The sequence below is a fragment of the Alosa pseudoharengus genome, unplaced genomic scaffold (genome assembly GCF_046254945.1).
Source record: "Alosa pseudoharengus isolate Yale_2024_CS ecotype anadromous, Long Island Sound unplaced genomic scaffold, YU_APseudo_1.1 YU_APseudo_1.1_scf_15, whole genome shotgun sequence".
Taxonomy (NCBI): domain Eukaryota; kingdom Metazoa; phylum Chordata; class Actinopteri; order Clupeiformes; family Clupeidae; genus Alosa; species Alosa pseudoharengus.
In genome coordinates this window covers 40,036,071-40,108,159 of record NW_027468620.1, presented here as the reverse complement: position 1 = coordinate 40,108,159, position 72,089 = coordinate 40,036,071, and the positions used below count along the sequence as shown (strand labels likewise).

Sequence of the window (72,089 nt, the reverse complement as noted above, 5' to 3'; positions counted from 1 at the left end):
TGTCAGATTCATTTGAAATTTGGCAAATATTATGCCAAGATGTCACTGATGTTAAATTGTGAAGGGATTTTTGATAACTTACATATTTGATATGATTTTAATATCTCACCACATAAACAGGAAATGTGTCATAAATCACAGTGCATTGAATGAATGGTCTGAAACTTCTCAGGTTAAAAAATATCATGATTATGATGATATCCAGACACCCAATGGGCCTGCCTGACATAGCGCCACCACCTGGCCAAGCAGGAAATGTGCCAGAAATGGACAATGCCTTAAGTGATTGATCTGAAACTTTATCAAATATCAGATATCATTATTGTGATGATATTCACATTCGTAATTCACAGGCCTAGCATAGCGCCACCTTCTGGCCAAGCAGGAAATGTGCCAGAAATGCTCTATGCTTTGAATAAATGGTCTGAAACTTCTCAGGTTAATAGATATTATGATTATGATGATATCCAGACACCCAATGGGCCTGCCTGGCATAGCGCCACCACCTGGTCAAGCAGGAAATGTGCCAGAAATGGACAATACCTTAAGTGATTGATCTGAAAGTTTACAAACATTTTGGATATCATTATTGTGATGATATTCACATGTGTAATTTCAATGCCTAACATAGCGCCACCATCTGGCCAACAAAAAAAATATCAGAAATGTTCTTTGCTTAAAATGAATGGTCTGAAATTTCTCAGGTTAATATACATTATGATTATGATGACACCCAATGGGCCTGCCTTGCATTAAGCCCCCACCTGGCCAAGCGAGTAAATATGGCAGAAAATAAAATACAAAAACAAATAGCACACGCATCAAATATGTACATTTCAGAAACTCACCACGTCGGTGCTTTGTTGGATTCTGAAATGTCACGGGTTGCGGCCCGCAGGTGCTCGGGCCCGCCATTGCAGCTATATTTATTAGGGCCCGAGCACCGAAGGGCGCAAGGCCCTATTGTTTTTGTAAGGATTATTATTATTATTATTATTGTTATTCCACTTTTTTGCTTTCCTGTTTTTGAGGTGGTTAACATGGTCGAAACCTATTGAAATTTGGCACACACGTCAGGTATCATGCATCGCAGTTAGGTACAAGAGCTTGACCCCGGGCGTGGCCCAGGGACTCGCTAGCGCCCCCTTAGGTGACCGATCCCGTGGTTGGCAAATATTTTGAGGTGGTTAACATAGTCGAAAACGCATGAAATTTAGCACACACATCAAGTGGTACAGTGAATAGACAGGGATAAAAGCTTGGCACCGGGCGTTGCCCAGGAACTCCATAGCGCCCCCTTACGTCACAGTGACTTGTGGTTGGCATATAGTTTTAGATACACACACCAAATTTGATGGGTGTGTGTAACTCCCAAAAACAATCAACTTTTGTATTAACATGCCATTAGCCACGCCCACAGGAAGTGAGGTAATTGAGATTTTGTGCGTTGTGGGCATGATCAATTTTAACATACTCCTCCTAGACGGTTGATCCGATTCATGTCAAAGTTGGTATACATGACGCCGAGATGTTCCTGATTATAAATTGTGAAGCCTTTTTTTGATATGTTGTAATTTGACGAAATGGCGAAATTATTAATTTTAATACCATTCCACATGAACAATAAATGTGTCATAATTCACCATGCATGGCTTGAAATGTTTTAAATTTCACAGGTCATTAAAGACCATGTTAATGATAATATTCACATGCCCATAATGCATGTTTGGCATAGCGCCACCACCTGGCAACAGAAAGAATGACAATTATACTGATTTCACATGATCAATTTGAACATACTCCTCCTAGACGGTTTGTCAGATTCATTTGAAATTTGGCAAACATTATGCCAAGATGTCGCTGATGTTAAATTGTGAAGGGATTTTTGAATGTTGTAATATATTTGATATGATTTTAATATCTCACCACATAAACAGGAAATGTGTCATAAATCACAGTGCATTGAATGAATGGTCTGAAACTTTTCAGGTTAATAGATATCATGATTATGATGATATCCAGACACCCAATGGGCCTGCCTGGCATAGCGCCACCACCTGGCCAAGCAAGATATGTGCCAGAAATGGAAAATGCCTTAAGTGATTGATCTGAAACTTTATAAAATATTGGATAGCATTATTGTGATGATATTCACAAGCGTAATTCACAGGCCTAGCATAGCGCCACCATCTGGCCAAGCAGGAAATGTGCCAGAAATGCTCAATGCTTTGAATAAATGGTCTGAAACTTCTCAGGTTAATAGATATTATGATTATGATGATATCCAGACACCCAATGGGCCTGTCTGCCATAGCGCCACCACCTGGTCAAGCAGGAAATGTGCCAGAAATGGACAATGCCTTAAGTGATTGATCTGAAAGTTTATTAAATATTGGATATCATTATTGTGATGATATTCACATGCGTAATTCACAGGCCTAGCATAGCGCCACCATCTGGCCAAGCAGATAGTGTGCCAGAAATGCTCAATGCTTTGAATAAATGGTCTGAAACTTCTCAGGTTAATAGATATTATGATTATGATGATATCCAGACACCCAATGGGCCTGCATGGCATAGCGCCACCACCTGGTCAAGCAGGATATGTGCCAGAAAATAAAATACGAAAACAAATAGCACACGCATAAAATATGTACATTTCACAGATGCACCACGTCGGTGCTTTGTTGGATTCCGACATGTCACGGTTTGCGGCCCGCAGGTGCTCGGGCCCGCCATTGCCGCTTGCGGCTATATTTATTATTGAGTATTATTGTTATTCTACTTTTTTGCTTTCCTGTTTTTGAGGTGGTTAACATGGTCGAAAACTCTTGAAATTTGGCACACACGTCAGGTGTCACACATCACAATTAGGTACAAGAGCTTGACCCCGGGCGTGGCCCAGGGACTCGCTAGCGCCCCCTTAGGTGACTGATCCCGTGGTTTGCAAATATTTTGAGGTGGTTAACATAATCGAAAAGTCTTGAAATTTGGCACACACATCAAGTGTCACACAAAGCAGCTAGGTAAAAAACCTTGGCCCCGGGTATGGCCCAAAGACTCGCCAGCGCCCCCTTACGCCCCCTTAGATAACTGATCCCGTGGTGGGCATATACTTTCAGCTACACACACCAAATTTGGTAGGTGTCTATATCTCCCCAAGATGAACAACTTTCCTATGCACAATGCATTAGCCACGCCCAACAGGAAGTGAAGTATTTGGCATTTTGTGCAGACTAATATGTCATGAAATATGTGCTGAATTGTGATCCCAAAAAAGATGCTTCCCATGGGTGAAAACGCATGAAATTTGGCACAGACATCAAGTGGTACAGTGTATAGACAGGGACAAAAGCTTGGCACCGGGCGTTGCCCAGGAACTCCATAGCGCCCCCTTATGTCACTGTGACTTGTGGTTGGCATATAGTTTTAGATACACACACCAAATTTGGGGGGTGTATGTAACTCCCAAAAACAAACAACTTTTGTATAAGCATGTCATTAGCCACGCCCACAGGAAGTCAGGTAATTGAGATTATGTGCGTTGTGGACATGATCAATTTTAACGTACTCCTCCTAGACGGTTGATCCGATTCATGTCAAAGTTGGTATACATGACGCCGAGATGTTCCTGATTATAAATTGTGAAGCTTTTTTTTGATATGTTGTAATTTGACGAAATGGCAAAATTATTAATTTTAATACCCTTCCACATAAACAATAAATTTGTCATAATTCACCATGCATGGCTTGAAATGTTTTCAATTTCACAGGTCATTGAAGACCATGTTAATGATAATATTCTCATGCCCATAATGCATGTTGGGTATATCGCCACCAACTGGCAACAGCAAGAATGACAATTATACTGATGTCATATGATCAATTTGAACATACTCCTCCTAGACGGTTTGTCAGATTCATTTGAAATTTGGCAAATATTATGCCAAGATGTCACTGATGTTAAATTGTGAAGGGATTTTTGATAACTTACATATTTGATATGATTTTAATATCTCACCACATAAACAGGAAATGTGTCATAAATCACAGTGCATTGAATGAATGGTCTGAAACTTCTCAGGTTAAAAAATATCATGATTATGATGATATCCAGACACCCAATGGGCCTGCCTGACATAGCGCCACCACCTGGCCAAGCAGGAAATGTGCCAGAAATGGACAATGCCTTAAGTGATTGATCTGAAACTTTATCAAATATCAGATATCATTATTGTGATGATATTCACATTCGTAATTCACAGGCCTAGCATAGCGCCACCTTCTGGCCAAGCAGGAAATGTGCCAGAAATGCTCTATGCTTTGAATAAATGGTCTGAAACTTCTCAGGTTAATAGATATTATGATTATGATGATATCCAGACACCCAATGGGCCTGCCTGGCATAGCGCCACCACCTGGTCAAGCAGGAAATGTGCCAGAAATGGACAATACCTTAAGTGATTGATCTGAAAGTTTACAAACATTTTGGATATCATTATTGTGATGATATTCACATGTGTAATTTCAATGCCTAACATAGCGCCACCATCTGGCCAACAAAAAAAATATCAGAAATGTTCTTTGCTTAAAATGAATGGTCTGAAATTTCTCAGGTTAATATACATTATGATTATGATGACACCCAATGGGCCTGCCTTGCATTAAGCCCCCACCTGGCCAAGCGAGTAAATATGGCAGAAAATAAAATACAAAAACAAATAGCACACGCATCAAATATGTACATTTCAGAAACTCACCACGTCGGTGCTTTGTTGGATTCTGAAATGTCACGGGTTGCGGCCCGCAGGTGCTCGGGCCCGCCATTGCCGCTTGCAGCTATATTTATTAGGGCCCGAGCACCGAAGGGCGCAAGGCCCTATTGTTTTTGTAAGGATTATTATTCTGTATTATTATTATTGTTATTCCACTTTTTTGCTTTCCTGTTTTTGAGGTGGTTAACATGGTCGAAAACTCTTGAAATTTGGCACACACGTCAGGTGTCACGCATCGCAGTTAGGTACAAGAGCTTGACCCTGGGCGTGGCCCAGGGACTCGCTAGCGCCCCCTTAGGTGACTGATCCCGTGGTTGGCAAATATTTTGAGGTGGTTAACATAATCGAAAAGTCTTGAAATTTGGCACACACATCAGGTGTCACACAAAGCAGCTAGGTAAAAAAGCTTGGCCCCGGGTATGGCCCAGAGACTCGCTAGCGCCCCCTTACATGACTGATCCCGTGGTGGGCATATACTTTCAGCTACACACACCAAATTTGGTAGGTGTCTGTATCACCCCAAGATGAACGACTTTCGTATGTACAATGCATTAGCCACGCCCAACAGGAAGTGAGGTATTTGGGATTTTGTGCAGACTAATATGTGATGAAATATGTGATGAATCATGATGCCAAAAGAGGTTCTTTCCATAGGTGAAAACGCATGAAATTTGGCACACACATCAAGTGATACAGTGAATAGACAGGGATAAAAGCTTGGCACCGGGCGTTGCCCAGGAACTCCATAGCGCCCCCTTATGTCACTGTGACTTGTGGTTGGCATATAGTTTTAGATACACACACCAAATTTGGTGGGTGTATGTAACTCCCAAAAACAAACAACTTTTGCATAAGCATGTCATTAGCCACGCCCACAGGAAGTGAGGTAATTGAGATTTTGTGCGTTGTGGACATGATCAATTTTAACGTACTCCTCCTAGACGGTTTGCCAGATTCATTTGAAATTTGGCAAACATTATGCCAAGATGTCGCTGATGTTAAATTGTGAAGGTATTTTTGAATATTGTAATATATTTGATATGATTTTAATATCTCACCACATAAACAGGAAATGTGTCATCAATCACAGTGCATTGAATGAATGGTCTGAAACTTCTCAGGTTAATAGATATCATGATTATGATGATATCCAGACACCCAATGGGCCTGCCTGGCATAGCGCCACCACCTGGCCAAGCAGGAAATGTGCCAGAAATGGACAATGCCTTAAGTGATTGATCTGAAACTTTATAAAATATCGGATATCATTATTGTGATGATATTCACATTCGTAATTCACAGGCCTAGCATAGCGCCACCATCTGGCCAAGCAGGAAATGTGCCAGAAATGCTCTATGCTTTCAATAAATGGTCTGAAACTTCTCAGGTTAATAGATATTATGATTATGATGATATCCAGACACCCAATGGGTCTGCCTGGCATAGCGCCACCACCTGGGCAAGCAGGAAATGTGCCAGAAATGGACAATGCCTTAAGTGATTGATCTGAAAGTTTACAAAAAAGTTGGATATCATTATTGTGATGATATTCACATGTGTAATTTCAATGCCTAACATAGCGCCACCATCTGGCCAACCAAAAAGTGTATCAGAAATGTTCTTTGCTTAAAATGAATGGTCTGAAATTTCTCAGGTTAATATATATTATGATTATGATGACACCCAATGGGCCTGCCTTGCATTGCGCCCCCACCTGGCCAAGCAAGTACATGTGGCAGAAAATAAAATACAAATACAAATAGCACACGCATGAAATATGTACATTTCACAAACGCACCACGTCGGTGCTTTGTTGGATTCCGACATGTCACGGGTTGCGGCCCGCAGGTGCTCGGGCCCGCCATTGCCGCTTGCGGCTATATTTCATTATTGTTATTCTACTTTTTTGCTTTCCTGTTTTTGAGGTAGTTAACATGGTCAAAAATTCTTAAAATTTGTTACACACGTCAAGTGTCACGCAACGCAGTTAGGTACAAGAGCTTGACCCCGGGCGTGGCCCAGGGACTCGCTAGCGCCCCCTTAGGTGACTTATCCCGTGGTTGACATATATTTTGAGGTGGTTAACATGGTTGAAAAGTCTTGAAATTTGACACAAACATCAGGTGTCACACAAACCAGCTAGGTAAAAAAGCTTGGCCCCGGGTATGGCCCAGAGACTCGCTAGCGCCCCCTTATGTCACTGTGACTTGTGGTTGGCATATAGTTTTAGATACACACACCAAATTTGGGGGGTGTATGTAACTCCCCAAAACAAACAACTTTTGTATTAACATGCCATTAGCCACGCCCACAGGAAGTGAGGTAATTGAGATTTTGTGCGTTGTGGACATGATCAATTTTAACGTACTCCTCCTACACGGTTGATCCGATTCATGTCAAAGTTGGTATACATGACGCCGAGATGTTCCTGATTCTAAATTGTGAAGCCTTTTTTTGATATGTTGTAATTTGACAAAATGGCGAAATTGTTAATTTAATACCGTTCCACACAAACAATAAATGTGTCATAATTCACCATGCATGGCTTGAAATGTTTTACATTTCACAGGTCATTAAAGACCATGTTAATGATAATATTCACATGCCCATAATGCATAGCGCCACCAACTGGCAACAGAAAGAATGGCAATTATGCTGATTTCACATGATCAATTTGAACATACTCCTCCTAGACGGTTTGTCAGATTCATGTGAAATTTGGCAAACATTATGCCAAGATGTCGCTGATGTTAAATTGTGAAGGGATTTTTGAATGTTGTAATATATTTGATATGATTTTAATATCTCACCACATAAACAGGAAATTTGTCACAAATCACAGTGCATTGAATGAATGCTCTGAAACTTCTCAGGTTAATAGATATCATGATTATGATGATATCCAGACACCCAATGGGCCTGCCTGGCATAGCGCCACCACCTGGCCAAGCAGGAAATGTGCCAGAAATGGAAAATGCCTTAAGTGATTGATCTGGAACTTTATAAAATATTGGATATCATTATTGTGATGATATTCACATGTGTAATTCACAGGCCTAGCATAGCGCCACCCTCTGGCCAGCAGGAAATGTGCCAGAAATGCTCTGCTTTATGCCGCAGAATTACGCACTTGGCCAGCCTATAGAACGGGCACATTTTGGAGAGAATAGAGAATGTACCGCACGCAAGAATCTGTAGGCTATTTGTGGCTGGTTACCAGCAAACAATGTTTAATCCATTAACTCAAGACGTCAAACCTTTTCTAAACAATACAAACAGAAAGGATGCAGCAGGCAGCAAATATAGAAGAGTCATTTCCAGTGGAAGAACAAAATGCTGAATGAAGCCCAAAGATATGAAGGCATATGCAAGTTTGAAGACGTACTGTAAATGGTTGGGCTATAGGCCTAGTTTGCAAGAAGGAGACATAAAGTGTGAGCATGCCACACTATCCACAGCTGTGGTAGCGGGGGGTAGGAGGATTACTGTTAGCGCAGGATTTATATAAAATTCTTCAACAGAAGGCCTGCCTCGAATGCAGGCTTGCCCAAAAAAAGGCCTGTGGTTTGCGCAGCCTACAGTAAGTAGGTCTTAGTGAGTTAGGAGTCCTCTAGACTTATTTTAAGCTGTCTCAGAGGTGGAAAGTTGCGTTCGTTGGGGGCAGGGCCGGATTAACAATTCATAGACCCTTGGGAACAAATGTCTGATGGCCCCCCCTGCCCCCCAGCCAACGTGAATCGGGCGGTCAGTTAATAGGCCTATATTGTGAAGATTTGTATTGCCATTTAAGGCACGAGCGCATCTGTGAGGCCAAGCCTCACCAAGTAGCCCGTTTGTTAACAACTAACATTACATTTAATTAAACTGCTTATAGGCTATGCCGAAATAGTTTCAACATTTTGAATATCAGTTTCGGGTGAATTAGGAAATGCCTTATGGCTGAAAGCTGCTTGGGATCCCCCCTGTCAAGCAATAACCATACCTAACACCTTCCACCTAACCCCGGTGAGTGGGGGTCGCTATAATGCGTGTGAAATAGCACCATTGAGTAGCCTATGCGAAATAGCCTTAAAATCGTTCCGGTGTTGTGTGCCTTCTTGTTTCTCCACCTACTGGTTTCCTTGCGCGTGCATGCGCTGCAGCAGTTGTTAGACATTCACAAACAAGTTGTTTTAGGCGGTTTGAAGTCGCTTTTCATACGCCATGAGCGCTCGGCTACATTACAGCCACTTGGACAAAAGACATGGAAAAAAATTTGAAAACTATCATTAAACTGGATTCGATCCCGCAAAAGCAACACACGCGTGACCCTCTCCATCCTGATTCCCTACTCTTTGAGCCAACTAATATGTTACGCGAATCAATTAACTATTGTAGGCTACCATTAATTAATAACGTAGGCAACACCCAGGTAACATGTTGTCCAGGCTATCTGAAACAAGGGGTTGCCTCTCATCTACAACAACTGGTTACCTTGGGCTGCTCCAGTCGTCAGTGCACTGTGCACAGTAGGCCTATGCTACTCTTTGTGGTTGATCAACTAAAAATAAAAGATGTATTTGGTGATGATGTTATTGTAGGCCTAGTAGACCTAAATTCTAAATTAAATGGTACGAGAAACGATCTACATAGCGCACCAGACCGCAATGTCTTCAAGGGTTGAATGAAGGGAGTTTGCAAAAATTAGTGTATTTTTCAAGTCAAGAAACATTCTTAATTATCTAATGTCTTTGTCAGAGAACATCAAACATAGGCCTGGTAGTCGCTCAGACAAGGAGTTATAAGATAAAGGCAATACCATTTGTGTCACCTAATGCAGTTCAGTGAATTAGCAAGATACCATCAGAAGCCAACAATCATAAAGCACCTGTGCGCGCGCGCTCTCTCTCCCCTGCGCATGAAGCTGTCTGCGTGTTGTAGGCTAGATTTGCGTGAGTTCTTTCTATCTGCTTTACTTTTGTGAGTTGCGACCACCTAGGCTATGTTATAGACCATACATGGGCAACATACGGCCCGCGGGCCACATACGGCCCGTGGGCTTTCCCTGACCGGCCCGCGTAAGGTCCGTGAAAGAACAATAGTCAAGAGCCTAGCATAGAGATAATGCATGCAAATCAATATTGTTGTTTTTATTTTGAAAGCGACTGCTATTTGTACGCCCATACATTTGTGCGTGGATGCATACGACGTAAACACCCTCACTGATGTGCTGGTGAATTTATGCTTCTGCGTTGACACAATGTAGTTGCCTTTACGTCGGCGTAAACCTTTCAAAGTTTTGTGTCTCTTATGTCTGCGTCGCTCACCACCGCAAAGGTTGTTAGAACGAACTCCTACTGCTGCTCGTTGGTGATACGAAGTGTTCATTTCAAAACGTTACTGGCAGATAGACAGCTTACAATCGGATAACCCCGTAATTGTAACCAAAATATGTCTGAGTTTATTTGCAAAGCTTATGTTAGCGAACTAGTATGATGCTACTACCCACAGGTTGCTTGAAGCAGCCGGCTTAACACACAGAGCGAGTTGACCAATCACAGTTATGTGCATGTTAAGGCAAAAACATAGCCTACATTTTTAAAATAGTTTTCTTTGTGCATGTTGATTAACTAATGACAGCCTACTATTGTCTGCTCCACATTTTCTTAGTCTAATTCTGCATAGAGTTAATTTAATGATGCAATGATTTAATGATGAAATATTGCTGAGTGTTGATGAAATGGTGGCACAGGCCTATCGGTTGTACTGACTCCTTCACATTTTCATGACCTAGCCTAATTATATAGATATTGTAGTACTTTTTTATATCAGTCTTTGAAAACTGAAAAAAAATGTCAATGTCAAAAAATCATTTTCGAGAATGAGGATTAAATACTGGACATAGATTAAATAGCCTATTGCTGTTTTTCCTTTGTCTCCCTCACATTTTCATCTGTTCTTACGACTAGTAAACAAAACCATATGATTTACTTAATGTTATACAAGAACAGAATAGAATTGAACAGAATTGAGTTCAGACTTGAGTTCGGCATTTTGGGTCCGGCCCTCCTCAACAGTCCCAGTTTGTCATGTGGCCCATTGGGGAAATTAGTTGCCCACCCCTGTTATAGACGTTCTATGAGGTACCAGTATTTAGCTGTGTCACAAAACAATAAGCTTTGTCTACTTTTAAAATGATATTCAGGGCTATATACATTTTAAACATTCGGGGCTGAAGACAGTGGGTGCCCGAGAGACGGAGCACCCACGGTATCGGCGCCTATGACAAGCGTATCTCGCGGTTGCATCCATTACAAACAAACATGCAATGTGAACGTCTGGGATTGGGGAGAGCACTAAATGCTCTTCTGAATAAGCACGAAGTCAAGCCTTTAAATGAAAAACACTCTTTAATAATCAAAAAAATAAATGCTAATGAAGTAAACTTGTGACCATCAAAAATCGTTTATCGCCTGTAACTCCGTGATAACAGGACATAACAGGAAGGCATTTGGCTGAGCAACGGTGGTTAATATGCTCTATATTTTGTCCAAATGATGTCTGTCTATCATCGTTGCACTTGGAGAAAACCAGAACGTTTAATTTGTCCTGCGTTTCTTCTACGGCTGCAAACGGGATTCACTCGCCGTTAACCAAATATTTCTTTATTAGGGCAGGGCAGGCATATTTCTGGCTATTAAACCCATAGCATTTACCCCCCTATTTTGAGTTTTTCCTCGAAATTGCACACCGCCTACTTAAAATGGCCCTGTTGCCACATACTTTGACTTACAATCAAGTGCCTGACCTCTTTGGAAAGCTAAGGCCTTGTAGAATTTTTTGGTACCAATAGATTGACTGTGTGATGAACTATCAGAGAGTGGCAAAGGGTAGAATGATAGTTTTTTTTATAGGCGGTTATGTACATCTCTAGAAATGACCACATTCTGCCCTCTTGGTCACTTATGTTCTCTTGAAAACACCACTGAGGCCCACTACCAGGTCTTGTGAATCTGTATGTCAAAGTAGATCCTTATAGGATGAAGTATGACTGTGTGGGACCCATATTTGTGTGGGCATACACATGCGTTTTGCTAAGTGTCCATTTGGAGACTCCAAAAGGACCTTTGGTTACCCAAAACTAAAACTCTTCCTATACAAGAACCCCTTTATGTAGAACCATGATCTTGGTGTCAAATGAAAGGTTACACTCTCTGTGTCATGTTGCTTGTACCTGGAGTGCTTTGCAGTGGCTGTGCCATGAGTCCAGAGAAGCATTATCTGACCTGAAACTCTTACTTTTGCTCCTACGCCTTTGAGATTTCCATGAAAAAAGGACAAACAAGGTAATGCAGTGAACATTTGTATTATAAAATGAAACAAAGGTAAAAAATAACAATACCCTGGCAAACGAAACATCAAATGATTCACATTCAATGCAATAGAAATGTATTTCTGTTGGCAACCACGGTCAACAAAATGGAACGTGTTATGAACAACTGAAATAGTCTCGGCCACCGGCTCCTCTTCCTCAGACACAGGATCCTCAGCTCTTCTTTTTTTGCTTGGCGGGGCCCAGTCTTCATCGCTGTCACTGAAACAATTGTACAGGTGGAAGTTAGGCTCAGACCCACTAAAGTATATGAAAACCCTTCCCAACAACTTATACAAATGATATAAATGTGTGTACTCAGGTCACACCTCCCCCTGCTCTCTCTTTTACACACACACACACACACACACACACACACACACAAACACACACTGCATTCTCACCTAACTCCCCTCCCCCCAGGTACCAGAACACTGTTCACACTGTTCACACTATGAAACAAAGCTAAATGAAAAACTATGCACTAAACATTACAAAAGCAAACTAAACTGTATCTGTAACTGTATATGGATATAAGTAGTCTACTCACAGCTCAAAATCAGGGTCCTTCCCAGCTAAAAAGTTCTGCTCCTCCTCGGAGTCGCATTCCGATAAATTCTTCTCCTTCATCGATGTCCTCCAGATCTTCAATGTACTCGGGTTCTTCGACATGTTTCGTCTTTTTTTGTCTCTTTGGCATGTTTTACGAACAAAAACCTTCAAAAACATGTATCTTGCTTGTTTAGTAACAAACTTCCAAACCACTGCTTCGGAATCTGGTTACGCATGGGCTATGCGCCTTGAGTTTAGCCGACAGCGAAGTAGAATGTGACGATGTGTCACATGTCTAAAGAAAGCTCTCCTCATTGGCTACACGGACATCTAGGTCCCATCTCATTGGCTCACTCAGACGCAGCGCTATGGCCGTTCAAAGACTGGTTGTCAGATTCATCGCTTACGTGACTCATTGGCTTTGATGGCATCTATCTCGACTCTCATTGGTCCTACAGACATGTAATTGGTATCGATGGAATCAGAAGAGCCTCGTGAACACGCGGAGTACCGTGAATCCAGCGACAATAATGGAAGTAGAACCGAAATATCTGGATTTCCGCGAAAAATAAGTTTTTACTTCGCTTCTTTTCGTATGTATCTGTTTTGTTTGTACTGGCGTGTACAACTACTCAATATATTGGCAATAAAACAATGTAGATATTTTACATCTATGGATTCTTACGAAAATTTCAAGACCAAGCATGCTGGGCTAACTTATTGGTACGGCCATACAGACAAGTGACAAAGTATAAACGCAGCAACTTTGGGGGGTGGTGGAGGGGGGTATTCTGATATGTTATATATCGGGATAAACTTATATTTTACACACGAAATATATGTTAATTCATGGAAAGCTTTACATATATCGATTCTTGAGTTTCTCAGCTTTAAAATGGTATATAGCATGACTATGGTAGTTCATGATAAGGTGCAAAGAAATGCATGGGGGTTGTTGGGGGGAGGTGGGGGGCACTGTATTTGCCCGAATACGGGTCACCCTTAGTGTACTGGGTTAAATTATTTCTAAACCAGTCTGCTAAAGTCTGTAGTGAGTGAAGTCTGTGTAGGGTTTTCCAGCTCCATTTCTTTTTACGAGACACCCTGCTCACTTGAGACCTCTGCCGGTTGTTGCAGCGTCGTTGCAGCGTCACTGGAAAAATACAAATTAAAGTTATGAAACAGTTTATGGAGTGGGATAGATGGATATCCAGGTTCATTTGGGGGGGGGGCAAGGATTCGATATAGCACCATGCAGCTCCCCAAGGACAAAGGGGGCATGGCAGTACCAAAACTGCAAGACTACTTCTTTGCAGCACAGCTCAGGGCTGTAACTTGCTGGTGTAATACAGAATATATAGCTAGATGGAAGGATATAGAAATGAAGGTAGAAGCTAGTCCAGTACAAATATTAATAACAGATAGGGAATTGTTTAAGAGGGAAGAGGGATTGTTGGACCCAATAGTTAAATTCACATTGTGGATTTGGTATTTGGTAGTGAGAAAGTATGGACTACAGACTGAAGCAACGATTCTGAGGTGGATAACCCATGACAAGATATTCAAACCGGGAATTAGTGATTGGGGCTTTGAGAGATGGACACATAGGGGTATTGCAGCAATATGTGCACTAGTTTATAGGGGGCATTACACTAGTTTATAGGGGGGAAATGCAGAGCTTTCAGGCTTCAAGGGAGAAATTTGATTTGGAGGCAAATTAACTTTTTCGATATTTTCAGGTGAGGGATTATTATTTAAAGGAAATAAAGTTAGAAGAACCTAAAGAACAGAATATGATTATTAAAATAATGATAAACGCATATGAAGGGAGAAAATGTAGAGTAATCTCAGCATACCAAGCTCTAGGTGCCAGTGGGAGTAATTCAACTGTCTATATTAAAGAAAAATGGGAAAAAGAGCTTGGAGTAGAAATAACAGAAGATAACTGGTATAATTTGTGCAAGGTTCAGCACTCAGCCACTGGCTCTAGGGTATGGCGAGAATTTGGGTGAAAGAACATTATAAGGTTCTTCATAACACCAAAGGTCAAGGGGAGATACGCACCAGATCAGAAATCATGTTGGAGGTTATGTGGTCAAGGGGAGGCGGACCGTATTCATGTGTTTTGGAAATGTCAAAAGATGGAGGGATATTGGGAGGGAGTGTGGAGTGTGCTGAGGGAGATACTGGGATATGAAATACCAAAAACTTGTTTGGTATTATATCTGGGGAACAATTCACAAGAGGAGGTACAAGGAGGAGATGAATACCTGGTGAAAGTATTATTGGTAGCAAGTAGGAAGGCAATTACAAGGGCCTGGTATAAGGTAGACCCCCCAACTAGAGAACAGTGGCTAAACATAGTGGAGGAGATTTATGATATTGAGAGGTTCACACATACCTTGAGAATGCGGGAGGAACAGTTTGAAGGAAAATGTATGAAATGGAATTATTACAGAATGGGTGAGGACGATACCACTAGAAATGACAACTGAATAGGGCAGAATTGTTGCATTAAAGCGATGGTTCGGAGTAATTTCACCCTAGGGTCCTTTGCACCATGACCCCGAGCCAAACACCCTCCCAGAACCTTTTTTCCCTTGGTCGAACCCTGGTCGAGTAGCGCTGTCAGAAACTAATGACGTTCTGCAGTCGTAATGGAACCAACTTTTATCTCGTAAATTACCCCACTAATAATGCCCTGAATGGTACAAAACTTCTGCAGTAGTACAACTATGACCTTTAGTCCAATAAATAGGCATTAGAAAGTTTGTAAGTGCACCAAATAAGACTTGCCTGATTATCTGCTACCATACCGTAGTTACAAGTTGGTAAACTAGTTATTAGCCGTAGTGGGTAGTGGTAGTTGATATTGTTTTCATTACGGCTGTCTGTTTAATTGCGCTTAGACTGGCCTTGGTGTCGTGAGTTTTTAGAGGGGGTGGTGTTTTTAAGTGTAGCTGGACTAAGTAGATTGTTAACGTTAGCTTTACTGAACTCAACTCGTTTTTTTCTGGAGCTGCGTCCGCACTTGCTGTAAGTTTTAATTGTATGGGAGTCTCGTGTTGTTAAGGGATTTGTTTATGTAGTTGTCATAGTTACAAGTTGGTAAACTAGTTATTAGCCGTAGTGGGTAGTGGTAGTTGATATTGTTTTCATTACGGCTGTCTGTTTAATTGCGCTTAGACTGGCCTTGGTGTCGTGAGTTTTTAGAGGGGGTGGTGTTTTTAAGTGTAGCTGGACTAAGTAGATTGTTAACGTTAGCTTTACTGAACTCAACTCGTTTTTTTCTGGAGCTGCGTCCGCACTTGCTGTAAGTTTTAATTGTATGGGAGTCTCGTGTTGTTAAGGGATTTGTTTATGTAGTTGTCATAGTTACAAGTTGGTAAACTAGTTATTAGCCGTAGTGGGTAGTGGTAGTTGATATTGTTTTCATTACGGCTGTCTGTTTAATTGCGCTTAGACTGGCCTTGGTGTCGTGAGTTTTGTAGCGTGACTACAAATGTGAAGATGTGATAATAATTAACAATGAGAATCATAATTTGCTATTAAAATATTTTTTGTCATATTACTGCTTAAATCCAGCTTGCTCTAAAACAAATAAAAATGTGCAAATGCTGCAAGATAGTGATAGACAACCAGTGTGAAACAAGTTAGACTTATAATGTTTAAAAACATAGAAGCTTAGAATTGAAGTGTGTTTTCTTAATTAAAAGCATAAATTGTTTTTTTCTAGAATAATCTGTTATGATTTTGCTTAAACTTAAAGAGTGTTTTTTCTTAAATATATATAAGAAAGTTTGCTTATAAAACTTAAAATGTTTTGCTACATAAAATGTGTTTGCTTAGATATGAAAAGGTTGTGTTAGAATTAAAGTGTGTTACTGTATGCTAAATGAGATGTGCTTTGAACAAAATGTAAAGACAGAATGTAAGAACATAATGTACCAGCTGTAAGAAACTGTCAGCAAAACAAAAAGCTGACTGGCAACCAAACAAAAACCAAAAAGCAGAACCAATATTTCATGGCAAGACACAATACCAAATTTGGACATGTTCTATCTGACCGAGAAGGGTATAAAAAGAGAACGGCCCCTTGTTCAGGGCTTTTTGATCTTCTTTTTTCTTTGGATCGAGCATTTTGCTTTTAGACTTAGACAGTTTTCTTTCTTTGTATTTTTTATTTTTTATTTAATAAAAGTCAAAATCCTAACCTTTGATTAGGGGTTTGTAAAAAGGCCGTCTAGCGTTTTCTCGTATTTTTCTGCCTCTCCTGTGTTGCTGAGAACCCCGGATGCCTTGCAATAGGGCCTCCTGCTCCAAAGATTTGACATCGCTCCGGGTAAGTAAGGCGTCCGTTTGAGGGCTACTTTCTAAGACACTGTATATGGGCAAAAATATACTGCACACGCACTGACACACACAGGAGTAGAGAACTCAGCCAGGCATTTAGGAAGGAAAGTCCTATGCTCCAGGGCAAACAAAAAACCAAATAGGCTTTGTTAGCAAATTTATTTGTTGTGAAAAATTGTTTGTGAAACTAAGGTCTAGGACCCGTTGTGGTCTAAACGCACATCACACACCCAAGCGAGGATACGGAAATCTAAAATCATAAAAAGGAGCTTTGATTTAATTTTGACAAGAATCCCCAAATAATAGGGTAGTTGATTTTCTCTCAAATCTGGACGGCCAGATGAACGTCCGTAGTGAGTTTCTGACCTCTCTCAGATTTTGATGACAAACAACTCTTGCAAATACAGCTCTGAATTTCTTCCTCTTTTAGTGAAGTTAACCACATATTGAAGTACGAACCAAGGGAATAGGGAACAGCGACTAAGAGATAGAAAGTGACTCTGAAGTAGTCCATCTTCCTTAGCCCCCAAACCCCAAATTAGGGAATTTGATTCAGATAGAGAAAACCTCTCAACAAAGTCAACCCTATCGTACATCCTAAACCCGTTGAAAAGGGGCCCTCGCATGAGACACATACACTGAAAGATACTTCCTCTTTTACCCTGTGATATTATCACAGTCCGAAGACAATTACACACAGGAGTAGCGATCTCAACTGTGTTAAAGGGAATCAATCCCTTTAGACACCAGAGTAGTCACAAAACGCATACCTCCTCTTTTACCCTGTGAAATCCTCACAGTCCGAAGACGAGCGCACCCACACCTACAGGAGTAGCGATCTCTACTGTGTTACGGGAGCCCCGTAGACACCAGAGTGGACACAAAACGCAACATGGCGCCCAACGTGTAGGCAGTGATTGAGTTAGACGGACAAGTCACCACACTAGCCTGAGCGCTCGGACCCAAATACCCACGAGAGTATAGGGAACGACCACACAGCCTAAGCGCAGGAACCCAACATACCCAGAAAGAGTGTATGGGGTAGGCTTATACAGTCTAAGCGCCCGAACCCAATATACCCGGAAAGAGTGTATATAAGGTACGATCAGGCAGAAGAGCACTTTAGATAAAACCCGGAGAGCGCACCGGTGAATCTGGAAGCTCGAAAAAAGCGCAGGAAAGTCTTGATAAAATAATAGCGCAGGCGCAAATCGGCCCAGTAAAGGACAAAGAAGGACAATAAGGTACCGGCTCTTATAAATCCTGGCCATATAATTACTGGCAAACCAAGTCGATCACTGAAGCCGACAGAGGCTGACTGTATCCGTAGATAAGGTATATCTTAGGTGTCACTGACTGTATCCGGAAAGAGAGCTCAGAGCACATAGTGAAGTGGGGAGTGACGACTACCCACAAGGAACCGCACCTACAAACCCTTAACAAAGAGGAACAGTTTTTAAACAGCCGAGACTAGGGTGACATGGCCAATGCAGCTGCAGATAGTGAATGGACGGATGACGCAGATCATGCCGAAGAAGCCGACAACGTGCAAGACCATTTAACATGCAAGCAATAAGAGATGCCATAGCCCGCCAGCAAAGCCCGGGTGGTAGGAGACGGCTCCGTCAACCGACAAGCACATCTAATCCCACACAGAATTGCAGGTTGAGCCTTGAAAGTGTGTTAGATTTAGACCTCGGCACTGACAGGAGCACATTCCTTAACCCGGCAAACATCCAACTGTCACACTCAGCAGGAGTAGCTGCTGCAGTGGAAGGACGATGGAGCAAAGAGACCCGAAACAATAGGGCCCTCTTACTACCCCAACTCCCGCTGAAGTCGGGAATAGTGGTGACAGAAAATCATAACTGATCCACAAGTTAGCACCGTCCTACATGTGGCTTATGAGGCTCATGATGGGACAATGAACCACAACCAGCAAGTACAATACTTACAAACATTACTGCAGAAAGCCGTATTAGCGGCATCAGGGTCAATAACAACCACACCATTTGGTGATGGGGTTTTCTGTTATGATGCAACAGCAGCAGCGGAAGCACTCAGGAACGTAATACTATTAAATTCAGGGAAAAAGTTTGTAGTAGTAGCGTTCACAGAAGAAGCCTTCCAAAAACTAAATACAGCATTAAGAAAACCCATGGCTCAGGCCCCTGCAATTCAAAAGGAGACAAAGAGTAGTGTGACAAGCACCCCTATGGCACCCTTGTTAACCGACTTCACACCTCAACTGCCAGACACTCTAGCTCCGGCATTAGAGCCCATGGCGGCTTAAACGGCTAGAACAGCCCCAAATACAGACTCAATAGAGTTTGAATTCCCAGACCCCCCTAGGCCAAGAGAATAGGGGGAGAAAAAATGATATTCTTAGCAGCACCACCAGATCAGGTGCCCTCTGTTATCATGGGAGCCTTAACCATGTTAAGACAAGTTGACATTATGACAGACCCTCCCGAAGAAGCTAAAGTAAGGAGGACATTCAGTTCATCTAGATACCGTATAGCTCGTAGTACAGTGGCCATCAGCATAGGAGAGCCCAAACAAGAGCAAATGGTGAGACTGAACACCCCAGGGTCTCTTAGTGAGTGGTACTCCGCAGTGCAAATGGGAACCGCCACGAGTAACCTGACTATAAGGTTCGTAGTTGATATAGGAGAAAACTAAGCCTTTTTAGAAAGTCTGATGAGACAGGCATATGCATGCAGCCCAGAAGGGGCCTCTCAGATTATCACCACACTTCCAACCACAACGGAGGAGGAAGTAAAAGAGCAAGAAGAAGCAGACTCAGAAATACGCAAATCTGCAAACACCCAGACCCTCTCCTCAGGGAGAAAACCCTATTGGCCTTCAATATGAAGGGTCATGATTACAAAACTCTGCTCCCCTAGAGTTCAACAGGGACCACACCATGCTGACTCATATAGAGCAGGAACCCCCCCCACCCCCCCATTGTGCAATCTGCGTCTCACAACGACGCAGTACAGTACATAGAAGGGAAAATAGAAGATTACAGCCAGTCATATATGGTGTGCAGGACCACAATGCCCCCATGTAAACCACCTGTATGATCAACCAATGAAGGTGCAGCCTTCTGCCCACTAAATACTTCCCAGATATATCAGTATCAGTAAGGAAACAGAGAATAATAGTCTGAACATTTCCTGGCACGAAGCCTAAAGAGAAAAAAAAAAGGGAAGTAACAAACAAGACGAAAACAGAGTTCATAATCGACACTGGAGCTGACCTTTCTGTCATATCTGATACCGATGGCAAAGTAATTAAGGGAAAAACACAAATACAGCTAGCCGATGGGACCATAGCTTTGGCTCAAAATAGAGCTGTAGGAGACTTACAGGGAATTTCAGGGAAGAAAAATCTGTTAGGATTGAAAGATTTAGACAAAGCCCTGCCACACATAGGATGGTTGAAAGAAATCAACAATGACAAAGTGTTAGAAGGGATAATAGAGAACACTGACCTAACTAACATCGACCGATTGAGGGAAATATTACAACAAGGATTGTATTCAGAATTTAAAAATGATGTAGGGCTGGTGAAAGAAGTGTATACAATCAGGGGAGGAATGCCAGGGTGTGAAAGCCAATATCCAATAAACAAAGATGCAAGGGAAGAAATATGTCAGACAATACAGGAACTGACGGCCTTGAAGGTGATTATACCCGAACCCAACCCCCCATGTTCAATGCCTATTCAGGCAATAGCCAAACCAGACGGCACGTGGCGCATGGTCCACGACCTTAGGGAATTGAATCGAAGAACAGTGAAAGACAGACGAAGCCTTATCAACCCCTATAGAACCCTGACACAAATACCTAACAAAAAGTTCAAGACATGTCTCGACCTGGCAAACGGATACTGGTCCGTACCCCTAGACGAGTCCAGTTCATTGAAAACGTGTTTCACATTTGAAGGACAGGGATATAGGTGGGGGAGACTTCCCCAAGGGCTATGCAATAGCGCAAATCAATTTCAAACCGTAATGGAAAAGATCCTGGAGGGACTGGAAGTGCAGGTGTATGTGGACGATATTTTTATCACCCATGACAGCGAAGACGAACACCTAGATTGCCTAGCAGAAGTCATACACAGACTGAAAGAAGCTGGTCTGAAAATAGGACTCAAGAAATGTGAAATGGGACAGCATAAGGTCAAATACTTAGGGTTTGCATTAACCAGTGAAGGAAAGGCCCCCTTAGAAGGATACATGGAAGGAGCCTGGGCCAACCCGATCACTGGGGTGAAGGCCCTTGAAGTACTGTTAGGAAAACTAGAATACGTATCAGCACACATACCAAACTACAGCCAATACGCTGCTCCTTTGCATGCAGCCAAAGGAAGACTCAGGGTGATGGAAAAGGGAAAGCGAAGAAAACACGTGGACTCCCCCTTAAGACCCGATGAAAAGATGGCTCTTGATGACCTAAAAAGACATTGTGAGGGCAATACATTGGAGCTAGAAAAGAGAGTACTCGCTTCCCCATTAGAAGCTTACTTACACATCTCCGAGAAAGGTGGCTTGATAGAGGCCAGAAATTATTCATCCAAGAAACCTTGTTTGTTGATGTCTATGACCTGGTCCCCTGCCGAGTCTCGATACCCAGAGGAAGAGAAATTACTGACTCTAGCATTCCGATTTTATCCAACAATTGTTAATTTAGGATCCCCTCCTGAAGTGTTGTTTTTGACCCAAAACACTCTTCTATCAGAAGCATCAAAAGACACAGTACAGGGCAGCAGGGCTCTGTCCTCTAGATGGGGGAAGTGGCAAATCATGATGACTGATCATAGAGTCAAGTTCAGATGCCAGAGACCAAAATCCTCCATACCAGAAACGAACAAGCCAAAAGCAGAAGTGATACCACAAGCAGTTATATTTACTGACGGTTCGAAGCGAGTTGATGAAAACCTTGCCAAATGGGCCATAATAGCTAAAACTCCTGAAGGGAAACACCTATATCAGAAGTCAGGCTATGTAGAAGGATCAGCACAAACAGGTGAAGTGACCGCATTGAGAGAAGCGTTAGCCTGGGCTGAAGAAAAATCATACAAATAGTGACGGATAGTCAGTATTGTTATAATGGAGTTACAGAGGACTTGGAGTTTTGGGAACAGAGAGAGTTTCAGAACTACAAAGGAAAAGAGCTCCAACACGCTCATGAGTGGGCTATAATAGCTGAGCTACGCAAGAAAAAACACATACTGGTGAAGCATGTAAATAGCCACACACAGCTACAGGACTTTGAACACAGAGGAAATGCAGAAGTAGACAGATTGGCGCAGGATAGGGCAGACTACCCGGTCTCTGCGGCAGGTATTCTAAGCAATGCATTATGTGTTTTTCCTGAAGCATGGGAAAGAGAAGGGTTTATATGCATCCCCAAAGGAGAAGGAGAGAGAGTGTTAACCAAAATACACAACGCAATAGGACATAGTGGTCTGATGCGGACTCGTGCTTGGTTGACCAAAAACAAAATACAGATAGCAGGTTTGAACCCACTATTTGGAAAAATAAAAAGCAACTGCGAAAGCTGTGCCAACAAAGGAGGAGGTCCCATTCCGAAGGGAAAGATGTACCCCATAGCCATTAAAAAGCCAGGGGAGTGCTACTCTGCTGACATCGCGGGGCCTCTGCCTACCCCTTCATTAGGAAATAAATATTTTCTAATTATTACTGACAATGCAGCAAGAGTTATTGCAGATCGTATTGCACAATACTTCACCCACAAAAACTCACTGTCATTGAGAATGGACAATGCCACTCATTTCAAAAACAAGATAGTATTAGAATTACTAGAAGAAATAGGCATCCAAGCAGTATTCTCAATGGCATACAAACCACAAACAAATGGGTTGGCGGAACGCGGAGTGAGATCGGCAAAGGAGTACATTAAATCAAACTCGACTGCAGACTGGGACAAGCCCAGGCAGCTGATGTTACTAAATGAATACTTATCACAACCTAAGCTCCCGGTAACCGACAAACCACCCATAAATAACGACCCTAAGCACTCATGTTCTGTTACACAGATCGGACAGAGAGTCTGGGTCAACAGACAACAAGAGGCCAAGGTGTCAAACACACAAACGAAGGTGGGGACGTAGTAGTGAACGTAGAAGACAACGTGGTGACCTTAGCGAGAACAGGCAGGGTACATCTCTCACACATACGTTTACAAACATGACAACACCCACAACACTAATGCCCATGTGTCTTGCCCGAGGACTGCCTATTGTCTCAACCACACAGGGGAGGGCTCGATCGGCTGGGGCGAGGTGACCCATCGGACCCAGCTGAAGCACCGCTCAGATGGACAGCTTATACACCAGGAGAGTGTGCTCACTGTGGAGTACAGTGTACCATGCTCCACTGGAAAGGTGTACGAAGACTTAGGGGCAGCCTGCCCAAACTGAAGAAATACAAAACAAATTGTGACAGTATTGTCCTGTCTTGACTATGCATGTCCTGTCTAGATGGACAGGGCAGACTCTATAACTATCTACAGTATGGATCATGTCCTGACTGGGAACTGTTTTAAGGAGGGATTCTATGGCCTAATCCCGAGCAATTCCAATCTGAAACCCCTGAACGGGCGATTAGGATTTTTTTTTTTAGCCACACCGGTTACACAGACACTGCTATTAGTCAGTATTTGCAACGTGCTTACTGCACCACTCTGCCTGATTGTCAGAAATAAGAGAGAACTAATAAAAATGCCTGAAGCCTTCTGAGGCCAGGCTCGAATACCACAGGCTACAAACCACAAGAAAACAGAGCATCACTGGACTGTGAAAGCGATCAGTGGAAGCAGTATAACGGGCCCCTATGCTAGGCCTTCTACCAGCCTACATGGTATGATCAATTCCAGCATGAGCAATGGAATTGGAAAATTTTTTTAGACTTGTTTGAAAGAATAAAGTCACCTGAACTCAACTCCTCATGCATTAGTGTAAACAGAGACGTGTACACTGGAGAGGGGAGAGAGCTCAGAGCCATAATAATCTTCAAATGCACAAGACAATATGTAAACTTGAATGTTCTCACCTGCGCTAGCTTTATAGCACATGGGATAACCACAAACCCCTGGACTTTAGAAACAAGTAGAGAGGACCGTCCTGATATGAGAACTGCTCATGTCAACAACATCCAACTAAAGAAAAAATGAGCTGCAGTATACCTGAATACTCAGAAATCCTGACCATGATGGTCAACATGCATCCAAATATATCACTGGAACAAGAAGAAGTATCTCCTATTCACACTTGGAGTTGTAGCAATAGTTGTATTGGTGAAATTATCCTATTGCTTACTACTCGAATTATCATCCCAGAACAAACCAGTAAGATAGAAAATAGCTACTTCAGAAACAAGTGAGAGAGAAAAAGGGAAGTACGTGGAAAACTGACAGACAAATATGTGTATTGCTGTGACAGTTGAACAGTCGCGTAAGCTGGCTGGTTCAGCGAAACCACAAACCAAGACACCCGAGATGAACTGTGAATCTGACCTTTGCTGATACATAAAACGAGCAGAAGGGCTAGACTAAAAATCACTCCCAAGATCATCAGACTTTAAGACAAGACCTCTGATTCTCCGCAAACAAAATGAATTTATCCGACAACTCTTTGAACATCAACTCTTCGACTGCTCCTTTCCCTGTGGGGACCCAGCCGGTAGGCACCTTTTTAATTTCAACAATGATGACGTGTTTTCTGCTGCCAAACCTCATATACTACTTTATTGGAAGTACGTTGTATGCAGCAATTAATCTAGGCAGACTGTACATGCTAGGCAAGACTATACCTAGTGCAACAATTGTTTTCATGGGCTTAGGCGTCAAAAAGACAGGCCTCCCTGGTTGGACAACCATTAATGCCATAATGATGTTGATAGGGCTGACAAATGATGTGATGAAATATTACTTCCCTGAAGCATGGTGGGCCCCGTTTATCATAGGGGCCACAGACTTGTTGATATTGATGATGTATTTTGTCACAATAGCCTCAACTATGAAAACAGTCAACCTCAAGGGTGAGATACTGTTTATCGGCGCCCAGATTATAGGATTGACAATAACATGTGCTGTGCTTGACGTACTGGAGCAACCCGTGTGCATACTTATGTGTGCATATGTGTATTACACCGTAGGGAAGGCTAACCAAAGCAGACTGTCCTCCCCTATAGGGAGACGTTATAGCCAACGGCGGAATGAAAAGCCGGCGGCTATACTTTTTTCTCAAACACCTGCATAATAGCAAGAATTGGGCCTGGATAGAGGGCACCATGGCCTTCTGTGAGAATCGAATAAGACCCTTTTCCCCTTTTCTCTTTTTCATATTTTTGTTTTGTTTATTCATTTATTTCATTTAATTATTTTTTCTCTTTTTCCACTCCCCTTACACCTCCTCAAATTCAGAGATGGTGAATGAAAGTAGCATAGAGCCATGAACATAGAAATAATATTCATTTTATATGATGTCCATGATCATAGGATAAAACAAAAGCCAGGTCTACGGAACAAGAGGCTGGGATCTCCAGTGCACCAAAGAGAAGCCGCTCTCTAGAGCCAGCCCCTACAAACGGTGACTCACAAGACATGGCAGGGAAAAGGAAGAAGGGGAAAGAATACAAGATCAGACCACGCACCCTTGTAGACATCCATAGTGACCAGTCCCCCGATTTGGCTGAAGGGCCTGGATCCGCTCAGAGACAGATGGACCCCCCACAACCAGTCATTGAGTAGAACGCAGGGGATGAATTTGATCAACCCCATATGGCGCAGAAATTCAATATTAGCTTTTATAGCACTTTCCTTGATGAATCCATTGCTGTTAACGATTTAGTTACCAGACAAGATACTGCAACACACCCGGTACAAGAATGGGTGAACATAATAGATGGCAATAGTGGCCGATACGCTCCAATGGTGGAGGCGGAGGGAGAAACTATGATGATGAAAGCAGAAATAATGCAACCGATGACTGTCAAAGTGCAAAAAGAGTCTGTACAGACTGCAGACATGATGGAGATAGAAGAACAGGCGATGCCTGTACATGCAACAATTAGAGGACACAGTTTAGCCTCTACAGCGCGAGCTGAGCCTGTGGGGGGAGAACTAAGTCCTATTGAAGCGAGAGAAATGAGAAGGTGTTACCTATGGGCAGATGAGGAACATAGAACACACAAACTGACCGGCGGGACCAAACGGATCGTCGTGACCAACAGGACCGGAATTATCACATCTCCAAGCGGAGGGTGTAGCGTGACTACAAATGTGAAGATGTGATAATAATTAACAATGAGAATCATAATTTGCTATTAAAATATTTTTTGTCATATTACTGCTTAAATCCAGCTTGCTCTAAAACAAATAAAAATGTGCAAATGCTGCAAGATAGTGATAGACAACCAGTGTGAAACAAGTTAGACTTATAATGTTTAAAAACTTAGAAGCTTAGAATTGAAGTGTGTTTTCTTAATTAAAAGCATAAATTGTTTTTTTCTAGAATAATCTGTTATGATTTTGCTTAAACTTAAAGAGTGTTTTTTCTTAAATATATATAAGAAAGTTTGCTTATAAAACTTAAAATGTTTTGCTACATAAAATGTGTTTGCTTAGATATGAAAAGGTTGTGTTAGAATTAAAGTGTGTTACTGTATGCTAAATGAGATGTGCTTTGAACAAAATGTAAAGACAGAATGTAAGAACATAATGTACCAGCTGTAAGAAACTGTCAGCAAAACAAAAAGCTGACTGGCAACCAAACAAAAACCAAAAAGCAGAACCAATATTTCATGGCAAGACACAATACCAAATTTGGACATGTTCTATCTGACCGAGAAGGGTATAAAAAGAGAACGGCCCCTTGTTCAGGGCTTTTTGATCTTCTTTTTTCTTTGGATCGAGCATTTTGCTTTTAGACTTAGACAGTTTTCTTTCTTTGTATTTTTTATTTTTTATTTAATAAAAGTCAAAATCCTAACCTTTGATTAGGGGTTTGTAAAAAGGCCGTCTAGCGTTTTCTCGTATTTTTCTGCCTCTCCTGTGTTGCTGAGAACCCCGGATGCCTTGCAATAGGGCCTCCTGCTCCAAAGATTTGACATCACTCCGGGTAAGTAAGGCGTCCGTTTGAGGGCTACTTTCTAAGACACTGTATATGGGCAAAAATATACTGCACACGCACTGACACACACAGGAGTAGAGAACTCAGCCAGGCATTTAGGAAGGAAAGTCCTATGCTCCAGGGCAAACAAAAAACCAAATAGGCTTTGTTAGCAAATTTATTTGTTGTGAAAAATTGTTTGTGAAACTAAGGTCTAGGACCCGTTGTGGTCTAAACGCACATCACACACCCAAGCGAGGATACGGAAATCTAAAATCATAAAAAGGAGCTTTGATTTAATTTTGACAAGAATCCCCAAATAATAGGGTAGTTGATTTTCTCTCAAATCTGGACGGCCAGATGAACGTCCGTAGTGAGTTTCTGACCTCTCTCAGATTTTGATGACAAACAACTCTTGCAAATACAGCTCTGAATTTCTTCCTCTTTTAGTGAAGTTAACCACATATTGAAGTACGAACCAAGGGAATAGGGAACAGCGACTAAGAGATAGAAAGTGACTCTGAAGTAGTCCATCTTCCTTAGCCCCCAAACCCCAAATTAGGGAATTTGATTCAGATAGAGAAAACCTCTCAACAAAGTCAACCCTATCGTACATCCTAAACCCGTTGAAAAGGGGCCCTCGCATGAGACACATACACTGAAAGATACTTCCTCTTTTACCCTGTGATATTATCACAGTCCGAAGACAATTACACACAGGAGTAGCGATCTCAACTGTGTTAAAGGGAATCAATCCCTTTAGACACCAGAGTAGTCACAAAACGCATACCTCCTCTTTTACCCTGTGAAATCCTCACAGTCCGAAGACGAGCGCACCCACACCTACAGGAGTAGCGATCTCTACTGTGTTACGGGAGCCCCGTAGACACCAGAGTGGACACAAAACGCAACAGTTTTTAGAGGGGGTGGTGTTTTTAAGTGTAGCTGGACTAAGTAGATTGTTAACGTTAGCTTTACTGAACTCAACTCGTTTTTTTCTGGAGCTGCGTCCGCACTTGCTGTAAGTTTTAATTGTATGGGAGTCTCGTGTTGTTAAGGGATTTGTTTATGTAGTTGTCATAGTTACAAGTTGGTAAACTAGTTATTAGCCGTAGTGGGTAGTGGTAGTTGATATTGTTTTCATTACGGCTGTCTGTTTAATTGCGCTTAGACTGGCCTTGGTGTCGTGAGTTTTTAGAGGGGGTGGTTTTCCGCGTGATCAATTAGGACTAGCATTTAAAGTGGTTATTGTGCTGGAGCGTCAGCGGAGGCGTCAGCGCTCGTGTGCAGCCGTCCTCGTGTGAAGACTTACTCGTGTCAAGACGAATCGAGTCTACCTGCGACGAATCCACCGAGCAAGGACACAAGCAAGGCACCTCTCAGATAAGTTTCACTCTTGTCTCACCTTGTCTTGTTAGCTGACAATCCTTCTAATAATGTGCCTTCAACATATCCCTGTATCCGGTCAGGTTAATAAGCGTACTGGTGTTGAAAGGCAACAATCAGTTCAGCAGGCTTGTCCTACTTTTTCTGTAGGGTTGTGGAATTGCCAATCTGCAGTGAATAAAGCGGACTTCATTCCTGCTCTGGCCTCACAGTTATCGCTTCAATTGCTTGCGCTTACAGAGACGTGGATTAGGCCAGAGAATACTGCCACGCCTGCAGCGTTGTCGACCAGTTATGCTTTTTCGCATACCAGTCGTTCGTCTGGTAGAGGAGGCGGGACAGGCTTTCTAGTCTCTGATGATTGGAGGTTTACACAGTTGCTGCCTGCTCAGGTCCACAACTCGTTGGAATATCATGCCATCATGATAACTGAACCATACAAATTATACTTGGTGGTTATTTATCGCCCTCCAGGACAACTTGGGAACTTTGTGAACGAGTTGGACATTCTACTGTCTGCTATTCCAATGGATGCATGCCCATTATTAATCCTTGGCGATTTTAATATTCATTTGGATAACTCGTCTGCAATTGACTTCCTGTCCTTACTCTCCTCATTTAATATCTCACGTGTCCACAGTCCTCCTACTCACAAGGCTGGTAAAGATCTTGATTTAATTCTGGTACGTAACTGTAATACAGACAACGTTTTGGTTAATCCATTACATGTATCGGATCATCACTTTATCAGTTTCTCTGTGCGTCTCCTGGATAACCCAGCAGCTCCTCCTCCGATAATTTCGTTCCGGCGTAATCTCAGAAGCCTCTCAAGTGACCATTTTGCAACATTAGTAACATCTGCTTTACCTACTCCTAGCTCATTCTTGACACTTGAGGTTAATGACGCTACAGAGACTCTCTGCTCTACACTGGCATCTTGTCTGAATGCAGCATGTCCTCTTTCCTCAAGACCTACTCGTTCTAAACCTCGCCATCCATGGCTGACGAACAGTATAGTCTCAGTACGAAAGGAACTTAGAGCTGCTGAGAGGAAATGGCGTAAATCCAGAGATGGAAATGATCTTAGTAACTACCAGTCTTTGCTGTCATCCTTTTCATCCACTGTTACACTTGCAAAAAAGGCATTCTATCAAAGCAAGATTGAGAGCGCCACTGACAGTAGACAACTTTTTTCTACTTTCAAATCTCTCCTCAATCCTCCACCACCACCATCAACTACTTCACTGTCAGCAAATGACTTTGCAACATTTTTCACTGAAAAAGTTGCTAAAATAAGTGCTCAGTTTGATGCTCCTATAAGGAGGGCTTTGCCTTGTGTTAGTATGACCCCATCATTTGACTCTTTCTCTCCTCTTGATGAGGAAGCAGTCTCTCAATTGCTTCAGCGATGTCGTCCAACAACATGCCCATTAGATCCTGTCCCGTCCACTCTTCTACAGTCTATCTCACCCGCTGTTCTACCAGCAGTCACACATGTATTTAATGCTTCTCTCAGTTCTGGAATAGTTCCTTATTCTTTTAAACAGGCTAGGGTTACACCTCTGCTAAAGAAAAGTACACTTAATCCAACTGAGGTGAAGAACTACAGACCTGTCTCCCTTCTTCCTTTCTTGTCAAAGGTTTTGGAGAAAGTGGTCTTCAAGCAAGTTTGTGACTTTCTTCATCAGAATAATCTACTAGACCCTATGCAGTCTGGTTTCAAGAGTGGTCATTCTACTGAAACTGCTCTTCTGTCTGTGACTGAAGCATTGAGAGTAGCTAAGTCCTCTGCTCAGTCATCAGTATTAATTTTACTAGATTTATCTGCAGCCTTTGATACTGTTAACCATGACATTCTCCTATCTATACTATCTGAACTGGGAATTTCTGGAAAAGCTCTTGACTGGTTTGAGTCTTACCTTAAGGGGCGTTCTTTCGACGTGTCTTGGCAGGGACAGGTATCTAAGTCTCATGCCCTCACCACAGGTGTGCCTCAGGGATCAGTATTAGGACCCTTGCTTTTCTCTATTTACACCACTTCTTTAGGTGATACCATTCGCTCCCATGGATTTGACTATCACTGTTATGCAGACGACACTCAACTTTACCTGTCTTTCCCACCTGATGACTCCAGTGTTTCCCACCGGATTTCTGCATGCCTTAAGGATATATCAGCCTGGATGAAAGATCGGCACCTTCAGCTTAATCTCTCAAAAACAGAGTTTTTGGTGTTTCCAGCTAAAACAGCTATTCCCCAACAGATTAACATCCAGCTTGACTCAACTTCACTGACCCCAACTAGATCGGCACGAAACTTGGGCGTTGTAATTGATGACCGACTTAACTTCTCTGAGCATATAGCTTCTATTGCAAAATCATGCCGGTTTATGCTTTACAACATTAGGAAGATCAGACCTTATCTGACACAAGATTCCACACAACTTCTTGTTCAGACCATGGTCATCTCTAAGCTGGACTATTGTAATTCACTATTAGCTGGCTTACCCGCTTGTGTAACAAGATCATTACAGCTGATTCAAAATGCTGGAGCACGCCTGGTCTTCAATCAGCCAAAGAGGACACATGTAACTCCTCTCCTAGTTACTCTCCATTGGCTCCCTATAGTAGCCAGAATTAAATTTAAATCTCTCACTTTGGCCTATAGGACACTAACTAGATCTGCTCCTAGTTATTTTAATTCAATAATCAAGCCTTACATCCCCAACCGCCCACTGCGGTCTTCTGGTGAGCGTATGTTGTGTCGACCAGTCATAAAAACTGGGTCTAATTCCAGACTCTTTTCTTCAGTGGTTCCATGTTGGTGGAATGAACTGCCCAGTGCTCTCCGTTCCTGTGGTAGTTTTGGGTCGTTTAAGAGGGGTCTAAAGACATTCCTATTCAACATATACTTAGTTGTTTAAGCGCTTATGTGTTATGGTTTATATAATGTTGTTTTATTTTAATTGGGCTGTTAATTAATTTGACATTATTGTTTATTATTGATATTCTCCTTAATGTAGTCTTAGCATGTTATTGTTTTTATATTATTGATTGAATTGACATTATTGTTTTATTATTGCCTTTCCCCTTTTTTACATTGCTTTTTTTATTAGGCTATTGATTGAATTGATATTATTGTGTACTACAACTATTCTCCTTACTATATTTGACCTAGATTTTAATCTGTTCCCTGTTCATTTTTAAATATTATTATGTTGTTTTGTATTTATATGTCGCTTTGGACAAAGGTGTCTGCTAAATCCATAACCATAACCATAACCATAACCATACCGCTGCGTCGAAGTTTCTTCCGTGATTTGGGAAATCGCTTCCTGCCAGGACTTTTACAGGCTTTTCCCAAATCACGGAAGAAACGTTGACGCAGCGGTATAGTAGCAGATAATCAGGCAAGTCTTATTTAAATAAACTCCTGGTGCACTTACAAACTTTCTAATGCCTCGTTATTGGACTAAAGGTCATAGTTGTACTACTGCAGAAGTTTCATACCATTCAGGGCATTATTAGTGGGGTAATTTACGAGATAAAAGTTGGTACCATTACGACTGCAGAAACTCATTAGCAGTGTTGGGAGGGTTACTTTCAAAACGTATTCCGTTACAGAATACAGAATACATGCCCAAAAATGTAATCTGTAACGTATTCCGTTACGTTACTCAATCTGAGTAACGTATTCTGAATACTTAGATTACTTCTGCATTGAATTGCATTTTATAAGTGTAGGAATGCGGCCATCAAATCCTGCTTAGGCCTACTAGCCTAAACAGGCCTATTCTGGTGTGTTCTTCTGTTCCAAATGGCTGAAGTGTTCACATAGGGCTCACAAGGGCTCACATAGGAGAATGTAAAGTCAACTAAACTACCTGATACAACTTTAAAATAGCAAGGTGACCATTAAAACTACAGCAGGCGACTAGGCTACTTAAAATAAACAAATAAATAGGCTACTTTAAGGGCGTAGCCAGAAATTATCGATCCAATGTGTGTCTCAATTGTCCCCCGCTGACCACCTCACACATTTCTCTAGATTTTGCAACGACCTTACATGACACAATGCAATAAAATATGCCAGTTTTTAGGACACAGAATAATGTTTGTAATGATACCAGTTACGTTTAACAGTAACATAAGTGTAATGAGCTATTCATTGTCAAAGGTGCATGGTGAAGTGAAATTCTTACTTTGGAAAAAAAACATTTGCCGATATCCTTGGATGGGAGATACTTGTGTAGTTCAAATTGCTTGTGCAAGCAAGATATTTAAGGTGTCTCAACTGTACACATGTCTCAACTGTACTCAGTCTACCCTAATTAAGGTGTGCCTGTGAGATTTTTCGGTGGCATCAACCCAGTAGGCTACAAGTGAGGGGCGCATATGACAGGTGGAACGCAAATGACCTGTAAATGTAAACACTATGGGCTAGGCTACTGTATATCAGTGCTTTCAAAATGAACTATCGCGTAATGACAATCAAAAACCGCACGTTAAAATATGCTAGGCCTACTCGCAAGAATAATTCTTCAGAGGCTGCACCATATAATACATTTTAAAATGTAAATGTAGATCTAGAAAAAAAAAATAATCTATAAAGCTATTTTAAGTTAGAATAAAAAACTTAGAAAGCAGTGCCTATTATAGAGATTGGTTTTATTAGGTCAAACAACACGTGAACTAGGCTTTGCTTATTGCTTAGCAAACTGTGTAACCGATTGGCCGAAGTAGCCTGAGCTATTAATACTTGGGAAAATATCCTTTGAACAGACATCAGGAACCACGATCAGTGAGGAACAGGAGTTTACTCAATTTACTTTACTCAATTTGCTGTGCAAACAGTCATTTCAGGGTCTCCAATGACGCTTCCATAATGCGCGCTGGCTGCATTTTGAGGCTAGTGCAAGACGGCAGGGCTTGGATTTAAACATGCAAACAATTTTATCATAGCTTTCAGGAGCTTCTGGGAAATGGAGTTGCCTTAATTTATTTAGAGAGTGAACAAACTTATGAAACAGATAAGTATCGTCATGTAATCCATTGATTTCAACAATGTAACTGTATTCTAAATACCAACTATTTAACTTGTAACTGTATCGGAATACAGATACTCAAAATTTGTATTCTGAATACGTAACGCCGGTACATGTATTCCGTTACTCCCCAACACTGCTCATTAGTTTCTGACAACACTACTCGACCAGGGTTCGACCAAGGGAAAACAGGTTCTGGGAGGGTGTTTGGCTCCGGGTCATTGTGCAAAGGACCCTAGGATGAAATTACTCCGAACTATCGCTTTAAGACTAAATGGAAGGACCTATAAGCTGTTAATGGAATGTTAATGTTTGTTTCGTGTGTGTAAGTGTATTATTGTATTTGAATGAAAAAATCCAAATAAAAATTAAAGTTTAAAAAAAAAAAAAGAATTTCAGTCATGTAACTGTACTTTTACTTGAGTAGATTGATTCACACCATCTATCTATAAAGCAAGAAGCGTCTGTGTGTCTGTGTGTGTGTGTGTGTGTCTGTGGCACGCATATCTCGCTGACCGTTTGTCAGACTGATTACAAACTTGGCAGGTGTCTTGCTACGGGCATGAGTAAGTGCACTGCCGAATTTGACGTTGTTTGAATAAGAAATGCAAAAGATATCGTTAAATAGCCTATATCGGTAAAAGAAGCACGCATTGGCTTTCGCCGCTAGCCACTCCCCCTCCCACACAGCACTGTAGGACTGTAAGCTACCAGTGAGGATAGAAGCAGGGCTTTGGCAGAATTGGATCAGTGTTGGTTACACGGGTAAAAACTTAAGCGAGTGCAAGATAACTCCACGGATTTTGCAACAACACGCCAACATGCCAACACACACAGGTAGGCTATATGCAGTGGCTCTTCAAAATGACATAAAAAATGATGTGCAATAAGCGGACACTTCGAATAGCCCAGGCTACTTTGGACTGTCTTTAGACTTTGAATAAGCACATGACAATTCAAACTGCAAGGTCCTAAATTGAAACGAGCGATAATGGTCCCGAATCAAAGAACGTCCCAGAATGCCACACATGCAAAGCATAACCAGCAACAAGCAACGAGTGGCAGACAGTGTGATGTCACTTATGAATAGCCCAGGTTACTTTGGACTGTCTTTAGACTTTGAATAAACAAACGACAATTCCAACTGCAAGGTCCTAAATTGAAACGAGCGATAATGGTCCCGAATTAAAGAACGTCTCAGAATGCCACACATGCAAAGCATAACCAGCGACAAGCAACGAGTGGCAGACAGAGTGTGATGTCACTTATAGGCCACCAGAGACTGTTTTTGAGTCACACCGTTGCAAATTCCATATGATGCATCATTCCACAAAATAGTTTGTTTTCTCTATCATCAAGTTATTCAATAGGCTAAGCATATAGCCTTGACTCAAAACAGCTGTTAGGATTATGTCATTTTGATTTGTAAAAAATGTCACATGCAGCCATGCTTAAATTCTGCTCACTTCACATTTATTATATTATTATATTATCTGTAGGCCTATATTCATTATTGAATGCTTACCTGGAATTATGTTTTTCCCTATCATCCTATTTTTAAAGCAGGCCTACCTGCAGGCATGTAATTGGGCTACAGGAATAGCATGTTTGAACGGGCACTGCACTAGTATATGAAAAGAAAGGAAAAATGCAACCCCCATCACCAGCTTGACACTGATTAGATACAGTACATTGGTTGCTGTGGCACAGTCTTGAGTGACCGAATTCGTTTTCCTTTGTCATGTGAATGCTGTCATTTTGTTAACATTACTGTTAAGGAGATGCTGTAGGCAAAGGCTATATTTCAACCTCGTTAGTGTAGTAAAACAATCAGAACTATTCACAAGGTTTCTGGGCAGCATATTTATGTTCTGTTAGCAAGCGAACTTCTCATGACTGCCGACAAAGTAGCCTACTGCCAGCTGACGAAGCTCTCATTTTAAAACATTACTGAGAGACAGACACTGTACAATCAAGAAATCTTGCCACTGAATCCAAAACTATGTTTGTAACATTATGTACAAAGCTTATAAGCTACAGTGGACTAGCATGTTGCAGGGGCTGCTAAAAACACAGAGAAACGCACTGAAAACTCGGCCAATCACAGCTCTTGCTGTCGAACGCTCCGTCCGGTTCGACCGCAGAATGCCACAGCGGACTATGCTGCCCCCAAGCGGCTGCAGTTGTACATTTCACCCAGCTGCGTGAACGTGAATGAAGTGTCAATTTTTAACTGGGACCCACTGTATCCTAGTTTGATGACATGTCGACCAAAATTGGATAGTCATAGATGCTGGGAAAGTGGATGCATGACAATTTTGAGAGCCCATGTTGATTTTATCACGTGCATTAACGGGTTAGATAGATAGATAAATAGATAGGTACTTTATTGATCCCCAGGGGAAATTCAAGGGTTGACATCGACAGCGGTAGGCTATTTCCAATCAAAGGTTATAAACTAGCGACACACACAAATAGACTAACGTTAAGCTACACATGAGCACGACCTTATTTTACGACCTGACCATCATCGAAAAATTCCATGAGACAAAGTCTTGGGGATGTAAATAACGTAGACTAAGGGCCAATCTCAATTCTCTGTTTTACCCCTTCATCTTACCCCTAGCCCTTGTCCCTCGAAACCGAGTGGCAAGACATAGGGGTGAAGAATATTCCCCTTGGAAATGAGATGCCACTAGCCAACCATAAGGGAGAGCTGGATGATTGAAACACTTGAATTAACGTAATTTACAGAGATCGTACCACACTGAAAGCTAATATTTTGTCACTAGCAACCTGTCTTCTGTCAAATAGGCTATCATTGCATTTTCAGCTCGGAATAAAACCGTTCAGGAATTATTTCAACAACAGCAGAACGTGCTCCTGTTGGACTTTACATTTCTGATATGCTGCCAATTTGCGGGGTAGACATGGAAATATGTAAAATGCGAGACATTCGCGCAAATAATGATAACCCTAGCCCTAAACATTCACAAAACAGCGATTTTTGAAAATTTCTTCGTGAATAACAGGACCTTCAATATATGGTCACAAGATTGAATGCAACATAAAACAATTACCATTTTAATTTTATAATCCTTATTGATGCCAACATTTCATGTCAATGAATCTCTCGGTGTGCTTATTTTTCCGGTGTGAGCGCTGTATGTTGGGTATTTCTCTTACCCCTCGGTTTCAAGTAAGCTCCCGATCTTACTTGGTTTTAAGGGGTATCTACCCCTTGCCCTTATCCCTACCCCTCGATCGAAATGAGAATTGAGATAGCCCTTCGTCTCACGTGCACGCGCAAAACTAAGGGGAAGGGGTAAAATAGAGAATTGAGATTGGCCCTAACAGTGAGGTTGTTTACTGACTATGGGTCTGATTATGGCTTTTTCGACTTGGTGGTCAAACCATGGACGTATTATATATAACTGGAGAGAGTGAGTAAGTCCCGCCCCCATTCATTTGGCCCATGCTAGGCTAGCTACTTCAGCCAAAAAAGCATGTAATTGACCGCAGCCATCTTTACGAAAATGGTGTTTCATGGGTGTTCGTTTCCGGCACCAGCTAGAATTAGCCTATTAGATTCCACGTTACAGACGGAGACAACGTAAGGTACAACGGTATGTCGTTGATGAAGATTGGACATTCCCTCAGAGAAAAAGAAGTTGTTCGGGAACGCGCTTCACCTCGTTATAACCGCAAATTCATTTAATTGGTTGGGATAACATTTTGGGAATGGTGGTAAAGTTTGCCCTGTCTCTGAAGTCCTAGGTTATTGTTGCAGGCAGACAAAATGAAGCCAACGCAACTTCCGATAGAAGCGCACATCCCTCGGGTATTGTGGTTCGAGCAGGCATAGAGTCTGCAACTGTTGTTGGACATTTGGCTTTTGCCTCGACTGGCAGCCTGAACATTTAAATCAAATACATAGCCTAATCATGTCAATGTTGCAAGAAAGCAAACAAAATAAGTCATTGACATTTGTTTCGTTTTAAATCACTTGGGGAGACATAGGTTACATGATCCAGACGTTGCGTTCTACAGAACTACAGCCTGTGCGTTTTAAAATAGTCTTACACAATGAGTAGGCTAATAATTGGATATAGGTCATTGCTATGCATCTGCCAAAGTGTATGGTCATAGTCAGTTACTTTAAGGGAATTGGCACCCCGCATATACGGCAAATAATAGCCTAATATGACAACATTAACATTTTTCTTTTATTTACCACAAAGTCCGGTAATACAGCCTAAACCATGTAGGCATTACGTGAAGTATCAGTAGCTTAATCCAAGTAGTTAGTTGTTTTATTTGTCGTCTTCCAGAAATGCAAACCAACATGGACGCGCGAGGACGCTCGTGCCCAACACTAAACTCGTGCATGAGCTGTCATCTACCAATCAGCATGTAAAAACTGGTGCTGGAAGTTGCAACCATGTAACGCCATGTTTTCAGAAATGCCGGCGGCCAAATGCCATGCTAAGTGGCTGAAGCTAACCCTTCAAATCCTGACCCCCTGGGTCAAACTTACCACTTCGTTGTACAGACAGTTAATATCCAGTGTTCGAATTACCATAGGGCCCGGTAGTACCCCGCCCCCTTAGTTCTGGCCAGGGCACTACTAGTTCTGCTCGAAATCACTGTCAGAGGGGGCCCACTCATCATCAGAAAAGTATTCATAGACTAAAATGGCAACGAAAAGAAATCTAGATTTGACCAACTTTGATTTTACTACCACCGCAAAAAGACAGCGGGAGGAAAGCCCACCACCTGAAGTCCAGGAAGAGTTAGCGGAGGCTAGCGTGAGTCTAAATGATGTGCAGAATACAGAAAGAAACACCCCAGACAATATCCCAAAAGTATGGTCAGCCAGCCAGTTCGAAGAGTGGAGGGAGCGATATCGGTGGATTTATTGTCGCGAAGGGCATGTTGGCTGTACAGTTTGTAAAGAGGCAAAGCAACTGCTTGGAGCTGAGAAGGGGGTGCATTTGTCCACTGAGTGGATTAATGCTACAGTAAGTGCTGACCAGGCGAAGCATATGCGTAATAAAATCTACAGACACAGAGACAGTGTTGCACAAAAGCAGGCTGAAGACATTGCAGAACAAAGAAAAAAAGATGTGTTCACAAACATTATAGTTGATGCCACTTCACGTGATTTCCAAGAAACAGAAGCTTCCTTCAGAACGGCCTTCTGTATTGTGAAAGAGAGACTTTCCTTCACGAAAATGAATCCCTTGGTCACAATACAGACTCTAAACGGGGCTAACATGGGCAAGATACACAGGTCCGATCACACATGTACAGAAATCAGTTCACATAGCGAGATCATTAGACGAAAAATGATCTCCAGTCCTAAAACTGTAAACTCGCCTATCAGCATCTCCATAGATGAAAGCACCACATATGGACGGAGTTATCTAATAATTTATCTTCGGAGTGATATCAGTGGCAAGGGTGATATGGAGAATATGTTTTTGGACTTGGTTGAACTGAATGGTTGTGATGCTGAATCAATTTACAATTCTCTTAGAGAAAGTCTACGGGATGCTGGGTTGAATGATCAGTGGTTGAAAAGCCATCTGATTGGGATCGCAACTGATGGGGCTTCGGTCCTCACTGGGAAAACGTCTGGCCTGGTATCACGGCTTAAAAGCCATTTCCCCACAGTTCAAGCAGTGCACTGTTTAGCCCACCGGCTTGAACTTGCCGTCAGTGACTCACTCAAGGTCGCAAGTGGATGTAACCATTTTGAAATGTTTGTGTCTAAGCTTTATGCAGTCTACCACCAATCCCCCAAAAATAAAAGACTTCTGAGAGAAGCTGCCCAGACACTTGATACAAGATTTCTGCAAATAGGGCAGATTTTCACGATACGCTGGGTCTCCAGTAGTTTTAAAACTGTTCAGGCTGTGTGGCAGGATTATGCACCGTTAGCCAAGCAATTGAAGGACACAAGCGAGGATCTGAAGCGCAGGGAACATGACAAGTGTCAGTTTAGTGGTCTCCACAAGCAACTCATGAGCAAAGGCTTTGTAGCTGACCTTGCATGCATGAAGGATGTTTTACGCAGGGCTTGAAAACAAAATTATTTTTCAAACGTTCCGTTCCGAACGGTTCAGGTAGGCCTATGTTTAACGTTTTCGTTCTTGCATGTGTTCCGCCACCATCATATCGGTCCTGAACTGGTTCGGAACGCAAAATATCGTTTGTTCTTAAAGTTCCGGCAGTGTTTGGCGGGCCTATCAAGTCTATTTTTGTGGACTTTACCTTAGAATAGACGTACTCATTATTTCCCCTTGATTTAGCCTATACCGTAGCTATGCCCAAAAATAATAAATCACAGGTGGCATCCAAAAACATTCAGATGGGCTATCCATCCCATAGCCTACAGATTTACTGTAGGCCTAACCTATGCCTATAAATAATTTCTTATCAAAAATATTTCTGGATACGTGCTAAACTCCTTACCTGGTTGTAGCCTAAGTTTTATCCACATGGAGATCTTCAAAGGCTTGCGCTATAATTCCAACCCTGTTTATAAACGAACCTGTCTGTTGCTGACAAGGCCTATCTCAAATTTCCCGTTTAACTCTTCTACATAGAATAGGCTATAATTGCGCAAACATTTCAAATCCCGACTTTAAAACGACAAGGCATGGACAGGCAAAATAGGCTATTACGCATAGGCTACAAACAATTTCCAAATCAGTTTCAGTAGCCTACGCTACGAGCTGGCCTAAGATCCGAAGTGGCAGACGGATAGGTTACATTACAACAGTAAGACAAAATATACACATTTGGACCAAAGGTCCATTTATTCATTTTTTTTTTTTTTCAAACTGCAGAAATCAAATTATTAGGCTGTTATATAGAGAACGAAAAAAAAAAACGTTATTAACCGGTTTTGTGGATTTCAGAATAACGTTTCTGTTCCGGAACAGTTGAAGACCATTTTGTTTTCGTTTCCGTTTCCGCTCCTCGTAAAATTCCGTTCGTTTTCGGTTTTCGTTTTCGTTCCTTGAACCGGTTCGGAGCCCTGGTTTTACGTGAGCTTCAGAGCCTTTCGCAAAAACTCCAGAGAAGGGACATAACCTTGATCCAAGCAAGCCAGGAGATCACACAAACTATTGAGGTGATACGCGCAATGAAAATCTCTGGCGGTAAATCCTCGCAGGCAGCTGAGGAGCGCATCACAGCTGGAAAATTGGAGATGTCAAAGAGAAAATAAACAGGCTACAGTTTCACCAAGCTGTAATAGCAGACATCCCAACCTGCAAAAAGTCATTTCAGGGAGGTATTACGAAATACCCCCCCCCAAAAAAAAATAAAATAAAACTTTACCTACCTATGTTCAATAATGTCTAGTCAGTACACCAAATAAGGAAGGCTTAGATAGAAATTGTGAAAATAAAATATGTAGATTTTGGTAGTTTGGTCTTTTCATGTAGCCTTGGTAACTAGTCATCTAGTATAGGCCTGAATAATATGCACATGAATTGAGACTTGTTAAACTCACCTCAACAATCATTTGCAATCATTTAACCCGCCATGGGCAATGCTAAAGTCACTGTTACAAACAGTGCAACGTGCAAGACTAGGCCTATCATTATTTTTTACTCTTATGAGACAATAGCCTACACTTTGAAATGGGTCTTACATTGTTCTTTTTTGAGGCACTGACTCTCCATGACGCTCCTGTTCCTATACACTGAACTGATTAATAAAAGCCCACCTACACTGAAAACTGATTGGTTGATTTAACGAAACAGGCCAATCAGGATGCTCTCTGTCTTGGATGCGCTCAGGCACACACGCACCCCTCTCTCTCTCCCGTCGTGTGCGCGCTACACTCAGATGCACACGGAACTTCCGGGAGACTTGGGATGTCTGTAATAGACAGTCTGACCAAACGCCTGCCCAACTCAGATCTGGTAAAGCTTCTTAAACCGTTGGACAAACGGTACTGGCCAGCTGATCGTGAGGAGTTGGTTTTATACGGAGAGCACGAAATTCACAACCTGGCCAAGCTGCTCGGCGAGCCAACCGGGCAGGCTGTCGAGGAGTATCGGGACTTTAAAATGCAAGGGGCAAGGGAAGGGTCCTGCCTGAAGAAACTCGTCATCGCAGGCAACACGTTTTTACCTAGCCTACTTCGGCAGAATGCGAGAGAAGATTCTCTGCGCTTAATGACATTGATGACAAAGCCAGAAATCGTTTAAGAGAGCGCAGCTTAAATGCGCTTCTTTTTCTGAGCATCAATGCACCTCCCCTGGTCCAGTTCAACCCTAAGCCATTCGTGAAATCATGGCTCAAGGCTGGGCATCGTCCATCAACTGCGTGGAAAACGGGAAAAAATGCCCAGAAAGAGACCAATAGGCCACTTTTTCACTTTGTGCGATGTTCAGTTGTGCACGTAAAATATTTGACAATTAGCTCTGCTCAGATTCATTTTTGACAATAGCCTTTGTTATTAGGCTGAATTTCATAATGTCATAGATTTCATTTTAATAAACTGGCTACCCTGCTTATTATAATCTATTGAATGTTGAACCCCCCCCCCCTCCCCTAAGTGTGCCCCCCCCGGAAACAACGGGGTAATTCGAACACTGTTGATATCTACTGTAGTTGCATGCACTGTGCAACCTGCTGCCAATGGTGAGATTTCGCGGGGGTCACTGCGCTGATGGTGATGGGCGCAGCGGCCTGCTCACGGCTTTCATCCTGTGCCTCTCCTGTTTGCTGAGCACCCCTTTCCTTAACACATATGAACAGTGTATAAAACCTAACTGCACCTACACTTTTAATGTAATTGTTTGTAGATCTTAGTGTTAATATTTCCTGCTTACTCTTTTAGCACCAAAAAGGTGCCTGATGTCTGTGTGCCATTTCCTTCTCCTCATAGTGTCCTAGTTTCATTAAGTTAGTATCAGGGTTCTCAGATGAAACTACATTTATCGAGCTAAAAATATGAAATAATAGAATGTAAAAACAATACCAACCAATTAAAAACAAATTCAAATACTAGCACATACTATTTAGCCTAGGCTACTTGGGTCTTTTTATGTTTCCACAGGTTTCACTGATGTTGTGTACCTAGGCTTAGCTACTCAGACCCTCTTGTGCATACCGGTAATATAAAAACACAGGATCTGTGCCAAACTAATTTCAAAAGGGCACAATAATTTATTCAAAATAAAATGAGAATAATCACATAGGCTATGGAGTTCATCTCCTTGGAAATGACAATCGATTTTACCTCACCACAATGAAAAGCTTGATTTAAATAGAGAATTAGCCTAACTAACCTTGGTAACTAACCAAGGTCCACTTTACTAGCCTCAGTGGGTAAGTAGCCAGTAATTCAATGTATGAAGACGTGGCATGAGCTATGAAAGAACAAAACATGTTTATAAATGAAGGTTGTAAAATAACACATTTTCAACAAGCTAGACGTCAGCTAGCAACTTACATTTACCCATGCACGTCAGCAGCAAACCGAATTTAGCCTACTGGAGGAATTTACCTAGCGTTTTGTCATTCAATGTTGACACTTGCTTGTAAGTTGAAGTCGTTCTCTATCTCAGTTGCTTCTAGCGCCACGGTGGTTAAAAAATGGTACGGTCCAAAATAGGGGTGTCTGAAATCGCTTTACATTAAAATGTTCCTACGGTGAAAATAGGAGTTGACTTGTATTGTAACTGTAATGATATTTTTTCACAATATCAGAAAAATTATCTGACCCCCCCAAAACTGATATTTCTGTCTCTTTGGGGGGTTTGTAATTCGAACTATGGTTATGACGCACAAGCTGGCAGTAGCAAAGCCCATCAAGTCAACTCAACTTGACATATGCTGCTAACTTAACATGGCTTTTTATTGAGTCAACTTCCATGTAGTTGAGACGTTGTCAACTGATTATTTTAAGTTAAAATTACTTTTTGCACAAATATGTGTTGTATTGAAAAGGAAAAATTTGTTATGATAACAAACAAGCAACATTGGGTTTTACAGTGTAGCAACCACCACTAGAATGTCAACCTAGCAACCACCATAGCAACCAATATGATTACCATAGTAACCATCATAGCAACTGCTTTATTTTGCATAGCAACCATCATATGTTCCCTCGCAACAACCTAGCAACCATCTGAATTATCCTAGCAACAACCTAGCAACCACCACTGTAATGTCAACCTAGCAACCACCATAGTTACCAATATGATTACCTTAGCAACCACTTCAACAACCACTTTATTTTGCATAGCAACCACCATAAGTACCCTAGTAACACTCTAGCAACCATATGATTTACTTTAGCAACAACCTAGAAACCACATTACAGTGTCAACCTAACAATCACCATAGCAACCAACATGATTACCCTAGTGGCAGAAGTGCCGTTCGTCATGTTATGAGGTTATATCTTTTTCTACAGACTGCTGTCGGTGCATTTACTCTATTTGATATAGTTACGTTTGACTTTGTTGCAAAAGATGCATATCTTGGGCTCTATTTTGGCAATTAGAAACTGATGGTCAGAGGCAAGTTTATAGACATTAAAGACATGGCCAGTCCACATTCACTAATTTAATGTGGTCAAACGTTGGGCGCTTGGCACAAAAATGTTGGTCTTCTGTTTCTGAATCGGTCATGGGTGTGTTTAGGGCGTAATGTCCTTTAAACCAGTGAGAATGGCATCTGTCATTCCCTTTAACAGCAAGCAGCACAACTTTAAACAACACATTGGTATTTTGGTAGGTTTATGATTTTTATTTAGTCATTCAAACATTATTGGGGTAAGCGTTGCTTTTTTCAGGCTATGTTTTCGATAACCCCTAGTCAGTCAATAGTGAAAGTAATTAACTGTGTAGAACTTTTTTGTCGTTGTAGTCAGATTGCAGTTTCTAAGAAGGCTGCAAAACGCACTCCGACTTGGCTTTGTTGCTGTTGAAATTGTTAGTAGCCTACCCTTGGGTGAACTTCGTTTTTGTAATGTGGTTTGATAGTCTCTTGAACAATGTGTTTGCTCGACCGTTTTATTGTGAGCCCTGTATGTGTTTAGCTTGGTTTCTTGATGGCTAGCTCGCTAGCTAGTGGGGGTTTAGCGTAGCAGTCACTGGCTACCGAAGCTGCAGGGGGAGCTATGTCGTGAAAAATGTGAGCCCAAATCAGGCGAAAACCCAGAAACAGCGAAGGAATAACCAGACCTGCATAGGGCTTATTTAAAGGGAATGTCATTCTCATTGGTTTAAAGGATGTTAAGCCCAAAACACACCCATGACTGATTAAGAAACATAAGAACAACCTTTTTCCGCCAAGTGCCTGACATTTGATAACAAAACCACCCCGAATGTGGACTGACACACCCCTACATGTATTTAAGTCTCGTTTACATATGAAGTCAGGTACAGTCAGCCACAGTTCATCCTGCCTAATAACTAGCTGATGTTAAATCCTGACCCCTTGTCTGTTTGTTCAGTTAATGTCATGCCAGATGTCTCTGCCTTGAGTCAAGCTATGTTTTGCAGACCTCTGAAATAAGCCTAATTATTAAGTTTGATTTTCACTAACATTTGGACATTGTTTGGGGTAATAAAACCCTGCTTTTGAACCAACAAACTCCTCTGTCCTCTTGTCTTATTGCTTTGTACCTTATATTTGCCTATTCCAAACTTTAGCAAAACCCTCTGGGTGAATTCAAAAGTATTTTTTGCAGATTGTAAATGAGCCAAAGGTCAGGCACACCACTTCAGTGTGGCTTCCTATATCCTCCATGATGATGCTACCTTCATTGACAATGGAAACACTACATGGGTCAAGGTACAAGGCTGTCTTTGGATAGCCTATTGGCAAATGGGATGTGGCATATCCCCAAGGAATATGGAGATGATGTGCTCCATGGATTCAAGGACCTTCATTTGTCACATATATAGAGATACCGTTATAAAATATGTAGTGAAATGACATTGGGCTGCTCACCTTTCCTGTACAGAAGTGTCCTGAGGGATCACCAACTATTTCTAAGGATAAAGAAAGAAAGATTTAGGGACTGTTCGTTATTTATTGAAGGGGCCACTGGAGGGATTTTTTGTGTGACAGTCAAAAGTTGCATGACCCTCCCTTGCCTGCAAGAAATTATTCAATGACCCTCCAACAGGATTTTCAAAAGAGACATGACCCTCCCCTGTCAATTATCGATGTCTTCCGCACTCGCTGCTTTGCGCTTTGAAGACACAACATTCTTAAATCAACCTCTGCTTTCTGATCTTACACATCACACTACACCATTTCAGTAGATTTACTCACTAACATTGCTGTGGAAACACAATAAGCATGGAAACTAAATGCACTTCCTGCATAACTGCATTACTTCAAATACTAAGTTACTCCTTTAGTAAACTAGTATTCACACGAAAAAAAACAATAAAACATTGAGACCATTCAACAAAGCACACTGGGTAATAACAAAATTCAACACATGAACTGGTTGCTATGGACTCGTCTCTAGGCTTCCTCAGTCATTGTAAAGCTGCCGAAGCTGAACATTATCCAAAACTCCATTTCTCAGACGAGTGTCAATTTGGGAGCTTGCATGCTGTTTGCACAATTTCACAAATAATCACAGGGACCGAAATATACCTAACATGCCAACTTTTTCCAGGTTTACTTTTCCTCCGCTGTCTTGCCATTTTAATATTTTCCTGTAGAATATCCCATATTAATACTCTCATATCATTAGCCCTGCCATCAGGCCTGTCTCTGAGTTGTCCTGTTGTTACCCCCTTGCCCTTCCAGCGAAACAGAAATGTGAAATAACCAAATGTATTCAACTTTATGAAGCAGAATTACGCACTAGGCTACTTGGAACATAACACATTTTGTTTGCACAGGAGAGAGAATAACAGCGATTAACAAATTGCACTTGTTGCTGGTTACCAATAAATAGGCCTACTATATATTGTTTGCAAACAACAAAAACAGAAAGGATGGAGACAGCAAAGCTAGAGATGGGCAGGAACAAGGTCAATTGGTAGATATGCTTGTCAAAACGTTAGGAGCTGGATGTGTGTAAGTAAGTAAGTAAGTAAATTTAATTTATAGAGCACATTTAAAACAGTTTCCACTGACCAAAGTGCTGCACAGAGGATATGGCTAAAAAATAAAAATAAAAGCAAATCAGAACAAGCAAAATATAAAAGGCAAGCACAGAGAGAAGCAAGACAAATACAGAAATACAATAGACAAATAGACAGCCCTAAACAAATAAATAGCAACAGTACAGAAGACACTTGAATATGAAGAAGAGAGGAGAGAGATGGACAGCTAGGAAGCAGGGAAGGCCAAGGAGTAAAGGTGGGTCTTTAGTCTTGATTTAAAAGTGGTGATGGAGGGAGACAGTCTAACATCTGGGGGCAGACAATTCCACAGACGTGGGGCTGCTACCGCAAAAGCTCTATCGCCTCTTTGCTTGAGGCGGGTGCGGGCCACAGAGAGAAGACCCTTGTCGGCAGATCTAAGGGACCTGGATGCTGAGAGGGGATGGAGGAGGTCTGAAATATATGAGGGAGCCAACTTATGTAATGCCTTATAAACAATCAGAAGGACTTTGAAGTGGACCCTAAAGCTAACGGGGAGCCAGTGTAAGGAGGCCAGAACAGGGGTGATGTGTTGGTATTTCTTGGTGCCAGTAAGCATCCTAGCAGCTGCATTTTGTACCAATTGCAGACGAGAAAGTTGGGACTGGGGGAGACCAAGATAGAGGGAGTTGCAATAATCTAACCGGGATGTAACAAATGCATGAATTACTGTTTCTAAGTCCATGGGAGACAGAGAGGGTTTGAGATGGGAAATAATTCTCAGCTGATGGAAGCTACTCTTGATAACAGAACTAATCTGCCTTTTAAAACAGAGCTCTGAATCAAGGATGACACCTAGATTTTTGGCATGTGGCTTGACAAAAGAGGAGAGGTGGGCTAATTTTCCTTCAATCAGGGGTCTAGCTTTAGAAGGACCAAAAATTATGACCTCTGTCTTATTATCATTTAGCTGAAGGAAGTTATTATTCATCCAGCACTTAATATCCTGGAGACAATCCAGAAGAGGCTGAATGGAGTTATCAGATCTTAAGGGCAGGTATAGCTGGGTGTCATCAGCATAGAAGTGAAAAGAGATGTCATATTGCCGGATGATGTCACCAAGGGGGAGCATGTATAAACAGAACAGCAAAGGGCCCAAAATGGAGCCTTGCAGGACCCCATAGGAAACAGGAGCTGAGGAGGAAGAGGAGCAACCAAGGGATACTGAGAAGGTTCTGTGTCTGAGGTAGGAGCTGAACCAAAGTAGTGCTGTCCCCTTTATGCCTACCCAGTCCTCAAGACGGGTAAGGAGGGTGTTGTGGTCCACAGTATCAAACGCTTCGCTGAGGTCCAATAGAACCAGGATTGCATTTTGACCTGAATCTAGAGTGAGAAGCAGATCGTTGGTGACTTTTAGCAGAGCCGATTCAGTACTGTGGAGTGTTCTAAAACCTGACTGGAAGGGCTCAAGGATGTTATGCTCAGTCAGGAAGGGAAGCAACTGGGCCAGCACTACTTTCTCCAGTACCTTGGAAAGGAAAGGGAGTTTAGAGATGGGGCGGTAGTTATTCAAAGAATTTGCATCCAGGTTGGGCTTTTTAAGCAGGGGTTGGACCACCGCATGCTTAAAGCAGGCAGGGACAGCACCAGATGTCAAACAGGAGTTGATAACTAGCTGTATGGAAGGGCCCAACACATCAAAGGCATCTTTCAATATAGGAGAGGGGACAACATCACCAGGGGAAGATGTGGGTTTCATACAGAGGACTATGTCCTTGAGATCTGCTAGCGATACATCAGCAAAGTGACTGAAAGTAGATAAAGGGCCTGAAGACACCTTAACTGGGGGGGGAGGCAGAGGAGGGGGAGAGAACAGTGCTCTGATGTTTTCGATTTTAGCAATGAAAAATTTCTTAAATTTCTCACAAGCATCAATACTTGTGAAGGGAGCCGGTGAGAGTGGAGGGTTGGTGATTTGATTAATAGTGTGAAACAGAATTTTGTGTCTGTTAGCATGTTGATTAATAATATCAGAGAAGTATTTAGCTCTGGCTGCTTTGGCGGCTGCCTGGAAGGATGCTAAAGTAGATTTAAAAATGTCATGGGAGACTGTAAGACGGTCTTTTAGCCATTTCCTTTCAGCTCTCCGGCAGGCCTGCCTGAGTGAGCGGGAGGCATCATCTAACCAGACCAGGCCTGCCTGAGTGAGCGGGAGGCATCATCTAACCAGACTTGAGATTTAAATTTCGGACGCTTGTGACAAAGAGGAGCCACCATATCAAGAATGTCTGAGCAGGAGGAGTGGAGAAGAGCAACCATATCATCTGGGCTGGATGAGGCAGAGGAGGCTGAGGACATGGTGGTAGCAATGGCCTCCAGAGAACTGAGCTGCTGACTGAGAATTTATACAGCGAGAGTAGCGGCCAGTAGCTTTAGCCGCCTGCACAGGGTTAGAGATGACAAAGTTAAATAAAACAGGAAAAATGGTCAGAGAAGGACGTTTCCTCAACCATAATATTACCTACAGAAAAACCATAAGACAAAACAAGATCAAGGGTATGACCTAGTATGTGGGTGGCTTGATCAATATGTTGAGTGAGACCAAATGCATTCACAGCATCACAGAACTCTTTTACCATTGGTTTATCTGGGCAGCATACATGAATATTAGAATCACCCAGTACTAGTAAGCGGTCATGCAATGACACAAAATGAGAGAGGAAGCCTGAAAATTCAGCAATAAAATCTTTATCTGGAGGTCTATAAATCAACACACACCAGCGAGTTCGTTTTGGATTCCACTGTCATGCATTGAAGTTCAAAGGTACTGTAAGTCTCTGTTGGAAGCGACCGGATTTTCACGGCATTTTTGTATACAAGAGCTACGCCACCACCTCTTCCAACGCGTCTCGGAGTACTAACAAATGAACAGTTTGTAGGGCACAGTTCACCGAAGGCAGCAGACTCACCAACTCCGGCAACAATCCAGGTCTCCGTTAGAAACAATAAGTCCAGGTCATGGCGGCAGAAAAAGTCGTTCAGTATGAAAGTCTTATTTAGTGTGGATGAATGAAGCACAAGTATGCTTTACTAATGTTAAGCATGCACACTGTTTAAAGTCACACGGTAAACCAAAGGTAAATTTTGCCTTTTTAGGGCTGTATAAAGTTGACCAAATGAATATAGGCGTGAATAAAGTCTATTTGTTGCTACTACTGCAACCCTTCCAACGTTAATGGGGACGAATGTTGACATTTTCCTGTATTTTGGGTGAGAAACCCTGGAAATCTCCCTTATTTGCAATGTTCAATGTTGACAGCTATGGAACGAAAGAGAACGTTATATGGCGCCAGAAATCCCATTCGCTGTAGAATCTTTGCTAGTGCCTATGACCCTCAGTCTCCACTGAGTCTCTTGAAAGCCACAGCGCGAGGCCTTTATTTTACTCCTACTCTGCAAGAAAGAGGGAAATGAGGGGTAAACGTGGTGTGCAGAGGGGTGCCCGAAAATGTGCTGTTTTCATGAATGAAAAAGTTGGGTGACCCCCCCCCCCCCCTCAACAAAGAATAAAGACTTGGGGCTGTATTTTGGGTCACCAGCGCATGGCGTAAAGTTCGTTATTCACCGGCGCGAAGTTGAATTCGTTATTTTGCACCTTTATTTTTTAAGCATTGCGCCCAGGGGTGTGGCAATTAACAACCTAGGGAGGGACCTGGCGCATTGTCTAAAAATCGCTATCATACACCACCTAAACCTGGTCAGAAGTCAATGGCGAGTTGTTCATATGCTATTTTAAGATATCATATTGGCAGGTGCACGCACCATCCTTCTATCATTCATGAACGCACACCAGCGCACGTCCATGCAAAGCATTACAAATTGCACGATTACAATGGTAAACATAATTAGAATAAAGATATTACGAAATACTGTACATCTCATGATGAGTAGTTATTCACCATCATTTGCAAATTGGTAATGACGGTTAAAAGTGATTAGGGGAGAGGCGAGAGACACGTATGGAGCACAGCTGAAGACGCACTGTCACGAGATATAAGCAACTCCTCTGCAGGATAAATGTTGTTTTATTCAGTCATTTGAGCAACATTAGGGTAAGTGTTGCTTTTTCCAGCCTATGTTTTCGATGGTAACCCATTGTCAGTCAATAGTGAAAGTAACTGCATATAACTGTCTTGTCGTTGACTGACTCCTTGGTGAAGTTAGTTTCACTTTGCCAATGAGTTCAAATAATAGACGAGTGCAAATGCGTGAAGGCTATGCTAGGTTTTAGTAAAGCATGGTTTAAGAATGACTATTCCATACGGTCTCGCAAGCAGCCTCCTTCAAATGCGCCGTTGAATGCCAAAATACCGATGCATTTATTTGACATATCGCGCGTTGCGCCGTTAAAGGGAATGACAGATGTCATTCTCATTGGTTTAAAATGATGTTACGCCCCAAACACACCCATATGACTGATTAAAAGACCTAGGAACACCTTGTTACGCCATGCGCTCCACTTTTGAGAACGAAACCCCTCCCAATGTGAACTGGACATCCTACTAAATTTGAATAGACTTTTGACGAGTGACGATGCACTTTAGAATGTCATGATAGGGCCCCTTGAAAGAATTTAAAGAATAGATTGAGAGAGAAGGGGGTAAAAAGTGCAGTGTGTTTAAGTACAGTGTGGAAAGTCCACGTGATGTATTCAGGGTGTGGATGGCTTGAGGAAAGAAACTCCTCCTCAGTCTGTCTGTTTTAGCCCTGTGAGAACAAAAACTAATTTCTCACAATATTTACCACTGATACATTGTCCAATGTGAAATAAAAGACTGAATTTGTCTGAAAACATTGCACATTGCAACATTTCTAAATCACTGGTAGCCCTTCTGCCAAGCATTCCTGAGCCTGGAATTAATTTCTTTAGCCCAAATAAAAACAAGACCATTTATCTGTTCAATGTATCTATTTGAGAAAGCAATAAAACATTTTTTGTATCCATCCCCTCAGGTATGCTTTTCAATAACCTTTTCTCTGAGTCGCTTACAATGTTCTTTTGTCTTCACGGTGGAATTGTAGACAGTGATACTGATTAACCTGCAAACATCTCTACAGATCCCTCACATACTGGTCACAAACTGTTCAACCTCCTTCCCTCTGGTAGACGATACAGGGCACTGTTCGCCAAAACCAGCCGACACAAAGACAGCTTCTTCCCCCAAGCAGTCACTCTGTTGAACACTCAGTAACAGCCCCCACCCTCACACTGAACAAAGTCAATCAACACTGTTCTGCTCATCTACCTCATGCTTACTTTAACCTTACAGTTACAATAGTGTTATTAATACATGATCATAGTAATATTAAATCTCAGTCTATACTGATATTGCACTATTCCTACCCTCTCTCTTGTATCCCCCCCCCCCCCGACAATTGCACTGCCCTATCCCACCCATCGTTTTCTATTTAAGCAAATGTACATATCGTAACGCCTCCCAATTTCCACCACTTTCGTTCGGAAATTCTACAACAATGATGTTTTTTAATACTTAAAAATAAGATTTGATAGATAGATAGATAGATACTTTATTGATCCCCAAGGGGAAATTCAAGGTCTCAGTAGCATACAGACATCTCACACAACATTCACTAACAGCAGAAAAAAGTAATTAAAAGTATATAATATAAAAACACAACTAAGCAATAAGGACATTAGAAGATAAAGAATCGATCTATAAAGCAAGAAGCGTCTGTGTGTCCGGATGTGTGTCTGTGGCACGCATATCTCGCTGACCGTTTGTCAGACTGATTACAAACTTGGCAGGTGTCTTGCTACGTGCATGAGTAAGTGCACTGCCAAATTTGACGTTGTTTGAATAAGAAATGCGAAAGATATCGTTAAATAGCCTGTATCGGTAAAAGAAGCACACATTGGCTTTCGCCGCTAACCACTCCCCCTCCCACACAGCACTGTAGGACTGTAAGCTACCAGTGAGGATAGAAGCAGGGCTTTGGCAGAACTTGTGTAGGTTACACAGGAATCACAGTGTAGGTTACACGGGTAAAAACGTAAGCGAGTGCAAGATAACTCCACGGATTTTGCAACAAAAAATGCCAACACACACAGGTAGGCTATGCAGTGGCTCTTCAAAATGACGTAAAAAAAATTATGTGCAATAAGCCGACCCTTCGAACAGCCCAGGCTACTTTGGACTGTCTTTAGGTCTTTGAATAAACAAACGACAATTCCAACTGCAAGGTCCTAAATTGAAACAAACGATAATGGTCCCGAATCAAAGAACGTCTCAGAATGCCACACATGCAAAGCATAACCAGCGACAAGCAACGAGTGGCAGACAGAGTGTGATGTCACTTATAGGCCACCAGAGACTGTTTTTGAGTCACACCGTTGCAAATTCCATATAATGCATCATTCCACAAAATGGTTTGTTTTCTCTATCATCAAGTTATTCAATAGGCTAAGCATACAGCCTTGACTAAAAAGCTGTTAGGATTATGTCATTTTGATTTGTAAAAAATGTCACATGCAGCCATGCTTAAATTCTGCTCACTTCACATTTATTATATTATTATATTATCTGTAGGCCTATTCATTATTGAATGCTTACCTGGAATTATGTTTTTCCCTATCATCCTATTTTTAAAGCAGGCCTACCTGCAGGCATGTAATTGGGCTACAGGAATAGCATGTTTGAACGGGCACTGCACTAGTATACTAAAATACAAATTATACTAAATAACACTAAATCTAAATCAAGTCTAAAAACAGTATCCACATAGTGGGTGATTAATCATGAGGCGCTTGCAATGACTGAGGCAGGGACTGAGCCTGTGATTCTCTGTGCATAGTAAGGTAAGGTAAGGTGTTCTGTGTGAGTGAGTGTCATGGTGATGGTGCAAATGAGTAAGTCCAACAGTGCAACAGTGCAAGAATAAAAGTCTAGAGACCAGCATAAAATAAATATGGACATATAAGAGAGTAGGCAAGGTAATATAAAAAAAACTATAGAAAATATGTATATATATATATTTTTATATTACCTTGTCTACTCTCTTATATGTCCATATTTATTTATGCTGGTCTCTATAACTATATTATGTAAAGGTATACTGTAAGTGTGGCCACAATCCGGCTGTGGGATGGAGGGAGGGGATATGCATATGTGCTAATATAGCATGTAAACAGTGTAGCAGTAAAACAGTAGGCTAGTGGGAGGGATGGAGGGGTTGTGCATATGTGCTAATATAGCATGTAAACAGTGAGTCAGTAAGACAGTGGTAAAAAGTGGCTAGTGGACAGACAGTACCCAAACATGGAGAGGGTGGAGAGGCAGACAGACTATGCGGAGAAGTCTATCTCTCCTCTTCCCTTAAGTGAAGCATTGAATATAATAAAATAATAATAATATAATAATAAAAATTATAAATTAACCTTACATTTTTCAGTAGCCATAGGTGTGTAGATTTGAACCAAATCTGATTTGGTTCTTACCAGGGCTTTTACTGACTGAAATATCCGATTTTGTTTACCACGCTCGGAGGTTAGTGCTGGCAGGGTGGGTCACCTATTTACGCCATTTCAATGGCACATGAACGGTTAGACCGAGAATTCTTGTCATGAAATTAAAATTCCACTGGAGCTCCAAGCAGATTTGTACACGCAGCCTTACAACACTGTTTACAACTCTTCGAGTCACGGTAAAATGTCATTTTTGGTACACAGCTAATTTAGATACACTTATGGTGTGGGTGCTTGCGTTTCTTTAGGAATCCGCCGTCTTCGTTTGTATAGAAATGGATGTTAAGTGACACATACATACACGCAAGACGGCGGAAATACGGGACCGGTGGTAATAGGGGGAGTTCCGATACTGTATTTATACTTATACAAAGCCATATTCTACTGCTCTTCATTCTATTCTTAATGTTCTTTTTTATTTTTAACTTGAGTCAAATTCCTTGTTTGTCTGACCAATAAAGCTGATTCTGATTCTGAAATATAGCTACAAGACATGTATAAAGACTATAACAGTGTTTTTTTCATTGGATGGGAAGAGGATTCCTCTGTGTGGGCAAGGCCCCCCGCCCTTCGTAGACACGCCCCTGGACCAACGTGACATTTAGCGAACCCCACCAGTGGCTTTAAATAGTAACCGGCCGGCTGCTCCTTTGCCAGAGTGCTCCAGCTGGGTAAGCTGATCACCCCCCTGTGCTTGTCCACTGCCTGACTAACGTAAGTAATGTTTAGTGTTGACCTCTCCCTTTTCTGTGTTGTCTGTTTTGACCTCTCCCTGTTTTGTGTTGACCTCTGCATGTTTTTTTGTTGACCTCTGCATGTTCTGTTTTGACCTCTGCCTGATTTGTTCCACTAAATGTCCGCCTAAAGATGTGCTGCGTCCTCACCTGCCTCCTCGTTTGAACTTGCCTGTTATTTGACACCAAGTCTGCAGGAAGAAGAATATACTTTTACCCTTTGGCCTCCTCAGTGTTCAGAAACAACGTGATTCCCTTGAGAGAAAACACAGGCGGTCATAATGAGATGTCTGAACATTTCTTTTGTTATGATTATGATACGAACACATTACATAGAGAGGCACTTGCAAAGACAGACCCTAGAGTAGGGCTGGGCGATAAAACGATAGCAATATGTATCGCAATAGACATGTAATCGATATCAATAAAAAAATGCGTTCGATAGAACATTCGATAATTAAAAGCAACACACACCTCCCGCCTTACGTTGTCCATAAATAAATAGGCTAAATATATCTTGCATTGTAGCTAGTATGTGCAACTCTACCAGAGTAGACGATAGAAGTAGGCCTACCTCAACACAGACTCTCAATGAGTCCTTGCCCTGTGCGCGCGCGCTCTCTCTCTTTCTCTCTCTCTCTCTCTCTATAGGTGCATCCCTCCTCAGCATGCGCATGTAATCCAAACATTCACAATCGTGCAAGACGACTGAATTGCTATTAAATCCGGTTAGCATCATTAGCACGCTGCACGAATTTGTTCAAAACTGTTGCATTCAAATTGACTGCTAAATTCTAATCAACTCAATCCCGATGCAAATGGAAAAGTATTTTCCAAGACTCAAACGAGCCTGTCCCAAGGAGAAAAAGTATTCATTTGAAACTTAAACACACGTGGGGAAACTGAACAGTCTAACCAGTAGACTTACTATGATAAACTAGCAAATTACTTTGTTTACAATATTTCCAGGCTTCAACCAGTGCTGCTCATTCAGACTTATTTATTTGAGTGTTTTTCATGATTGTGTTGCTATTTCTTTTCCCTGTTTGCTTTGATTGATAACTGAGGTGATTCAAATCAGTGGAAGGTTAAGTTTAAAATAAAAGTGTTTAAATTGAACTTTTTTCCCCTTCTGGTCCTTATCTGAAATAGATTTTAAAAAAATCAATAATTATCGATATCGACCGATATGAAATACTTATATCGTGATACAGTTTTCAGCCATATCGCCCAGCCCTACCCTAGAGTCTGATCATAGAGAGACACTTGCAAAGACAGACACTTGAGTCTGATCATAGGGAGGCACTTGCAAAGACAGACCCTTGGGAAAAGGCTCGAGTGCTTGAGTCTGATGTTTTTAATTTCTTAGAAAGGCCTCGTATCAGCGATGGAGAACAAGGCAGCGGTGGAGGACGGGGTTGGGGTGTACCGGAGCGGCATGGAGCAGCTGCAGCAGTCCTTCCCTGTAGAGCTGACGCTCATCACCTCTGAACACCAGCGTCTCCACACAGAGGCCGTCCAGACGTTCATGAAGCGACGCTTTAAGGATGATCAGGGAGAGTACCTGGAATCTTTAGAGGTAGACGTTCACATAACACCTAATCATACCATTAGTACCATCATTTATGTTCATATATGGAATCTTTAGAGGTGCTGTAGATTGAGTTCCTCATATGTGGAATCTTTAGAGGTAGACGTTCACATAACACCTAAATCATAACATTAGTACCATATGGAATCTTTAGAGGTAGACGTTCACATAACACCTAAATCATAACATTAGTACCATCATGTATGTTTATTTATGGAATCTTTAGAGGTAGACGTTCACATAACACCTAAATCATAGCATTAGTATTTTATAATGATCATTCATGTTCATGTTTATTAAACAAAATCATTAAATGAAATGAAAATGCAGGAATATTGTTAGCTCTTGAATGCATTTGCAGACATTTAAAACTCATCAAACTAAAACCTAAATACGTGTTTTATGTTTCTCATTGGAAATGTTTTTAAGTTTCCAGTTGATGAAATGCATACAGTATGCCTAGTTATGAACAAAAGAGAGGAATAGCTCTTTGACTGGACTACTATTTGATATATTTCAGAAACACATCGATCAACATTTGGACCAGTATTTACTCCACAATGAGGAGGCTTCAAAGAAGAAATGCCAGGATCTTCTGACAAGTCTGTCTGCTGATATGACCGCTCGAGTCCAGAAAGGATTTTACGCTAAACCTCGAGGCTACATGTTCTTCTGCCAGCACATGGAGATTATCGTTGAGAAATACAACAGACAGACTGCTAACTCAGTCAAGGTAATATGCAGAAATACAACAGAGAGACAGCTACCTCAGTCAAGGTAATATGCAGAAATACAACAGACAGCTAACTCAGTCAAGGTAATATGCAGAAATACAACAGACAACAGTCAAGGTAATATTCTGTACATTAGGTATTCAAAGTTCATGCACAAATACTTTAACCACCACCACCACCATGTGTCTTTGTGCCTGTATTCATGCGTGCGTGTGTGTGTGTGTATAATTCTTTCATAGGCTAAAGAAGTCCTGGAGGAGTTTTTCAAGAAAAAGCATGTGGAATCTGAAGCCGTCCGCCAGGCTGATGTGACCCTGAGTAAGCAAAGGAAACGGATTTGTGGTGAGTTGACATGAAGCGGTTATTCATATGACGCCCCTAGTGAACATGATTATTAATATGACGCCCCTAGTGAACATGATTATTAACATAACACCCCTAGTGAACATGATTATTAATATAACGCCCCTAGTGAACATGAAGCGGTTATTAATATGACGCCCCCAGTGAACATGATTATTAATATGACGCCCCTAGTGAACATGAACTGGTTATTAACATAACGCCCCTAGTGAACATGAAGCAGTTATTATCTGCAATTGGCTGGGCTGGGATAAGGTAGTGCTGTAGTGTGTGTGTGTGTGTGTGTGTGTGTGTGTGTGCTTGCCACAAATGGGTTTTAATCATTTGGGACCATGTAATAAACTTAGTCAGCAGTTTCAGTTTAAACAATCTACTAACCAGTAGTTTGTTCAGCAGTTATTCTAGCTCTAGCTGCATCTGTTGTTCTAGCTCTAGCTGCATCTGTTGTTCTACCGCTAGCTCCAGCATGTTGTTCTAGCACTAGCTCCATCTGTTGTTCTAGCGCTAGCTCCATCAGTTGTTCTAGCTCTAGCATGTTGTTCTAGAGCTAGCTCCATCTGTTGTTCTAGCTCTAGCATGTTGTTCTAGCACTAGCTCCATCTGTTGTTCTAGCTCTAGCATGTTGTTCTAGCACTAGCTCCATCTGTTGTTATAGCTCTAGCATGTTGTTCTAGCACTAGCTCCATCTGTTGTTCTAGCTCTAGCTCCATCTGTTGTTCTAGCGCTAGATCCAGCATGTTGTTCTAGCTCTTGGTTCAGCATGTCGTTCTAGCGCTAGCTCTAGCATGTTGTCCTAGCTCCCCCTCTGCTCTTGTACACATGTTGATTTGCCCGCTTTTCACCACCAGAGGAGACAGAGAAAGTTTATCTGTTACAACAGAAGATGAAGTCTGAGGAGGAGAAGATGAACAAGTTGGAAGCAAAGATGAAAGCAGACAAGGAGTGTTTCGAAGAGAAGATGAGACAGATAGAAGGGAAGCATGAGGAGGAGAAGAAACAAGAGGAAGAGGAGTTTGAGAAAGTTCTGGAGAGGAAGATGAGGGAGCAGAGAGAGATGCTGGAGAAAGGTCTGGAATCGCAGGCTGAGGAGCTCAAGCAGGAAGTGGAGGAGACCAAGAGGAAGCATGAGGAGACTAAAGCCATGCAGGCTCAGCAGTTTGAACTGATGATGGAGAAGTTCAGGAGGGAAAGGCAGCAGCAGGAGAAGAGATATGAGGAGACCATGACTCAGATGAACCAGCAGTACCAACAGACCATGATTGAGATCCGACAGCAGAACGATCGCGCCTTGGAGGAGATGCAGCACAGCGACAGCGAGAGTGACGGCGACAGTGACAGTGATGATGATGTTGGGGAGAGTCACTGTACAATATTATAAATTACAGTTCTGTACAATATTATAAATTACAGCAACCCTGTTACAGTGAGAGTCACTGTACAATATTATAAATTACAGTTACCCTGTTACAGGGAGAGTCACTGTACAATATTATAAATTACAGTTCTGTACCATCTTATGAATTACAGAAACCCTGTTACAGTGAGAGTCACTCTACAATAGTATGAATTACAGTTTACAAAACAAAAAATACCGGTAAACTCCCCACGATATGACTTTAGCCGAGCCTATATATAGGCTATATTTGTTACCGTTTCATCGTAGTAGTCCGGTGGACAGCCCATAGAGCCCCATTGTGGACCCGGAAATGTTGAGTACACCAAAGTTTTATGATGGAAATATAGAGTATGGGTTCCCAGTAGGGATGTAACGATTACCGGTATAATGATAAACCGTGATAAAAATGTTGACGATAACAATTACCGTTTTCTTTTGAAATATCATAATTATCACGGTTGATTATCACGGTGTTGAAACCGTGTGTTTAATCCTTCCCAGCTTCATCCGAGCCTGCTTTTGACATACAGTAGGCCTGGTACAATGAAGCAAAATTGGTACCCTACTGATTCTGTTGTCTAATTGATGGTTTTAACTGCGAATTGGATTAGGCTACACCTGATTTTAAAAGGCGGAACATTTTCACCGCAAAACTTGCACTGTAACATTTGCACTCTGCATCTTTTTATGTTCGCGTGCACATTAAATCCATTCCACTCATGTTATCAGAAGAACACAGTAGCCTAAAGTTTTATTTCGAACACTTACTTTGGTCTCACTCAGGGTAGGAATTTCACGGCGGCCACGTTTTTGCCCCTTGCTTTGGCCGTGATGTCCCTTTGAAAATCAGAGGTTTACAGGCCACGGTGCCCTTGGTGCCCTTCTTTTAATATTCTGCTTTGCATCCTACTAATAGCGAATTTTATTTAGCCTATGGCCTGTCAAAATAATCTTAGCATTCACAGCGCAAATTAATTTATTTTACGCAGTGGAGAAAGTGACAGCGCAAGAAAGAAAGTGCGTCTAAATTCACCTATTCTTCTCAGTTGAACTACTTGCGAACCCAGCTAGCACAGTTACGTTGCCAGTACGTTGCTGCAATGTAACTGAATGACCCAAAATACATTGCCACAACGTCGTTTCCAACGTTGCCACAACATGCAAAGTGAAAGGTGAGAATTCGTAACCGCAACGTCACTCCCCAACGTTGCCAATCCGTAACTGCAACATTAAGTTACGTTGCAGCAACGTGGAATTGAAAGGTGCCGTTTCGTAACCGTAACGTAAGTTACTGACGCCACCAGTCCTGTTCAGCAACGTTGCCACAACATGCAAAGTGAAAGGTGAGAATTCGTAACCGCAACGTCACTCCCCAACGTCGCCACTCCGTAACCGTAACATCAGGTGACGTTGCAGCAACGTGGAGTTGAAAGTTGCCGTTCCGTAACCGTAACGTAAGTTACCGATGCCACCAGTCCTGTTTAGCAACGTTGCCACAACATGCAAAGTGAAAGGTGACAATTCGTAACCGCAACGTAACTCCCCAACGTTGCCAATCCGTATCTGCAACATCAGGTTACGTTGTAGCAACATGGAATTGAAAGGTGCCGTTTCGTAACCGTAACGTAAGTTACCGACTGCGCCAGTCCTTAACAACAACTTCAGGCAACATTGCGGCAATGTCGCAAGTGGAAGGTTTCATTACGTAACCGCAACGTAACTTGCCAATCCGTAACCGCAACAATAATAAAATTATAGTATGTGCCTTACATACCCTTCTTACAGCACTTGTACATAGGCCAATTAATACCTGTAGGCACAGCGAATGCTTTGATCCGGGTGATATTACTGTTACTGTGGGAGTGAGACAAACTATGTAACATCAGATCACATCTTCATGGTTATCCATTTTGCTATTAATTACATACAGTCTATGTATGAACTTACCTTATGTGTGTAGCTGATTTTCAACTATTCAGGCTTATGTCCTCCAACAAGATACATGATGGAATTGTCAGCTGGACTTTTATACTGGGTTAGAACTAGTAGTTTCACGTCCACGGTTTCTTTTTTTAAAAAATAAACTATTCAATTTATTGTTCAAAACATCAGTAAGAGTTGAGCCTAAGCTAAACTGTTTCAACCATATTGTTCCAAAATCAATAACAATAATAGCCTATAAACGAGGCAACTGACTTGCAATGCATGCTGGGAAGCAAACCTCAACATGAAATAAGAGACACCTTAGGCTACATTAGTTCCCCCCTCATTATGAAATACTTTTTACAGTTTTTCACCGTTTTTCTCAGTTGCTAAAACATTGGCTGAAGAAGGTTCTCAGTTGCCTGAACTCATTTAGCTAATTGTTCAGTCTGTTGTTAATACCTTAAACCATTTCACGTGGTAAAACACAATTTGCAGATCCCACTTACACTTTTCAGCAAAACTCTAAACACATTCGCATTCTCAAAACACATTCTGAACTCTAATGCACATGTCATCCATACTGGTAAACACAAGTGACAACAATTACAGTTTTTTTGAATTGCTAAAACACAATTTCTGAAACCTTGCTCCCTTTTTCTAAAAGCATTAAACACAAAACCCTATTTACAAGCACTATTTACAAAACCTCTGACTCCTCTTGCAAAATCAAACTTTCGCCTCAAAACAGGAAACATCAAGTAGAAATTACTACTTTGCTTTGCGCTTTGCATTTTTTTGTTCTTCCTCCTCCTTGTACCTCTATTTTTACAGTATCCTGCATCTCACAAACTTGTCTTTTGATTCTTGTTCTTTGTTGATATGAACTTGCACCAGTCAAAATCTATTGAGCAGTCAGTACTGTAAACAAATGGAAAGCACAATGTTCAGGGCCATACGATTTGTTTACAGTATTGTACAGTATACAGCCTACAATGCACTGTAGTACAGTGTCCAATAAAAATCCTCTTTCTTGCCATCCACCCCTTCCTCCTCATCCCCCACTTTGCATATGCACTCGTCTTCTTACATAGTTTCTTCTATCCATTTTCATTCCCACCTTCAACAACCTGTTTGCTCTCTGACCTGGCGTATATTGGTTTTGTCACATCATTTGAAACAAGTGAAATCAATTTTGAGTGGTTGTGTTTAATCGATGACATGTGTATGTCTATTTGTATTTCATTTTTGCCACTTGTGTTTACCAGTATGGATACAGTACATAAGCATTAGTGCAGAATGTGTTTTGAGAATGAGTGTTTAAAGTTTTTCTAAAAATTGTGTTTTACCATGCAAAATGGTTTAAGGTATTGACAACAGACTGAATAATTAGCTTAATGAGTTCAAGCAACTGAGAACTTTCTTCAGCCAATGGGTTTTAGTAATTTAGCAACTGAGAAAAACTGTAAGTACTCATATATTTTAGATGTTACATGTACTGTACATATATTGTATATACTGTATCACCACATATGTATTGTGCATACATTGTATGTGCATGGTCTCATATATGTACATATATTGTGCATATACATATATCTTTACAAATATTACCAATACATTTCCCCATATACATCTGAATACATTATGGTGGATATTTCTAACTAATTTGGGGCAGTCATGGCCTACTGGTCAGGACTTGAAACCGAAGGGTTGCTGGTTCAATCCCCGACCAATAGGTAAAATGCTGACCTGATCATGTTGTTGAGGCACTATTCTTCATGGTAGCAAATGGCAACATCATCAGCTGACCAGTTCACAATGTTGTGGCAACATCACTCACAATACTACATGGCAATGTCATCGGCTGACGTCGCGGGGACGGTTCCCATGGCACCAAATGGCAACGTCATCAGTTGACCCGTTTACAACGTTGTGGCAACATCACTCCAAATACTACATGGCAACATCATCGGCTGACGTCGCCGGTACATTTCCCACAGCACCAAATGGCAACGTCATCGGCTGACCTAATCACGATGTTGTGGTAACATCACTCCAAATACTACATGGCAACATCATCGGCTGACGTCGCCGGTACATTTCCCACAGCACCAAATGGCAATGTCATCGGCTGACCTAATCACGATGTTGTGGTAACATCACTCCAAATACTACATGGCAACATCATCGGCTGACGTCGCGGGGACGTATCCCACGGCACCAAATGTCAACGTCATCAGCTGACCCGTTTACAACGTTGTGGCAACATCACTCCAAATACTACATGTCAACGTCATTGGCTGACGTCGCGGGGACATTTCCTGATACTAAATGGCAACGTCATCAGCTGACCTGATCATGATGTTGTGGCAACATCACTCACAATACTACATGGCAACGTCATTGGCAGACGTCGCAGAAACTTTTCCCACGGCACCAAATGGCAATGTCACCACCTGACCTAATCACAATGTTGTGGCACCGTTCTTAATGGTACCAAATTGCAACATCATCAGCTGACCAGGTCACAACGTCGCTGCAATGTCACTAATGGTACCAAGTGACAACATTGTCTTGCAAAGTAGCTGTGACGTTGCAACAACGTAGCCAGAAGGTAATGTTGCTGTGACCAAATGACAACTTTATGGCGACGTAGCCTACTCATCATCACAAGTATCACATGAAAGAGCTTTTTCTCAGCTTTTAAACGATGTTAGCCGCGAGTTGCTGTGGTGAACGGTTCGCGAGAAACGTAAATAATATAATTAAATTTAATCATAAATTCTACTGAAGGTTTTCGTCCATCTCCCTACCCATTCCTCTCGGTGCAATACTTCACGAACCTTTCGTTTAACACATGACAAACCATATATCAGAATAAACAGCAGACCTTACCGAACATAAAGGTGTAAAGCAGTCCCCTGTACAGTTAGCCGTTCCAGAGTAATCCACTTTTGAATTTGCAGTAGGCTACATTTCGACATGCATGGATGTCTCCAAATTTGGGCTTTAAGTTTTACAATGTGTTTAAATTGTTCCACATGATTTCATAAAGGGCCAAATACAAAATAAATGTTACAAATATCGCCTATATATCGGTAAATCAGAGGACAGCTGACTAAGAGTTTGTGAAAGTAGATCACAAAATGCTAAGCATGCATCTAGGCTATTTGAGTTTCTTAAAGCTGAACTGTGCTTAAATTGTTCAATACATGATTTCATAGGCCAAATATAAAATAAATGTTAAATATAGCCTATATATCTGTAAATATTAGATGTTCAGATGATTTGCAGTTCTATATAATATGTCATGTTTCATGTTTTTGTAATGTTTCATACAGTGATGCAGGTCTACTGCAGTGAATAGGCTATACAACTTTGATATTTTTTATAGCCTATGTGGCCTTTGTGCCCTCCATCAAATATGCCCAACTGAAGGCCAAGTGGCCTTGCCCCCAGAATGGTGAAATTCCAAGCCTGGTCTCACTCATTGGATCCAAATAACAGTAATAGCAACCTCCAAGTCATGGTAGGGTAAGTTAAGCGATAAGCACATAGCCAATTAAACATGAAAAACTGAACGGGACACTTTTTGAAACTATTTCAGCTTGTGTAGGCCTATCAGTGCTTTCTGAACATATTGAACACACTTTTAAAAATACCGTGATAATACCGAAAACCGTGATAATTTTGGTCACTATAACCGTGAGGTTAAATTTTCATACCGTTACATCTCTAGTTCCCAGCATGCAGAAACTGCCGGATGCTAATTTGCATATGTTGGGCAATTTGTGTAATTGAGCTAATTAGCATAAATTAGCATAATCACCTATATTGATCATATTATAAGAGCTGCTTGACCAAAATGGTCAATGATAGTATGTTTTTAGGGGTTACTGGAGATGCTGAGTCCATTTTCAAGATTCAAAATCACTATTTTAACTTGGTTTGGTCACGTTTTTACTCTCATTAACCTGATTTTGCTAAAATGTTTTGGTCCAATTTAGACAGATTTTTGGAGGATAGGGCTGTAGCGATATACAGTAGGGCTGTAACGATACACCAACCTAACAATTCGATTCGTATCACAATTTTTGACCCATGGTTTGATACGAACCTCGATTTTTTTGGAGAGGTCGGGCTAGACATTTCAATAGCCTACCTTAGAACACCAGAGGATTACAATATAATATATATGTATTATTTTATATCCTGATATTAAAAGAGAGAATACTGAATGTCTGATATTTATGACAGCACACTTTATGCAGATTAGCCTATAGCTTAGGCCTACTATTTCTTTTTTTTTTTTGGTTTATTTGGATTTTTTTACAGTTACAAAATCCATGCAAAGATAGAATTAGTAAATATACGTATGCATGTAAGATATACATATGCAATTTAGATTGACAATATAGTCAAATACAAAAAATAAAACAAAATCAATAAAGCAAGACAAATTTATATACTACACCCACACCCTCCCCTCCCTTCCACCCGCCCACCCATCCTGAGCTTAGGTTGCGCTACTCAATAAAGAAAGATAAACCAAAATTATATGACAAACAAAAAACAAATACACAAACAAAGCAAATCCAAACAATGCAGTAAAACAACACCAAACCAAACCAAACAAAACAAAAGACAGAACATAAGGGGGGGGGGGGGTTATGGTCTTATGTCAAAAAAAAAAATATGTGGGAGGGATGAAGTCTAGGGTCAACTTCACCAGGCTATAGGCATTTTTATGGCAATTACTGAATTATAAAGCCTCTGGAGGCTGTAGGTCCAAGGAGTCAACATAAGCAAGAAAAGGCTGCCAGACTTTATCAAATTTCGACACAGCACCTCTCTTCAAGTGTCTAATCTTTTGAAGCTTTGAAAAAAATAGCACATCTCTTATCCATAAAGAGTGTGAGGGAGGATATTTAGCTTTCCAGTGAATCAAAATTAACCTCCTAGCTATGAGTAAAAGAAATGCAACAAAGTCTGATTTAGACCTAGATAATTTGACAGTGTCAGGAAGGACACCAAACAAGGCCGCGACGGGGCATGGCTCTAATTGTATCTGCAGCACGTCTGAGACAGAAGAAAATACAGAACACCAGTATGTATACAAAGAGGGACATGTCCAAAACATATGCACCAAAGTGCCACGGTGCTGACGGCACCTATCACAAATTGGATCAGTGTTGGGATAAACACGGGATACACATTAGCACACACTGAAGATGAGTGGACACAGCCAAGAATAGACCCCCAGGTCAGTGTCAAATCCATCCCCAGATCTTGGGACCAGAGGGTTAAAAGGGATTGGTCAGGAGGAGAACATAGAGATAGTATAACTCTATACAGTGTGGATACCAGCCCCTTGATTAAGAGGGGCAACTTAAAAATCCTGTCAATAGAAATATCTGCAGGCATATTAGGAAAATCTGTGTATATCTTTCTATAAAAGTGTCGTACTTGTAAGTACTTAAAAAAATGAGTACGGGGAAGCTCAAATTTCTCAACTAGCTGTTCAAATGAGGCAAATACACAATCTACAAACAAGTCCCTAATTGTGACTAGGCCCTTCTGGTGCCACAGCCTGAAACCACCATGCTCCATAGAAGGAGGGAACAGTGGGTTGTAGCTAAGCGCCATGTGGAGAGATGGAGTTTTGATTCCCAATTATTTACAGAACTGTTTCCAAATACGCAATGTGGATGTGACAAGTGTGTTCTTTCCACTGTTAGAGTTTTTTAATAGAAGGGAGCAGGTGACTAGTGCATATAAAGTGTCAGGTGCACTTGAAAGGGCCTCCATCCGACACCAAGCCGGGGATTTCTCTTGATCTGCCCGCATCCAGTACATGACTATTTGCATGTTGGCTGCCCAGTAATAAAATAAAAAATTGGGTAAAGCCATCCCTCCATCATTTTTAGATTTTTGTAGGACTGTCTTGCGTAGCCTTGGGACCCCCTTGTTCCAAATGAATTGTGATATTACCACATCCAAGCGGTGAAAGAGAGATTTAGGGATAAACACTGGGATACACTGAAAGAAATAGAGAAATTTAGGGAGGATATTCATTTTTACTGAGTTTATTCTACCAGCTAGCGATAAGGGCAGTAATGACCAGCGATTGAGGTCATCCTTAACACGTGAAAGTAGAGTTTCAAAGTTTATCTTGAGGAGATTATTAAATTTAGGAGAAATTGCTACGCCCAGGTATTTAAAGCCATCTTTTGCCACTTTAAACGGAAGTTGTGACAGTGAACTCAAGGGGGTAGTTTGGTTAACAGGAAAGACTTCACTTTTGTCAAGATTGAGTTTATATCCTGATATAGCTCCAAAGCGTGTTAAGGTCTCAAGAATATGTGGCATAGACTCAATTGGCTGCGAAATATATAAAAGGAGGTCATCTGCAGATAAAGAAACTTTTTGTTGTATGCCATAGCGGACGATACCCTTAAAAGTCGTTAGGTTGCGGAGTGCAATAGCCAGCGGTTCAATTGCCACTGCAAAAAGAAGGGGAGAAAGGGGACAGCCCTGCCTAGTACCTCTAAACAGTGGAAAGCATTCAGAGAAATTACTATTTGTGCGGACTGAGGCCAGAGGAGAGGAGAAAAGAAGCCGCACCCAAGGCCTACTATTTCTATTACAACTCTACCACATTCAGCTTCTCTGATTGAAGCCTGGAAATATTGTACACAAAGAAGCATAGTTGGCTAGCTTATCATAGTCTACTGATTGGACTGTTAAGTTTCCTCATGTGTGTTTAAGGTAATACTCTTCTCGTATGGACAAGCCCTTTTGGGAAACATTGGTATTGAGATGATCACTCAACTTGAATGCAAGAGCTTTAACAAATATGTGCAGCATGCTAATGATGCTAAGCAGATTTAATAGTGTAATGATTGATGAGACAGCGTTGTCTAATCAAAAGCTTTATTAAAGGTCGGGAGCAGGGACATCGGCACAGAACATAGCACACGCCAGGGAAGTCAAGAACACTCGCACCTTACACACATAGGGTTGGACGCAGCCGCACCACACATAATAACAACCCCAAAGTTCTCCCAGAATCCCCAGCACGAAACATTGTGGGAATCTCAAGCACAGTCCAGCACGCTGACGTTACACAGCTCCCCCAACAAGCCATTTCCGTCCTCGGCACATTCAGTCCAGCAAAGTCTCTGGCACTGCCACACAGCAGGTGGGGTGCACACACTGCAAGAGCCCTACTCACCCAGGGGAACCACAACCACCAGCAGCCCAATGCGGGTAGTGCTGGCAGTCACTTGGCCTGTCGCCGCTTGTCCCCAGCTCCCTTCAGAGAACACCCTCAGGTCGCACTTTCGCAGTGTGCACCACCACAACGTTCCTCCAACACCTGGCGGGGCCTAGCCTCCACTGGCATAGACTCCCCACCACTGAACACCATAACTGGCACCGCACCTCCAACGCTCTGCTCCGTCGTCTCGCCAGCAGACTCCAGCTCCATCGTAGCCGGACCACGATGCGCAATCGGGCTACAGCTACCGACGTTGGCGTCCCTCCTCTGCTGCCTCGTCGCATAGCGGTCCTCCGCTGCTCCCGGCCGCTCCACTCCGCCACGGTCGCACCAAGACGTAGACCTTCTCTCTGGCTCGTGCCATCGGATTTCACACAACAAACTTTTTTTCCCCTTATTTTTCTAAAGAGCGCCAGCAAACAGGCCAACAAGAACAGGCGCCCGCACAGCATGGTGCCTCCCACACGCACCCAAAGGCTTAGAGTTCCGTTTTTCAGAGGGCCCTTCCACCGGAGCTGCCCAACCGTCGTGCCTCAAATGGCTCCGCCAACCATCCATCCTCAAGGCACCACCTCCTTGCCGCTCCACCTCTGCTCTGCTCCGCAGACAGGGCCACCGCCAACTCCAACCTAAAGCTGCCTGGCGGGGCCAGGGGCTCAAGGTCTTCTCACGGTGAAGCCCTTCTCCGCTGTGTCCACTGCATCGAGATCCTCTTCAGGCTAGCACTCCTCCCGTAGCCAGGCCCAGGCGACGGCTGGTCTCCTCCCGCGGCTTCTACTGAAGGCCTCTGTAAGCTTCTTAGTACCCCTTACAAGGGCTCTCTTCGAATCCTTTTGCTTGGGCCTCCACCTAGCGGTGAGCATGGACGGATTATGAACTTTCGGGCCCCTGGGCCCAGATGTATTAAGGGCCCCCCACTAATTGTCGCATGTGGAAGGGGGGTTTGGTACCCTGGAAATCCAGAGTTCTCGCGAGAGCACAATTTAAATTGTGCCCGCAAGATACTCTGGCCACGAGCAATGATCCAAATTTCTTCTACCTCTCGAGCGAGAGGGACCAATCAAATCGATGTAGGCGGGACAAAGGCGAGCTGCACTGATGACGACGGTGCTGCGACGTCAGGAATCATCTAGAAAACATTGCAAGATAGCTACCGATGAACACCAGTTGTTTGAAACGGCTTTGGCCGCTACAATAAAGGATTTAGATTTGGCTTTTCAACTAAAAGAGGAGCAGAAAATCAAATCGTTCCTTTGCAAGAACTGGATACGTCACACCGTGAATTGTTGTGATTGGTCGTAGCGTTATCCAACTGCGTGCAGTGAGAGTTTCAAATGCATGCTTGGTGCCGCCCCTCGAATTGGGCCATTTTCATTACTCGTGGCCAGACCCTTAATCTGAAAGATTCCAGGGTCTGGTTTACCAGGCTAGGGGTTTGGGGGTCCTTCCTCAGAAATGTTTTAATTTGTTTGATGTGATTTCCTGTATACTGGTGCATTTTGGGGATGGACTAAATTCATTCAGATTCATACACCATACATCCTGATGTGTTGATATTGAGGCAATGATTTCATGCAAAGGCTTGGGCTTCAGGGCCCCCTGACCCTGGGCCCGGTAGGCCCATGCAGTAATCCATCCCTGGCGGTGAGGCCTCCCACTCCCGGCTCCTCCAGCACTGAAGACACTGTCTCCTACAGAACGCAACTTACTCCTCCATGGAAAACGTGCCCATCTACAGGTGCTGCTTTGGAAAGCAGCAGACCGCCCTGATCCACCGGCTGTGGATATCACCGCGTTTGGATGGAGTAAGAAGACAGAAGAAAGGAGAGGAACTCACCCACCCTCGATTCAAGTCCTGTTGCTCCTCCTGATTTGTTAGATGTTATCAGCAGTAACTGCAAAGCTGGGTTAAAACTGTGTATACATGTATCTGGAAAGTGCAGCTGTGCAGCTGCAGGCCTGGCCTGTACTAATTATTGTTTCTGCAAAGGCAGTGATGTTACATGTTGCAATATATATATATATATATCACACACACACACACAGTTAAAAGAGCAGAAGGACAGGGATGAAGAGTCTGGAGAAGATGGCGACAGGACAACGGATGAGGACAGGAGAAGTAGTAAAGGCTAGTTCTTCCCTTTGTTACTCAATTGTGAGTCACAGCAGAGGGCCAGTGCTATATCCAATAGCTATTTCCAAAATTATTGTGGAATTCAGAAATAACTTGAAATTATTCCTGAACACTGAACATTTTTATCCTCCAAAAATCCGTCTAAATCCCCCCAAAAACTCAGCAAAATCAGCTTAATGAGAGTAAGAACGTGATCAAACCATGTTGAAATAGTGATTTTGAGTCTTGAAAATGTCAGATATGGACTCAGCATCTCCAGTAACCCCTAAAAACATACTAACATTGTCCATTTTGGCCAAGCAGCTCCTATAATATGATCAATATAGGTGATTATGCTAATTTATGCTAATTAGCTTAATTACACAAATTGCCCAACATATGCAAATTAGCATCCGGCAGTTTCTGCATGCTGGGGACCCATACTATATATTTCTATCATAAAACTTTGGTGTACTCAACATTTCCGGGTTCACCTTTCTGTCAACTAGACTATAGTTCACAACACACGCTGAACTTGAATCAAACATTGATGTCAGCCCATCATGGGTTTCCCCAGTATTCTCTCAAGTAAGTTACAAACAATAGAAGGAGTGACCAATAGTTCCAACCCAGTATGAATATGCAATAGACAGGGATGGTGTATAATGGGGATGTGGTCTCTTGTTGTGGGGTCACCAGGCCTGGTTAGCTTTATTATTCTTTAATTAAGCCTCAAAGGCCTGGCCACACACTGTTTTAGCGCCCCAACTTGCTCATGGCCAAATGGTGACAATATGAGGTCTGCTCCCCCTATCCTTGCCCCCCCCCCCCAAATAGAACATGGAAACTTCCCATTGTGAGGAAAATTCAAGCGTCCTTTCATTTGTGTGACTCAACTTTCCAGTGGACCACTTATGTACAATAGAATTGCAATTGCCTGAGAATCCATGCTGTGCTTCTGAAAGAGACATTCTATTCACTGCACAGAAACTACAGCAAATAGCAATTTATAATTTACTATTTTGGTGGACAATAGTTATATTTTCATGTTTGTTTTTGTTATTTGAGTGTGTTCCAGCCTTTGATGCCATTCATTGATGCAGTATAGTTCTCTATAAAAAAAATCCCATTGATGCAGTATACAAGTACTCTACGATAATCCCATTGATGCAGTATAGTTCTCTATAAAAAAAATCCCATTGATGCAGTATACAAGTACTCTACGATAATCCCATTGATGCAGTATAGTTCTCTATAAAAAAAAATCCCATTGATGCAGTATACAAGTACTCTACGATAATCCCATTGATGCAGCATCGTTCACTACAATAATCCCAACAGCTGGGCCATGCATGGTTCTTGATAATCAGTGGACCTAATTCAGTTATCTTTTGAAGTAGACATGCAATCCTCTCTGCTTATGCTGAACAATTTGACTTACTGTGCCCCCTTGTGGTCATATGCAGTATTCTAATTATCATGTGACACACACATCCAGACATATGCAGTATTCTAATTATCATGTGACACACACATCCAGACTTATGCAGTATTCTAATTATCATGTGACACACACATCCAGACTTATGCAGTATTCTAATTATCATGTGACACACACATCCAGACACATACTGTAACGTGTGCGCTAACGGGATAGACCTAGAAGGAACTCAAAAGCAAAGCAAAAGCTTTGCCAATTGGTTGTGTAGTTTATTTCAGAAAAGTC

At 41.9% G+C, this 72,089-nt stretch overlaps 1 protein-coding gene, 1 long non-coding RNA gene and 1 pseudogene across 3 annotated transcripts; 2 read left to right on the top strand and 1 right to left on the bottom strand.

The window, feature by feature from the left end:
• Positions 1-12,104: 12,104 nt before the first annotated feature.
• On the bottom strand, positions 12,105-12,738 carry LOC143123913 (uncharacterized). Its single transcript, XR_012986952.1, has 2 exons — positions 12,677-12,738; positions 12,105-12,348 (listed from the first exon to the last, which is right to left on the bottom strand). It is a non-coding gene; the product is annotated as an uncharacterized LOC143123913 (long non-coding RNA).
• A 9,090-nt stretch (positions 12,739-21,828) lies between these two features.
• LOC143124705 (guanylate-binding protein 6-like) lies at positions 21,829-60,164 on the top strand. 2 transcript variants are annotated; one of them, XM_076286420.1, is made up of 7 exons: positions 21,829-24,741; positions 25,560-27,180; positions 54,764-54,941; positions 56,331-56,540; positions 57,073-57,285; positions 57,526-57,628; positions 58,498-60,164. In XM_076286420.1, the coding sequence occupies exons 4-7, from the start codon at positions 56,349-56,351 to the stop codon at positions 59,025-59,027; spliced, it is 1,038 nt and encodes a 345-aa protein (XP_076142535.1). In that variant the 5' UTR covers positions 21,829-24,741; positions 25,560-27,180; positions 54,764-54,941; positions 56,331-56,348; the 3' UTR covers positions 59,028-60,164. The 2 variants fall into 2 exon arrangements, with proteins under 2 accessions (XP_076142535.1, XP_076142534.1); XM_076286419.1 differs by having other exon boundaries at positions 21,829-27,180.
• Positions 38,294-42,480, top strand: LOC143124005 (E3 SUMO-protein ligase KIAA1586-like; annotated as a pseudogene).
• Positions 60,165-72,089: the final 11,925 nt, after the last annotated feature.

What these genes read in the sequence shown, in the direction of transcription:
- LOC143124705 (XM_076286420.1), top strand. Translation starts at nt 56,349, where the DNA reads ATGGAGAACAAGGCAGCGGTGGAGGACGGGGTTGGGGTGTACCGGAGC. An exon ending in AGTACCTGGAATCTTTAGAG is followed by an intron (nt 56,541 to 57,072) that starts GTAGACGTTCAC and finishes GATATATTTCAG; the next exon opens with AAACACATCGATCAACATTT. An exon ending in AGACTGCTAACTCAGTCAAG is followed by an intron (nt 57,286 to 57,525) that starts GTAATATGCAGA and finishes ATTCTTTCATAG; the next exon opens with GCTAAAGAAGTCCTGGAGGA.